At 36.6% G+C, this 62,021-nt stretch overlaps 2 protein-coding genes and 1 pseudogene across 16 annotated transcripts; 2 read left to right on the top strand and 1 right to left on the bottom strand.

Annotated features, from left to right (window-relative positions):
• The first annotated feature begins 2,456 nt into the window (after positions 1-2,456).
• Positions 2,457-9,279, top strand: LOC148873362 (putative disease resistance protein At1g61300). The gene is made up of 2 exons (XM_088965555.1): positions 2,457-5,256; positions 9,152-9,279. Exon 1 carries the CDS (start codon positions 2,457-2,459, stop codon positions 5,244-5,246), a length of 2,790 nt encoding a protein of 929 aa, XP_088821681.1. The 3' UTR covers positions 5,247-5,256; positions 9,152-9,279.
• Positions 9,280-12,116: 2,837 nt separating this feature from the next.
• LOC148873363 (aspartic proteinase CDR1 pseudogene) lies at positions 12,117-13,673 on the top strand (annotated as a pseudogene). The gene has a single exon (XR_016109719.1). The product of XR_016109719.1 is annotated as an aspartic proteinase CDR1 pseudogene (transcript).
• Positions 13,674-27,380: 13,707 nt separating this feature from the next.
• Positions 27,381-55,814, bottom strand: LOC148873364 (flowering time control protein FPA-like). 14 transcript variants are annotated; one of them, XM_088964536.1, is made up of 8 exons: positions 55,596-55,814; positions 55,085-55,434; positions 44,575-44,820; positions 43,633-43,743; positions 42,035-43,044; positions 39,572-40,652; positions 39,217-39,490; positions 27,381-27,711 (listed from the first exon to the last, which is right to left on the bottom strand). In XM_088964536.1, exons 2-7 carry the CDS (start codon positions 55,394-55,396, stop codon positions 39,230-39,232), a joined length of 3,021 nt encoding a protein of 1,006 aa, XP_088820662.1. In that variant the 5' UTR covers positions 55,397-55,434; positions 55,596-55,814; the 3' UTR covers positions 27,381-27,711; positions 39,217-39,229. The 14 variants fall into 14 exon arrangements, with proteins under 14 accessions (XP_088820662.1, XP_088820663.1, XP_088820657.1 ...); XM_088964537.1 differs by adding an exon at positions 43,170-43,258 and having other exon boundaries at positions 55,085-55,805; XM_088964538.1 differs by lacking the exon at positions 27,381-27,711 and adding exons at positions 34,672-34,994; positions 43,170-43,258 and having other exon boundaries at positions 55,085-55,805.
• Positions 55,815-62,021: the final 6,207 nt, after the last annotated feature.

Genomic DNA, 62,021 nt, shown 5'->3' on the forward strand with positions numbered 1-62,021 from the left:
TTCTAGGTTGATGGTTCGACCATCCGGTTTGACCGGATGACCTGTTCTGACAACAAAAATAAAAAATAATTAAAAATAAAAATGACCAAAAATCGTTGCACGGGTCAACAGTTCGACCCCCGGGTCAACGGGTCATTGACTGATTCAATGATTTTTGACCAAGGATCGGGTTTGGGGTAAAATGGAACTGGTTGCTTGGACGGTTCCTAGGCTGAACAGTCCTACCGTCTGGGTCAACTAGGAATTGTCGATGTGAAACAAAGGACAACTAAGAAGTAGAACTTACGATTATCATTGTATGATTGTGTTCTTTTATATGAGATACTTTGTTGAAGCATTATTAAAATGCGAGCACATAATGATCTCTTGTAAGTCTTTATATGAGTTTCAAGATTTGAGTACTTATAATTACAAGTTTCTTATTAAGAAACCATTGTCTTTTTTTATAGGGAAAATCTATGATGCGGAAAAGATATGGTATGGGAAGAGTTTTGACCAATCAAAACCCACCCATGAATTAATAAATAACACTGACTGGCTACCACGTTTATGATTCCAATTGATTGGTCATAAGTATTTTAGATATCATATCTTTTCCATATCATAGTCGAACCCTTGTTTATATAGCAAATAGCAATGTTATAATTTCATAGGGCCCCTCCGCTAGTTAATTGAGTAATTGGGGAAATAATAATCCAGTGCTGACACAAATATGTTTGGTTTGAAGGAAAAGGTAGGGTACAAATTTTGTATAGGTTTCCCTTTCTTTCCCTACTTTATCCTTGAAACCAAAACGCAGCCTAAAAGGAAAGGTAGTGAAAATGCATATGGTTTGAAAGAAAGGGAAAAAGTAAGAAAACCTATTCAGCCTTAGGTTTTAGGGGCTTTAGGACTAAGACCCTGTTTGGTTTAGGGGTCTGGAATTGGAATTGGAATAGCCACTGTTTGGTTAGGCAGAATTAGAATTCCATTCCCATTCTTGTTACAATAGCATTTTCATATTTGAGGGAATGGTCATTTCCTTCCCCTTCCCCTTCCTTAGGAATGAAATGTCATTCTTGCTTATTCTAATTTCTATTCTCATTCCTGTTTGAACCAAACAGATTATAAAAATAGACCATTCTTATTCCAATTCCAAAGAATTTTGATTCCGATTCTGATACCGATTCGAACTGCTAACCAAACCGACCCTAAGTGCAAAGATATAGATGGATTAAAAGGATTGGTTTTAGTCAATCCCATTTAAACAGCTTTAAACTCTTTAGAAAATGATGCTCATGTTCACCAAACAATAGAAAATAGACACCCTTCCGGGACTGAAAACAATTCTCTTAAAGTTCATAACAATTCATTTAACAAAGCACCAATGAAATATTTAGATCAATGGTGGTTGCCAGTGATGCTACGAGCATTATTTTAGTCATTACACATTTTCAACTTAAGCAATTCATTTAACAATTTAGCAATGAATTATTTTAGACCAATGGGGGATGCTACGAGCATTATTTTAGCCACTACACATTTACAACTTGCGCAATTCATTTAATTGTAGAAAAAAAATCCAAAAGAATCTGAGTGGTTGGAAAAGAAAATATCTCTCAAGCAGAACACTACTAATAAAGTCAACCATTGAAATCATTCCAAATTATAACATGCAAACTAATTTGATGCCAAAGCCTATTTATTTGTTCCTCAATTAATAATTTAAGCAAAGATTTCTGGTGGGGCACAGTTAAAAAGGAAAAAACAAAGCTCACTTGAAAGAATTGAAACCCCAAGGATCAAGGTGGCATTGGTCTATATGATGCTAAAATGAAGAACAAGGCCTTGGTTACTAAATTATGCTAGAGATTTCTGAAGTAAAACAATACACTATAGGTAAAAATCCTCTGCCAAATATTTAGAAAATCAAAATTTTTGGTGTCTTCCACTTGGAAATATTTGATATATCCTACAAACATTTCTTACACCAAGGATGCAGATGGTTGGTGGGGTCAGTATGGGCAATAAACGCTTTGGTCGCTGAGTGCAAAACAGCTGCTGCATCGCTTCTCAATTTTTTTTGGTTTATCATATTTCTAGAAATGCTAACACGGCTGTTCACAATGTGGCCAATTTGCTAGTGGTTCACTAAAAATTGATAAAAAGAAACACCACTGGGGGGGTGGGGTGCTGAAAATACTACTGCTACTATTGATGTTTGCTAAAACTTAATAAAAGAAACACCAGTGGGCTGAAAATAATAATCTTTAAATCTAATGAAATTCATTAAACAAATCATTAGTGAATAGTTTAGACGAACCGTGGATGCATGGCTACGGCATACTATTTACGGATTTCGAACTTGGTTTAATTTTCCAAATTGCGCCGTGACTATAGATTTCCATTAGAACTGCCCCTTTCTTTCCCTCTCCCCATCTTTCCTCTACATTCTAGCTCAGAATCTCCAAAGTGCCATGGTTGATCCGATCTCCTGCTGCAACCTTGCCCTCCAATGCTGGGCTTGCTTTGGAGGGCCTAATTATTCAACCTATGTCTTTAAATTAGAAGAAAATCACAGATCTTTGAGTGGAAGCTTGGAGAGATTGAAGAATTTACGAGACGACGTGAAGACAAGAGTGGAGGCAGATGTGAGGGGAATGACATGGACAAATGAAGTGGATGGGTGGCTGCAACGTGTAGAACAAAGACAAGGGGAAGCTCAGAATATCCTAGATGAATGTTCTCGACGGATTCACAAGGATTGTCACTGTCTTGGAGATTACTGTCCCAGGAACTGCTTCGCTAGCTACAAGCTTGGCAAGAAAGTGGCTCAATTGCTCAATGAAGTGGATGCATTAATCGACCAAGGCAACAGTTTCACTGAGGTGGCTCATAGACGGATTCCACTTGCAGGAGAAGAAATTCCTCTACCATCAATTAAGGGCAGTGACTTGATGTTTGACAAGGTGTGTAGTTGCATAAGAGAAAATCAAGCTGGTATTATTGGACTTTACGGTATAGGGGGAGTTGGAAAGACGACCCTTCTGAAGAAGATCAACAACGTGTTTCTCCAAAAGACAGCGAACGGTGATTTTGATGTTGTGATTTGGGTTGGCTTGTCCAAGGGATTAAAGGAAGTAGAGATGAAACAAGCGATTCGGAAGGGAATCGGTGATACAATGGGGATTACACAAAAAGAAGATAAAAACCAGGTTGCAGAGGCACCTCAAATTTTCAGGTTGTTGACTCGAAAAACGTTCTTGCTCCTATTGGATGACATATGGGCTCCATTCGACATGAGTGAGATTGGAATTCCTCACCCTGCTAATTCAAACAACAAGTCATCGAAGGTAATATTCACGACTAGATCTGAACAAGTTTGTGGAGCCATGGAAGCTAAGAGAAAGTTCAAAGTTGAATGCTTACCTCCCGACGAAGCATGGAGTCTATTTCAAGAGAAGGTGGGAGAGGACACCCTTAAATGTCATCCAGACATACCTCGGCTCGCTAAGGATGTTGCCAACGAGTGCGGTGGCTTGCCCTTAGCACTCATCACCATTGGCCGTGCCATGGCTGGCAAGACGACTCCTCAAGAGTGGGAACATGCCATCACGATGCTGCAGAATCATCCGACAGAAGTTTCAGGTATGGAAGAGAAAGTGTTTTCCATTTTGAAGTTTAGCTATGACTTCTTGCCAAATGATAAAGTCAAATCTTGTTTCTTATATTGCTCCCTGTTTCCCGAAGATCATTCCATTTGGGTTGCACCAGTTATTTCATATTGGATCGGGGAAGGGTTTATAAAAGGATTTGACGAAATGAGGGAAGCATTCAATGAAGGATATGATATTATTGAAACTCTAAAAAGGGCTTGTTTGTTAGAGCCCGACGGGACTTACCATGTAAAGATGCATGATTTGATCCGTGACATGGCATTGTGGATAATTTCCAACGATGGAAGGAATAAGGACGTGCATTTGCTGGTCAGGTATGACGATTTGACCAAGGCAGCGTCTTATGAGCTTGAGGAGTGGCACGAGACAAAGCGGATATTTGTGATGACTTCTACATCCAGTACGCCTGATCAAGTAGAGCACCAAAATATTAATACAGTCGTCTCGCCTGAGTGCCCCAACCTTACAACCTTCATCACTGACATAAATCTTGACTTCAATCAGCGAATGAAATTCCCTACTAACTTCTTCCAATCTGCCACCAATTCTCTTAGAGTTTTGGATTTATCCTATTGTTCAATAGGAAAAGAGTTCACAAGAATGATGGTTGAATTGGTTAAATTGGAGTATCTCAGTCTCGCATATACGGATATAACGGAATTGCCATACCAAGTGGGAAACTTGACCAAATTAAAGTATTTGAATTTGAGTGGAGCATTTAATCTTGGTGTGGTTTCGATTGAGGGAATCCTAAGGCTGTTGGATCTGAGGTTATTGGACCTATTTAACTCTAAGTTTGGGGATTGGGAATTAGAAGGTAGGTCAAGATTGATGGAATTATTTGAAACCTTGAAACACTTTACTGACCTGAGTGTCACAATTAAAAGCGACATCTCTCTCCAAAGTTGGATCAACTCCGACAAGTTGCGGAAGTACACAACACGTCTGTGTGTTCAAGATTATGAGAACAAATCTATTAGAATAACTACTAACATTGAAAACATGAAGCATCTGACAGAGCTTCGGATAAAGAATTGTCCGCGGTTAAGAGAGGTGAGCATTAGTTGGCGTACCGAGAACGGGTCGACCTTGAACCTGGAGATGCTATCACTCACTGGCCTCCCCAAGTTACAGATTGTGGAGTTTCCGCCGCATGTGTTCTTAGAAAACCTTCAAGATGCAGAAATCTGTAATTGTCAAGTTTTGGAGGACCTCACCTGGCTTCGTCATACTCAAAAGCTCAAAAGACTATGGCTGGGTGATCTACCAAGATTAAAACTGGTAGTAGCGAGTGATGAAGAAGACGCCGAAGAAAGGTCGAAACCATTGTCAAGTCTCAAGTTTATATTACTGCTACAGCTACCAGAATTAGAAATCATATACCCTGGAGCATTGCCTCTTCCTTGCCTAGAGGAAATTGTAGTGATAGAATGCCCAAAGTTGAAGAAGCTCCCATTTGACTCCAATACCGCCAACAACACTATGCAATGGATTAAAGCAAGTGAGGAGTGGTGGAACGCGCTAGAATGGGATGATGAAAGCACTAAGTCCACTTTTGAAAAATATTTCACTACCTCATTGTATTCCTAGCTAGCTCAAGGTACGTACGGCTTGACAATGGCTTCTTATTGTGCATTTTATTTATGTAACGCCATCTATTTCTAATTATTTACTATTATCATTTTTATTCATATTTCCAATTCATTTTACTCTTAGATGGATGCTCAAAACATATTAATCAAACCCTTCCAACCTAACCATGCCCATACGAGCTTGAGCCCAAGCCCAAGTTGTGTTGAATTAAGCTCGAGTTGGGCCTTTGTTGATATATTTGGGCTTGACCTCCAGTTGGGCCTGGCCCAAGCCCTAAGTTTCCATATTAGGGTTGGGCTTGGGTTTACCCCAAAACAATTCAACCCACTCGAGTTGCACCCCCAGTCCCCTACCTACATGGAGACGTTGGCTTGTTATTTTTTGTGAAAAAGAACCATTGCCTCCTTTTAAAAAAGGGGTGGGAGTTTTTTCTATTAATATATTCTCTATAAGGTAGAATATTCCAAAAATAAAAATAATTGTAAAGAAAAGTCATAATATGTCAAAATTGACCTATAAATAACGTTAATTATTTCTCATATATGGTGAATCATACATATAATAAATTAATTAAGGGTTGATCTCTTGACAATACCTAAATCATCTCTCTGATCAAAGTGCTCCTTTAAGGCCATTCCTATTGCCAATTAGGCACTAATGTCCTAATCTCATAATCCCATTCTTAGTTTCCATTTGGATGGAATTCTAAAATCTAATTGGGTTTTAGAATCGTTTTTTTTTTTAATTCTAAATACATAAAGAGAAGGGTGCTTTATTTATTTTAATCATTTTCTATGATCATGATCATAATGGTGATCATCATTCAAGCCTTATCCCAACCATATGGAGTCATCTACATGAATCCTATTTTACCGGCCTGTTTATTTAAAGCCATATCCATTGTTAAACCAGTAGTACATAAATCATTTCTTACTGCTTTGACCCATGTCCTATTTGGTCTTTGCATACCTATTCTAGCCCCTTCAACTAGAACAAATCATTTGTTCTTATGGGTGTTGCCAAAGGTCTTTTAATTTATGCATACACTAAAACTATCATTGTCTACTTTCTCTCATTTTCTCACTTATTGCATATGTTCGTAGGCTCCTTGGAATGACTTCATCCATTGATCCTATCCTTTCTATTTTTTCTATTCATTTTGAAAAGCTCATATGCATGTACGACATGCTTATTTTGGACTCTTTTTAATTGGTTGATTCCCTCATGGGTAGCCTTTAGGCTATGTTTGGTTTGAAGGAAAAAGTAGGGAAAGGAAGGGAAAAGTAGGGAAACCTTCACAAATCTTGTATAGGTTTCCCTACTTTTTCCTTCAAACCAAACACAGCCTTAGGGTTCTCCATATTTCTTATGTTGCATCACAAGTTGAAATCCTATTGACCTAATCTCATTCCTACCCAATGCAATAGAAACGGTTCATAGCCCTAGCATTCAATGAAATTTTGTACTTTTCGTCCTCAGTCCATTTTGAGGAGGATTTCTCTACCATCACCTCTCCTACCTTTTTGGTAAGACTATATAGTTCATTCTCTACTATTTGCCAAAGATTATAGTCAAGATAGATGAGATAAACTCTCATCCTCACCCTCCAATAGATATAATCTGTACCATTAAAGATTGGAGGTTTAGAGATAGATTATCCTTCAAAATAGGAAGTGCTAGCTTGGGTGGCTTTTCTATTTCACCTAGCAATCAAGATAAATCAATGGAAAACTTGCATTAATACCACTTGCTACCCGAGAGGGGTGAATTGGGTTCTATAAAATTCTCCCAATTATCCCCTTTTCAAAATGAATGCAAAATCATAATGATTGAGAATAATAATGTAAAGCCAGTATATACAAAGATTTCAAAATTAAATATGGAAAACCAATAAGAATTATCAAAAGAAATGGCAAGAATAACAGAAATTACACGCAAAATACATAGAGGTTTGACCAAACCTGCCCTACACTCTCTCCTTAGGCACACTGCTAGAGAATTTCCACTATACTAATTGGACTTCTGGGTGTCAACAAAACCATTGCACCAATTGGACTTTTAGGTGTCAATAAGACCATTACCATAATTGGACTTGCGGGTGCTGACAATAGATTTCACCAAATAGACTTACAAGTGATATTCCAATTACTAAATAGGCTTGTGGGTGTTATCCAAACTTTTCACATACAACTAGAAAACCACTAACTATATAAGTACAAATAAGATATGAACAATAAAAGTATAAATAAATACAATGTCTCTCAATAGGCTGATATGCAATTGCAAATAAAACCATTCAAATTGCACAATATGCTAGGGGCTCTAGCACTTGAAAAGATTTCAAGAATCTAAGTGAAAAATACTTAAGCTCAGTTTGGAAGGAGTACTAATGCAAATTCATAGAGTGCAAAACCTTGTATTTTGTATGCATTTGCACTGTACATATTTGTATTTGTACTCCTTCCAAAGTGAGCCTTAAGCTCAATTCAATATTTTCTTTTTCTCACAAAATGACTATCTTTTTATCTTATAAATCTCTTATAACCTCTTTTTATAAATCTCTTAAAACTCTTTTTTAACTTTTTCTCACAAAGATGACTATCTTTTTATCTTATAAATCTCACTTCTCTTGTTATTTTCCATTGTTCTTCACCTGAGAACTGGCATGTTTATGTTGGATTCAACACAATGTTTTTGAATCATCATTGACTCGGACGGTCAGACCGTTGGGCCTGCAAACTGTCCAAACAACCAGTTCCGTTTCACACCTAGCCCGTTCCTGGGTTAAAAACCGTTGACTTAGTCAAAAAACTGCTGACTGACCTAGATGGCAGTTGCAGTACAAGCAGGAGAGAATTTGTGTCTCAGATCTGAGGAAGAAGAAGAAGTTCTGAGAACTCATATCCGATGGACCTAAACCAGTTGGCCTAGTACGACACCAGGAATCATAAAAACTTTTGCTTAAAAGAATCTCAATTTTTGTAGGAATCTCCTAGCCCTAATTAAATCAACCCTGTGCTCCTAATCAAATCTAGGGCTGTCAATGGGCCAGGACCAATCCGATGGACCTAAACCAGTTGGCCTAGTTCTCGTTGCAGGATTTGGTACTGATGGATTGGTTTCAGTTCCTGATATATTTTTCTGATTATTATTGGTTTGGAATCAGTTCTAATCAGTCCCAAACTGACTTAGACCTAATCCAAGTAATATATATAATATTTTTAGTAGGTTTATTATAATCGAGTCCATTGCATCAAACCCGATTTTCCCAAGAAGCGATAGGTTCAATCCTAGGTCTAAAATTACAGACCCTATTGGATCTAGTTCAGTTTCAGTTCCTTAATATTTCTTGTCAAGTTAGTTCTGATTCCAACCAGATCCAACCCATTGAAAGCTCTACCACAGTCGGTTCCGATTTTCCATCATATCAAAGAAGACATTATTAAAGATATTTCACTTTGTTTGATAGAGCAGTAAATCCTATCACAGTGACCACTTGTTTAGATCCCATTCTCATTAATGTACTCTAACATATTTAGGTATTTACCTTAAAAGGAGAATTATTACTATTTTTTCAATTAATATACATATTGAATGGTATTTATAATTGAAGGATTAAAAATAAGTTAATTTATTTTTTATATTATAAAATTTTTATGACTTAGGCTCCTAGGCACCCCAGCGTCGCCCAGAATCATCATTAGATGCCTTGAAAACTATAAAAATGACACACTGTCCATAAATTGAACTTATTCTTCATACACTACATGCCAATGATCACCATTATAGAAACTGATTGAATTTTCTTTATAAAATATTTATGCTCTTTACTGAATTTTGAACAAGTTTTGGATTGGTTTGAAAAAAATTATGTTATTAATTGGAATATCATTACATTGCAGGAATTCCAAGGTGATGGTAGATCAGCAAAACAATGATATAGCTATATATCGGCATCTATTGGTTTAGGTTTTCTTTCTGTTTTTCCTTTTTTTTCTTTTGGGTAGGACATTTGTTTGGTTTGTGGTTAGCTTGATCTTGAATGAATACACATTTATACATAGTATTAGCATACAATGATGGTTTGCTTTTTAATCTTCTAATAGTGTGCAATTATGCTTCGCTTATTCTAGTTTATGAACATCTTTCCATATTTTATCATAATGGTTATGAGCACATTAGTCTTTGGTTTCATACCTTAAGGCTCAGTTTGGAAGGAGTACAAATACAAATTTGTAGAGTGCTAGACTTTATATTTTGTATGTATTTGTACTGTATATATTTATATTTGTAGTCCTTTCAAACTAAGGCTTTGTTTGAAAAGAATATAAATGCAAATTTGTAGAGTGTAAAACTTTGTATTTTGTATGTATTTACGCTGTATATATTTACATTTATACTCTTTCCAAATACAAATTTGTAAAGTGTAAAAGATTTAGAAATACATATATAAGCTTTTCCACTATACATATTTGTATTTGTACCCTATCTAAACAGAGACTAAGGTATAAAATAGCGTATAATTTAGCTTATATACAAGGAAGAGTTTCACTCTCCTAGGTCCAGTCTCAAACATTCAAATACAAATTATGCCCTTATGTCTTTAGCCATATTTAAAACTTGTCCATCATCTCTCTTTCTAATTTGAGTTGACACCAGCTCTAATACTATCTATCTAATTAGAATCTATTTAATTAGTACAGCAAATAGAACAGCTTCTATACTATCGAACTGAAAATGGATTACAAATTTTGGCGCCAAGATGATTGCGTGGTTGACAAAAATAGACTGGAACAAGTGGAAATTGTTGTGTTTGTGATCTCATATCAGGGTGTCAATGGACTGGTTTTGGATTGGACCCCACCCAGTCCAAAATCAATTTGAAAGGATTGGACAGATCAAAAAGACAGTGGATTGGACTAATCTGGTCCAAAATATTTATTAGATTGGACTGGACCTGATCTGTACGTAATAAATTAATTTATACTGGATTTGGTTGGAGTAAGTCAATATCCAATCTATTGATATAAGATAAGAATATAGGCATCAATGGTCCGGATTTGGGTTGAAACCAATCTAAATTAAAATTAATTTGAACAAATTGGACGGTCCAAACATTAAATTGGACCGATTCAGAATTGTCCAAATTATTCATTGAATTGGACCTGTTCCATTTGTAATGAATTCACATTATACTGGATCGAATTGGATCAAATCCAGGACAATCGACACCCCTAATGTCACACTCACAACATCATAGGGTGTATAACGTATATCTCGCAACATTACAAAACTTACGAGTTCAAAATTCAGTGGAAATTAGAATTAGGTGGGGCACTTTGAGAACAAGAATGATGAAGCTACTATTTTTTCTTGTTCTGTTTTGGAAGAATCCACAAGCAAAAACGTACTAAGAATTTTTTTAAACACCAAAACCGAAATTCCATCAGGCCCCAGAACTTTTTAAATCACCTATATATGCTAAGAACTACCTTTTTGACTTAATAATCTAGTCTAAGTGTAGAGTTATCAATTATAATTGGCCAATGGTCCTGCCGTCCTGATTAATAGTTGGGTCAATTTGGATCTGTTATATTAACCAATTGAAATCTTTAGTTTACATGTAAAGTTAAGGCAAGTATCTTACATTATTGAATTAGCTACAAAAAAGGTTGCCCTCTCTTTAGTGGTTGAAGCTGGAGTTGGGTCGGTTACTACACTTTAATATTTAACTATTTATTTAATTTGCTAAAAAAATAGAGAATGAATAAATCATTCAGTTCAATAACTTTCAGCCGTTATGTAACCATTCCATGAGACTTGCTGAGGCCTCGACCGAACTTCTTTACTTAATTAATTTCTTATCAAATAAAAGACCAACAGAAGCGGCTTTGAATACAAAGTGAGTTGCTATATATTTAATAATAAAAACCCGATTTAATTTCTTAAAATCAAATAAAAAGTTAGATTCCAAACAAAATATTTAGAGTCGTCATCAGTAACTTAATTATTATATAATAATAAAATACACATTTACTCACAATAAAATATTTGTTGTGGTCAATCGAACTTGGGGCTATCAAGGGATTTACTTTTAGGCTGCCCTTCATTTTCGTCTAAATCATCTAATCCTTGACTTTTTCATAATAATTAATCGATGTAAATAATACATCAAATTTATTGATTTTATTGATGTACATTTACACTGATTATTATAAAAAAAAACCATAGTTTTTTAAACCGAATTAGATCGGACGATCGGACCAAAAAAATCGGGAACTTGGTCAATTTTCCCCTAAAACCACTTTTTTCACTAAAATTGTTGATTTTAATCAATAAACTGCTGAACTGATCGATTAACCATTCTAACCGTTTGAACAGTTTTAACCATTTTTGCAATCTTTTTTTATTTTTTTGTCAGAATGAGCCGACCATTCAGGTCCATTGATCGGACTGTTTGAACCAATAACCGGACCCTGACCGGTTCGGTTTTAAAAACCATGCAAAAAACTCCAACTATCCATTAAAATTTTAAACTGATCATCAATAATTTTTCCACGAAATAAAACGCACCCTTACTGAATCAGTTACAAAATAGCAGGTTGTCATCCACTTATGGCTGAAGTTGGGATTGCAGAGGCTTCAACGAGAAAAAGCCAACCTGAGATTAATTTGCAAATGCCAGCTTTCAAGCGGCCAGAGCTCTTTGTTAATTATAACAATATACATATAATAAATGTTTCTAATTAGAGTCAATTAATATGACAACTATACTATCAAGTACCTCTACATCCTCGTCCATCTCTCTCCATCTATAAATTACAAACACAACGAAGCACAGACCCAGTACTCGATCCCCCCCTCCTCTCTCTCTCTCTCTCTAGCAACTACCATGTTTACACCTTTGTGTATTGTGATTATTGTTTTCGCCTCCATTTACCAGTTCTCTTGCTCTGTCGCACAATGCAATAACCACGGTGGCTTTACTGTTGATCTCACCCACCGTGATTCACCACTCTCTCCATTTTACAATCCTTCCCAATCACCTTCGAAGCGGCTGCAGAATGCTGTTCGTCGGTCAATAATCCATGCCAATCGGTTCAAGTCATCTGCGCTCTCTCCCAATACTGTTCAGTCATCCATTACAGTCAACAAGGGAGAGTATCACATGAAAATAGCACTCGGTACTCCACCTGTACAAATCCTCGCCCTTGCTGACACCGGTAGCGACCTCATATGGACACAGTGTAATCCTTGTTACGGCTGCTACCAACAAAGAGCTCCACTCTTTGATCCCCAGAGCTCGTCCACGTATAGGGACCTGTCGTGTTCATCAGAACGCTGCGAAGTGCTACGTTTCAGGACCTGCAGCTCATCAGACGTCTGCCAGTACTCCTATCAATACGACGACCAATCCTACACCAATGGAAATCTGGCTACTGACACAATCACCATGGAGTCCTCTACCTGCGGCGAGACTGTTGCCTTCCCTGAGGTGGTATTCGGGTGTGGGCACAACAACAGTGGCACGTTCGAAGAAGATGGCTCTGGTGTCATTGGTCTTGGCAGAGGCTCCATGTCGCTGGTTTCCCAACTGGGTTCATCAATTGATGGGAAATTCTCCTACTGCTTGGTGCCAACATCTGCAGAGAATCAGTCCAGCAAGATGAGCTTTGGTTGTGATGCTGTCGTTTCAGGTGAAGGGGTGGTTTCAACTCCTATGCTTTTCAAATCCACTGATAGATTATACTATCTCAGACTCGAAGGCATTAGTGTTGGAGACTGCAAGTTGGAATACAAATCTCATTCACCATCGGATGACAGCGACAAGAATGAAGGAAACATCGTCATCGACTCTGGCACACCTCTAACCTTCCTCCCACCTGAGTTCTATCCTCAGCTAGAATCGGCTTTGAAGGCTGCAATTAATCAAGAGCCTGTTAGTGGCCATCATGGGTCTCTCCGGTTATGCTATAGGAAGACAACTGATCTTGTTTTGCCAAACATCACCGTTCATTTTACTGGCGCCGACGTGGTGCTGACTCCGTTGAATACCTTCATTGATTGGGAAGATGATATCGTCTGCTTGGCCATGCTTCCTTATGATGACCCTGGTCTTGGCATCTTTGGCACATTTTCTCAAGTGAACTTCTTGGTTGGCTATGACATTACAAACCAGAAGCTGTCTTTCAAGCCAACAGACTGTACCAAGCTGCAGTAATATCAATGGGGCTTTTGCATGTAGCTGGGTCATGGGTGTTTGTTTGTTTGTTTTACCTCATTGCTTTAAACAATAAGATTTGCAAACTCTGCTGATTTCCTGCCCACTACACTTTACCCCCGTTGAATTGCAGCCACACATCGCCATCTTTTATTGTGAGATGTGAGGCTGCAGTCTACTGTGGGCAGGGTGCGGGTAGAGAAAGTGAGGAGGAAATTATCTGGGTTCTAAGATTTGGGTCCTATCTGTCTCTTTGGTATTAGGGTTGTTCTGTTCTTGGTTTTTGATCAGATCTATAGTAACTACATGTTTTGTTTATTGCATGGTGTTTTCGACTGTGAATCTTAAACTTCGAAGAATGTGGCTTTTTAGGCTACATTTGTGTAGATCTAAAAAGAGCACAAAAGCTTCGTTTCAGGAACCATAAAAGGGGTTGAATAGAAGTTGTTAAACCTCAATGATTTTCAATATATATAACTTGTTAGGTTCATTAATACCAATTGTGACTACAGAACACCTCGCCCCTAACCATATGAGAAACCCCAGTGGTTACCACCTCATCTAGGGACCGGGGTGTCAAGGAACCAGGTTTGGATTTCATTAGACCCCATCGGAATCAAAACCAAATTGAAATTTTGAATGGGTTGAACAGTCCAATAAGACATTGAATTGGACCAGCCCAGATTTAATGGTCTAAAGTATTTATTATTGGATTGGATTGGACATGGTCTATTTGCAATGGATTTAAATTGGGTCATTGGACCAATATCCAGAAAATAAGGATATCAATAGACCAGGTTTGGGTTGGACCCCAAACAGAATTAAAACCAAATAAGGAGATCATTCGAAAATTTACTTCTTTTATAACTATGCTTTCATTTGGAAAATTGTAGGAGGATGCATGACATCTCAGCTGCATGGCACTTTTCGTAACACAGGAATAGCTTACGATAGTCAGATAGCATCATGGGTCTTGAGGGAAAAAATTGCAGCCTCACAGGAAACAGGTTTGTCAGTTGAGTTGTTGAGAACCCTGCCTGAATGACCAAGAACATCCCCGGATGGTGAGGCTGTATTAGGCCCAAAGTAGCTCAACTTGGTAGCCCGCCTCCTCAGTCCTTGCATCTACTCAGTCATAGAACAAAATTTAGCTTGAAAACCTCGCCACACGTCCACAACAATCCTAGTAATTTTTAAACTAAAAGGATTAGAAGAATAGAAAGCTAATTTTAGGAATCAACAATATCTCTTACCTCCTTAGCAGTCTCATAGGTAGGATCATACTCCTTGGGTTTTGTCTTATTTTCAATGACATATCCATTTTCCTCTATTACAAATATGAATTCTTATTGATTGATACTATGCCAAATAGTTTCTTATATCTAGCTTCACAATAGTCACTACCCCATAAAACATTCTTTATATATCCTGACTACATCTAGAGTCAGTAAGTGATGATGCTCGATCTGAGGTAGTGCACGAACTAAGGAAGGTAGTCAGATAGTCATTGCCAACGGGGCAGAGCCGAGATGGAAAGACGGAGTTGTGCTTCAAGACTTGTGATACCTTTTTATAGCTGGAGATACTCCAACACTCAAGTCAGTAGAGGGTGGTGAATGGTCAGGCCGAGCAGTAAAGGTGCTGGTCCAAGTAGAGTAACAGTATGGATGTTAAAAGTTGGAATCCCTTACCTTGAGTGGAGATACCTTTTTATAGCTAGAGGTCCGTGTCATGGTCAGATTGGGCTTTCGGGGTTGTCAAGATGAGGTTAACTGCCAAGGCCTTTGGGATAGAGTCCTATTCCCTAGCGGAGTTGTCTTTCCCTCTTCTCCTATCCTTGGTCGTGCTTATCTACGTGACGTGTAGTTGACGTGGCTGAGATGATAAGATGGGGGCTACAATAATAGCATAGCGCAACCATTGCCGCGGAGTTGGCATATGTTGCAAAGTTGGCCGAGCCATGCTGATGTGGTCGGGGATGACCAGGCAATGACTGGGCGGCTACGTGTCATCTAAGGCCAGCTCAACCATGACCCGAACAATACTCCCCCAGTTCTGAAATCCAGGAATGAAGTGCTCGACCAAGGTGCAACACTGCATGGTGCTTTGTTTCTCAGCTGAGGAGCTCCAAGTTAAAGTCCTGGTTGAGTGTTTTGTCTGCCTCGCATTCCTCGGCGCTTGGCGGAACTTGTCACCCATGCAATGTGGGTTGTGGCTGAGGAGTTCTTCGATCGTCGGCTAGGAAACTTCGAGAATTCAAATTTTGGAATCCGAAGACCACTTCCCCAGTTCTAGAGTCAAGGAGAGGAATGCTCGGTTGAGGCATTGCATGGTCATGAGAGGAGTGCTCGGCCGAGGCATTGCACGGTCGTGAGAGGACTGCTGAGCCAAGGCATTGTGCGATCGTTTACCTTGGTTAGGTGTCGAGGAGCTAAGTTGGTGTCTGAAGTTTGGGCCTCTAATGCTTGGGTGTGTTGCATCGTGAAACGACTCTTTGTTCTTTGGCTAAGGAACTAATACTCGACATTTCGGAATCCAAACACCACTCCCCCAGTTCCAAAGTCAAAGAATGGAGTGCCTGGTTGGGATGCAGCGCGGGCTCTCTCTCTCTCTCTCTCTCTCTCTCTCTCTCTCTTTTTCCAGTTGGGTTCCTCGTTCTTGTCATGGCCGAGGTCTACGGTTGTCCGAGATCTTCAATCTCCGGTTAGTGGGGTAGGATTATGTTTTGAGCTCTTATCTTCGGGATGCTCAGTTATTGGTCTCGAGAGCTTTTTGGCTCTTTGAGGGCTGACCATTGCTCGGCTAGCTCTGGTTTGACTGTTAGTAAGTGGATGTGTAGAGTTCAATGACCGCCCTCAGGCCTTGATGGGTGGGGGCGTTCTTCTCCTCTTTAGGCTTGGGCCGTGGATAGTTGAGGCGGTTTACTTGGTCGACAATACGCTATCGAGCTATGCGTCATGGGCTCAGGCCATTCAAAGATCAGTCAAGTCAGTGGTGTGTGTCGAGCTACGCATGTGTTGCGCGGTATGTGTTGTGTGGTGGGTGTCGCACAGACTGTGTTGCATGGCGGGTGTTGCGCAGCCTGTGTTGCACAGTTTATGTTGTGAGACATGTGTTGTGCGGCATGTGTTGTGCAGCGTGTGTTGCGCTTTAGCGCGTTTTGGGGTCCTCAAGGCGAGGATCATCCTTTGTATGTGCCGGGGCATGAGGGGGGACGACTTGGTTGGATGATGCTGCGGAACCCATCGCCTGCATCATCTCAAAGATCTTATCAACATTTTCTTGCATTGCTTGGAATTGCATAGAGTCAACCACAACTGGGGGCTACGGGATTTCTCGGTGTGGAGGGGTACGACGACAAGATTCTCAAGATGGGGATTGACTTGTTGATCGCTCGGATTGGTTCTTGGGTATCTTGATCACTTTCTTAGTTACGCGGTAAGGAAGAGATTTCAGGAAAGGCTCGGATTGGTGCACGAACCAAGGAAGGCATTAAGATAGTCCTTGCCAACAGGGCAGAGCCGAGGTGATAGGACAGAGCCATGCTTAAAGACCTGTGATCAAGAAAGGGTGTCAGAGTCCCGAGGAGTTATCCCCGGGTAGATACTCCAACGCTCAAGTCAGTAGAGGGTGGTGAATGGGTACTAAAAGTCAGAATCCCTTACCTTGAGCGAGAGATACCTTTTTATAGTCGGAAGTCCATGTTCTGGTCGGATTGGGCTTCCGGGGTTGTAGGGATGAGGTTAACCGTCGAGGTTTTTGGGATAGAATCCTATTCCCCAGTGGAGTTGTCCTCCTCCCTCCTCCTATCCTTGGTTGTGCTTATCCGCGTGACATGTAGTTGACGTGGCTGAGAGGATAAGATAGAGGGCTATAGTAATAGCATAGTGTGGCCAAGGCCGTGGAGTCAGCGTATGCCACAGAGCTGGCTGGGCCATATCAACATGGCCGGGGATGACCGGGCGATGACTGGGCTGCCAAATGTTGTCTAAGGCCAACTCAACCATGACCCGAACAGTAAGATATTTTGTTTCACCTCTAGTATGCTCCATTGATTAAACAAAGGCAAATGAAAATAAAAATGAGATACTACTGATCAAAAACACTAACTTGAGCTTTTCCGTAACAAAAAAAAAAGGGTTTCACAACACGCAAAAGAATGGGAGAAAATGGGTGGAAGAGAGAACTTATGGCCACTCCTACCAAGGACTTCAGAAACTTCTCCAGCTAGAGCCGATCTCCAAATGGATCAGTAAACTCCCTTTAGCTAGAATTTCTGGGAAAAAAATCTCCAACAACCTGCCTCGGGCCTCAATCTAAGTGATAAATCTTCTCCATAAATCTCCTCTAACTGGGTAGCATCAATCTTCAATCAATCAATAACTTACTTTATGGACCTAAGAAAAATAGGAAGTGAGAACCTGCTCTAATACGAAGAAGAAAACCAGTCAAATAATTTCTTATTTGTAACTATTCCATCTCGGAGGTGTATCCATTTTCTAGCTATTAATGTAAGAAATTACCACCTGACAATTGCTCTTGATATGAACCTGTTTACCTTGGAACGAATTTGCAATTTCATCAGCCTGAAGTAAAGCTTGCATCTCCACTGTCTCAGCATCTATCGCCACTACTGCATTGGACTTTGCCATTAGGAAGTGTCCTTGCATGCCTAATACCACACACGCTGTTGCACCGAATCCTTGTTTGAAGGGAGTCAGGCACCATCAAAAAAAGATGACAACATCTGCACCACCCTCAGCCATTTCATCTGGTTCTGTAATACCTGAGTCATCGATGTCTAATCCTCTTTTCCTTAACTGGATTTTTGTAGGGAATTTATTTATGAGAAACAAATAGAGGAAGGTTTTGATTTTTGGAGGGCATTTGATGTTCCAAATATTTCCTAACCAATTCATAGAATTATTGGGCCCTCGAATAAAAGAGCATCTCAGTAGATAAGTTGATTTAATGGTAAAAGGATCCAGTAGGATTACACTTCCAAATAGCCTTGTCCTCCTAGGTGAAACAAAGATTAGCTTAATTTTCCTACCACAAATGGTCGAGGACCTCAGCTCGAATTTTAACCTCATTCCAACATTCTCTCTTAAAATCAATCATGTTTGAGACCATAATGTTATCATTATCTATATTCTCACAATTAATAGCTTTCGCCAAGGGTTTATTGGTCACTCCCTTGTCATGCCAGAAGCTAATGGTCCTGCCATTCAACAAGTGCCTTTCCTAATGGGATCTCTAGCAAGGAGAATCCCTCTCCATGCCCAAGAGATACCTTTTCTGGATTTAATATTCCATAAATTTTCTCTGTTCATGTATTTTCTTCTAATCACCTTAACCCAAAGTTTATTCTCTTCATTTAATATTTTCCATGCTATTTTTTTCTAGAATGGCCTCATTGACCCATTGAAGTTTCCTAATTCCCATTCCTCCCCATATTTTCGGGTGTAAACTCTCTCCCACTTTAGAAGATAGAGGGGTCTCTCTAGAGCTTATCATTTCTATTTTTAGGAAAGAGTTCATACATATTATGATGGAATGACTAAGGAGTAGTTTGAGGAAATGCAGAAATTTGTAGCAGGTACGAGTTTAAAGAAACCTTCTTCCTAGGGGTGCAAATGGATCATATCATGATTCAAAGTATGATCCTATTTTGACACATTTGGATATCATCATTTTGGATTTTTGGATCGGATTGAATTGGACAATAAGATATTATTAAAAAATGGATTGGATTCGGATCACCCCTATCCAATCTGAAAGGATCATGTATGCATGTATGTATGTATGTATGTATGTAAATCTATATTTATATTACATCTTTATAAATTTTTTATATTATTTATTTTTTCTATAAAAACATGTATGTATATGATGAAAATGGTTAAAAAAACTTGTATTTTTTGTTTTTCTTTACTTAAACTGTTATATTTTCTTTTCATATCCAACACTTATCAGATTCGACAAATCAATATTTATGAAATCCAATTGGATCTTCGGATCGGATTCGAATATACTCTGCTTCAAATCCGATCCGATCCGTTTTTATCCCTACTTCTTATAAGATGTAGGTAGAAAAACTTAAGCTAGGGAGAGAGAGAGAGAGACTTAGGTCAAATAACTGAACTTGAAATGTCCCTAAATACGCAAAGCTCTTTAAGTAGCATCTTCCTTCCTTCCCCCTCCCCTCTCTCAATTATGGCAGATGATTGCTTCTGAACAAAATAAAGTGTACTATTTCAATTGTACCAAAAATCGTATTGTTACAATTATATGAGGTTTGAGTATTAAATTGGGAGATTTGATTTTTTTTTTATTTTATATTTAGGCTTAGTTTGGAAGGAGTGCAAATAATATAGGTTTAGAAATACAAAATACATGGCTTTGTGCTATATATATATATAACTAGCGAAGGGGCCCTATTTCGCAAGGGCTTGAATGGAACCATTGACATATTGATCCATTGACCCAGTCCCTAGTTAAAAAATGTTGAATCGGTCAATGATTCATTGACCCGAGCAATCAAACCATCGACCCATTGACATGTTTAATGGTTTTGGCCTTTTTTTATTTTTTAATCGGGAACCATCCAAGCAATCGATTCCATTTTATCCTAATCTCGGTCCCTAGCAAAAAATCGTTGAATCGGTCAATAACCCATTTACCCGAGTGATTGAACCGTTGACCCGTTAAGTGATTTTTGGCCGTTTTTTATTTTTTTTAATTTTTATTGTCATAATGGGTCATTCATTCAAACTGAACAGTCGAACTGTTGACTTGAAAATCGATGGCCATAACGGTTTCATTTTCAGATCATATGAGTCACACGCTCGAATGACATTACACATATGGTACTGCTTAATGGACCTCACATGCTCAATTTTTTACCTATAACTTTTGTTATCACAATGGGTCGTCCATTTTTTTTTATTATTTTAATTGGGAACCGTCCAAGCAACCAGTTCTGTTTTACCCCAATCCCAGTCCCTAGCCAAAAATCGTTGAATCGGTTAATGACCCATTGACCCGAGTGGTCGAACTGTCAACCCGTTGACCCGTTCAATGGTTTTTTGTTGTTCTTTTATTTTTGTTGTACGAGTCGTCTATTTGAATCGGATGGTTGAATCGTCGACCCAAAAACCAGTGACCAAAATGGTTCCATTTTCGGGACGTATAAGTCACACGCTTGAATGGCATAACATGATACTGCTCAATGGACCTCACACACTCAATTTTTTGCCTATAATTTTTGTTGTCAGAATGGGTCATCCGTTCGAACCAAACGGTCGAACCATTGACTTGAAAACCGGTGGCTAGAATAGTTCCGTAATTTTTTGCTTGTAATTTTTTGTTGTCAGAATGGGCCATCCATTCGAACTGAACAATCAAACCGTCGATCCAAAAATTGATGGCCAGAACGATTTCGTTTTCGGGTCGTATGAGTCACATGCTCGAATGACATAACACGTATGATACTACTTAATGGACCTCACAAACTCAATTTTTTGCTTATATTTTTTGTTGTCAGAACGGATTGTCCATTCGAACCGGATGATCGAACCATCGACCCAAAAATCGGTAGCCATAATGGTTCCGTAATTTTTTGCTTATAATTATTGTTGTCAGAACGAGCCATCCATTCGAACTGGACGATCAAACCATCGGTTATCAGAACATTATTAACAACATTTATTAATAATAGTAAGTAATTATATTATTTAATTAAATAATCATTAATGATAGTTTTAATAATATTATTTAGTTATTTTTAATATAATAGTAATTATTAAGTTCATGAATCGGATTTGTTAACAATATTTATTATATTAATAATTATCAAAATTAAATTAAATTAAAATTATTTATCAGTAATAGTCAGTAATTATAATATTTTATTAAATAATCAATAACAATACTTTTAATAACATTTTTAATTATTTTTAATATAATAATAATTACTAAATTTATTAACAGTATTTATAATTTTAATTTAAAGTAAAATTAAAGTAAATATCTATTTATTAACAATATTTATAATAACAATAATTATTTATTATAATCACTAATTATATATTTATTAAATTATTGTAACAATCAGTAATTATTAAAATCGGGTTACTAAATTTTTTAATAGTATTTTTAATAAAAATATTTATAATTTTAATTTAAAGTAAAATTAAAGTAAATATCTAGTTATTAGCAATATTTATAATAACAATAATTATTAATTATAATCACTAATTGTATATTTATTAAATTATTATAATAATCAGTAACTATTAAATTACATTAATTAACTACTGTAATAATCAGTAATTAGTGTTATCTTATATTACAGTAATTATTAAATTATAGTAATTAATTACTGTAATAATCAATTATTATCAATAGGAAATGGGTGCTCACATGAGTGGATTCCATTTCTTGGATGTAGAGAGCACCCATTTCCAATTCCATTTCCTGGAATGGAACCGTCGACCCGTTGACCCTTGACCCAGTCCTTGGCCAAAAACTGTTGAATCGATCAACAACCCATTGATCTGAGCGATCAAACTGTTGACCCATTGACCCGTTCAATAGTTTTTAGTTGTTTTTTATTTTTTGATTGGGAACCATCCAGGCAACCAGTTCTATTTTATCCTAATCTTGGTCCCTAGCCAAAAATCATTGAATCGACCAATGACCCATGGACCTGGGCGATCGAACCATTAATCCGTTCAATTGTTTTTGGTCATTTTTTTATTTATTAATTTTCGTTGTTAGAACGGGCCATCCGTTCGAACTGTCTACCCGAAAACTGGTGGATAGAATAGTTCCATTTTCAGGTCTTATGAGTCACACGCTCGAATGACATAACACGTATGGTATTGCTTAATGGACCTCACACAGTCAATTTTTGGCCTGTAATTTTTTTGTCAGGACGGGTCATTCATTTTTTTTTAATTGGGAATCGTCCAGGCAACGAGTTCCTTTTTACCCCAATCCCGATCCTTGGCCAAAAACCGTTGAATTGGTCAATGACCCATTAACCCGAGTGGTCAAACCATTAACCCGTTGACCCATTCAATGGTTTTTGGTTGTTTTTTTTATTTTATAATTTTTGTTGTCAGAATGGGCGGACCGTTCAAACCGGATGGTCGAACCACCAATAACAATACTTTTAATAACATTTTTAATTATTTTTAATATAACAATAATTACTAAATTTATTAACAGTATTTATAATTTTAATTTAAAGTAAAATTAAAGTAAATATCTATTTATTAACAATATTTATAATAACAGTAATTATTAATTATAATCACTAACTATATATTTATTAAATTACTGTAATAATCGGTAATTTATTAACAGTAATTTTTAATAACAGTATCTATAATTTTAAAGTAAATATCTAGTTATCAAGAATTTTTATAATAACAGTAATTATTAATTATAATCACTAATTATATATTTATTAAATTACTGTAATAATCAATAATTACTGTTATTTATATTAATATATATATATATATTACAGTAATTACTGTTATTTATATTAATATATATATTACTAGGTTGCTCTCACGTGAGAATCTAATCACACGAATAGATTTCATTCACTAAACAGAGAGAACACTTGTTTTCTATTAATAATATATATATATATATATATATATCCTTTTAAACTGAGCTGCCTTTTGTCGTAGGATAATACCCATAAAACCTTGCCTCGGGATACTTAGATCTAATGTCACTCAATTCTTCCCCCCAAAGAAATTGAATAAATCGTATGGATACTTTTTGAAAATAATACCTATTGCACAACCTGTGAGTTGAGGAGGGGGGATGTAAAATTTGTTGGGTTCATTAATTCATTACTTACATATGGTTACCCATCATTATTTCCTGAGAATGATTTAGGGTGGACATAGATTTTATGCCACGCATGGGAACTAAATGATGATTGATGATGGCAATGCCATGCAAAGGTTAAAGTATCGATATCATGCCGGTGGCTTCTCGATACGCTATAGGGGGTGTATCGGGGTTCTGGTTGGTTCAGGGGGTGGAGGAGCTTTGAACCAATTCTCCTGAATCGGTTTTGAAAAAAATAAAAAATAAAAAAAGACAAAAAACTATCGATATCGCCTGATATGCCCCTACTGGCATATCAGGCATATCGATATTTTAAACCTTGATGCCATGTTAGAGCAAAGCGTTTGGTGGACAAGAAACAATATGTTAGAAAAATGAGCATAATAGCTAAAAATATGCATGCTAAGATAGATAAATAGAAGGGGCTAGAAGGGCTAGAGGTGAACCAAAAAGAGCATGGGTTGAAGTAGTAATTCAAGTAGCCGACCACGTATCATCAGATACGGCTTGAATGATGATGATAATAATGATTTGGGTAAAACGAATTAAACATATCCCGAGTTTTCAAAATTGACTAATACATATCTTGAGTTTCGAAAAATACTTAAATATACCTTGTGGGGTGACCTCTTTGAACTTAAACATACTCTCAATCATTGAAAAGGCACATCAGAAGTCATTTAAAATTTTAAAAATCCTATTTTGGTCCTTTTGGGCAAGAAGAAGAAGCATGGGAAGAGAAAAGAAATAAAAGATGGCTGACAGATTGGTTTGATTAACAGAAAACAAAAGAAAACGTGTATGTGATTTTAACTAGGCACAGCCCACCTTTGTAGTGAATTTGTCTTAGGGCCGCGTATCTGTTGGATTTAATTCAATCCAAATTGAAATCCCATCCATTTTAAGTCAGATTCAAATATCCATTTAGCCATAATTGATTCAATCATGTGCATATATAAAATGTAATTTTTAGTTTTATAATTCATTAGAATTGTATTAGATTTGGAATTTATATAAACTTATTTTTTATTTGTGGTATATATATTTTTATTTCATATTTAATTTTATGAATCGATGTTGATTCTATATAGATTTACTAATATTTTGATCAAATCAGATATCCAGATTGTTAGACAGTATATGCCCTTAGCTCCAATCAGCATGATGTACATTATGACATTTATTGTAAATAAATAAAGTACATATTTGATCCATGTTATTATGGTGTGTTTCTATGTAATACGCTTAAACTGGATACATATGAGACTCGTGTTAGTTTAGAATATACACAGCCGTTGGATAGAGGTAGGGAGATTTATCCTAGCAAAGCTGACACTGATGTACCACCAAGTTGGTTGGGGTGACTTGTCTCAGCTGCTAGGGTGAGACCTGAGGTACATGCAGTGTGAGTTTTCTTGAAACCCTTAACCATACCAAAATTTCTGTATTGCCCTAGACTTTGGAGATAGATGGGCAAAACTGGAATGTTACACCTGACCCCAAGACTCGATTATGATACTGCACTAGGTGTCGGATTGGGCTGACTTTGATATGCCAATCAATGAGATCCTTAGAGGGGTTTAAAACCTAAGAATGTTGGGACAGTCTGAGAATTCATCTGAGTGAATGATCATAGTGACAGGATCAACCTCTTTGCCAGACAAAGTGAATGATCGGGGATGTACTCTCTCTGATGGAAACCTAAATTGCCAACAGTTGATTTCAATTGTTGAAATTTGTTTTTGCAAAATATATTTATATAGAGACATACATATATATATATATATATTATGGTTTCAAAATGTTTGTAAAAGGTTTTAATTCACGGGATCCATGTGAATAGAGAGTGCAGCACTATACCTTGCAGCCAAGGGAGAGGTCATCTCTTGTCGAGTAGTGTTTGATCATTATGAGTTGAGAGGTTAAATGTAAGACCATTGAGGGTTATACTTGATGGGCTAATCTTGCATCTGCCCATAGTCCTTGGGCCTTCATAAGATGGTTGGACCCAATGACCATTTAGTATAAATGTTGGGTTCATTAAGAGCCCATAGTGATGGATTTAGGGGTTCACAGTATTTAGCAGTGAATTCGATCAGGCCTTGTAACAAAGACTAGGTTAAACCCATGTGGCTGATGTGTAGATCAATGATAGGGTACCACGCCATACAAAAAGAGCCAAACTAGCCAACATTAAAGTGGAAGTGAGCATAAAAGCTTAATGGGCCTAAAAACCCATTTCAAACTGGGTTAATTAGATTAATTAAATAGGGGCAGATCTGGGATTTGGATCAGCATATAAGATAAATGATTATCCTTATCCACTTAAATAGTCCAGATCCAAATAAAGATTTGGATTAAAGGAACTCCTAATTTGATTAGGAAGGTTGATCTTTATGTATAGATAAAATAAGGGATTATCCTTATCACTTAAAGAGTCTAAATCCAAATAAAAGATTTTGATCAGGAAACTCCTAATGAGATTAGGAAATTGTCTCTTTAAGGCTATAAATAAGAGAGCATGGCAAACCTTGAATACAGACTCACTCAATATAGAGAGAAGACAACTCAGTTAGATTAATCTTGCCTTCAGCTCTTTTTCTTCCTGGTCTTAGCGCCCTACCTTGTTCGATCTCCAGTTATTGGATTTGATCAAGATTTGATCATGATATTGTTTTTTGCCAGAAGAAACAATTTGGAAGTTGTGCTCACTGTCGCATTCGATTCTTGCTAAAGAATCACTAGTTCTTGGTGAACAACTACCTGTTGATCCTGCCTCATCGTGTCATCTTCAGTAGAGGGAGGATTTGGTACACTCTTTGGGCATGAACATCTACGTTGGGAGGAGCACTTTTGCATGAATTCCGTATCAGATATATCCCTCCCTTATTTTGGTTTCAGATTTGGTCTGATTTGATTACAAGAACAAACCTTAAAAATGCAGTCTTCTAAATTGGTAATAGGATTCCTGGATGGGAGTAAAAAAATTTTTGAAATTTCGCCCAACCTTCCTGTAAGATTTAGCCATCCATATGATGGATCTCCCATCACTTCATAGATATACAAATAAATCAAACTTGAATCTATGTTTCACATACCTATCGAATGTCAGGTCAAATTCAGATCTCTTGGATTCTTATTGGATTTGATTTAGATGTATCTCTATCCAAATTTGATCCAATCTGTTTGTAGCATAAACTTTGTTTAAAATGTCCATCTCATTTATGAAGTCCCTGCTTGACGTATGAAAACGCCAAAACCTAGAAAAAAAAAAGAATTAAAGGACCTCAAATCTCCAATACACATCCATCAAAATGGGAGATCAGGTAAATTTTAAGGTCTGAAGAAGCAAGCCCTACCCGAACAACACAATGAGAGTAATGTCTTGAATTTGTTAAGACAATGTGAGCACTTTGGTAGTTCACCACCTCAAGGCACTCCTTGAAGATAGTCAACCAAACACCACTTTCATACATAACCATTTGTATGAATCTATTGGATGTACCTTAGACTCTTTGATTGATGCATTACGTCTTACCAGTAGAGTTATATTATATCTAAAAGTCTCCTAGGGGTGCATTTGAGCCAAGCCGAAATTTATGTCTTGACTTGGTTCAATTAAAATACCCTTATATTCGTTCAATTTAAATTAGGCTCAAAAGCTCATAAAACTGATATACTTTTATATTTATGAATGTATAATTTACTTTTTTATGTTATTGGTCTAATTTGACCTGGAATAGCTAACCAAATTTACCCTAAGATTCAACTTCGCCTAATTGAACTTAAACCCAAATTATTCAATTAAAATTTGATTTGATTGCACCCCTAAATTTCCCTATATAAATTGTAGTGTACTTGGCTTGAAATATGCCATGCATTTTTATACCTGAGTCATAATGTATTTAGGAATTTCCAACCAAACACAGCCTTAGTTGCATTTATATACCTGGGACTGGGTTATAATGTATTTAGGAGTTTCCCGAGTCTAAGGATATTAAAGTGTATATTTTATGTCTAGAAACAAGCGAAGATTTCACCCAATACTCTGTATTTAACCATTTTACTCTCTACTTCACCTTTTACCTTTGCTAGCCTACAAATCCAAAAGAAAACTAAAAAAAAAAAAAACAGAGCAGAAATGTGCTTAGGTTCAAAAAAAAACGAAAAAAATGTAAACCTATGGCGTTAAGTTGCTCGGCACATGGGCAATAGCCTAGTTTTTAAGCACCAACTCTTTGAAAATAAACAAACGAAGCTGATATTTTTCTCGTCACATCTTAACCCATTTAATTTCAGTTCCAGGAAATAAACCAACATAACGTCGCCCCTCTTTTCGACCATATTCCACTGAGAAAGGCAAACCTACAAATACCGAAACATCAAAACCATGTATCAGATGATTAGGGTCATAATTCTTTGTTATATTGTTACAATTAACTAAAAGCGTAAACTTGCGTGGTAAAGCCAATCAATAATAAGTAGTCATACAACACAAAACATAGGCAGATAAAATTATAAAATTATTTTTTAAGACCATACTACCCCCGGTGTATTATGTACCTCAACGAAAGAACATTTGGGAAACGTTTATTCTCATGGTTGATATTTAGCCATTAGCAATGAGTGACCCATTTGTACCAGATGTAATTTGTGGGTTCATGAATATTGTTGACCACAATATTTAATCAACCACTTTTGCTGATGAGTGAAAAAAGTTTTTGTTGCCAGAAAGTCAGAAACCACGTCGACCCTAAGCTGACTCTTATCATTTAAAGATCAAGGCAAAAGAAGGCGTAGCATCAACTTTCTGTAGCCTTTTTTTTTTTAACTGAGGTAAAAAAGCTTTGAGTTTCTGTAGTATATATGCGAAAATGTCACTGACCTTAGCATTGGTGCTTCTAGTTGAACTTCTAACAATTGCAACACACCACAAGCGTACAGAAATCTCACACCACCTCAAAACGAAGTTGGCGGATAACTATGGAAACGTATGATAGCAGGTGTGCCCCATAGAAAAAAGCAAGCCATTATGTTCAAGTCCGTCATTCCTTTCCCAGATCAAACATGGACCCTGATACCTCCAGCAATCTGCCAGAAGACCACTTCGGTATTTCGTCTATATACCGTACAACTTTTCTTTGTAAGAGCTAATAGTGGGAGATTTTTTTTCCTTTTTTAACTACTATAATGGAAGAGCTGGAAGCTTATTATGCTGGAACTGATTCCAAGATTCAATCAATACAAGAAATTTAGAAGAACGAAATGTTCCTGTTGATTGAAATGACTGAAAAAAGGTTATGAGATCTGATCTGATCACCCGCAAATCAAACAAGGAAACTCAGAAACTCGTACTTTTTAACGTCTGCCAAAACTCTTCGCATTTCGATTTTTAGATTAGGCGTTCTGTAGTTCCTGGACATCATGGAACAATTCCTTTGATAATCCCTAGTGGCATTATTGCAGCGGCACCAAAAATGAAATAACTAGGTTATCAATACCTTGCAAAATTAGACTGATTAACAGACTAACTATGTTTAACGACTTCCAGCGGACTGTCTCAGGGCTGATTAGACTGATTTATTATACATTCCCCAGGGGAGCTATCTATGATAGGACAACACAAGCTTGGAGGGCTCTATGCGCAATCATCATTACTTCACAACTCCCGGACAACTCTCCAAATCCTTTCTTTGCCACTCCTCTCCTACCAATCTATTTGCACATCATGTTGGAGGTTCACACAATAGGTTGGTGATGTAATAAAGAAATCCCACTTCATCATGGTATTTGGTTAAGCCATCTTCAGCAAGTAGATTACTCCAACTGACAATTATTCTTTTGGAACTGAATGTTTCCATGTACTTTTGACTGCATTCATGTATTGGCATTACCAGTCTTGGTACAATGGCATAGAAATAAGTTACTATTTCCAATATAATCAATATATAGGTGTACAAATCATCATATTTATGAGAGAAATCAAACTGAGATCCAGTAACCAAGGCAACAGGACAATGTAGGACATTTGTAAATTGCTACTGCCGAAAGGACTGGAAACACTTGACTGCTTAACACTTGAAATAATGGAGGAATTGAAATTTCCCAATCAGATTAATCAAATTTTCCAAAAGAACACTAAGCCTTGTCCAAATTATTATATGGGGGCGGCTATGCTTAGAGTAACATGACATTCTTACATAAGAATGTAATAATCTCTCTAAGAGAATTCTCTGTTGAAGGAAAAGAAGTTTATTTCATTCAGAAGAGTCAACTTCTAAGAACTTTTTATTGGTCCATATTACCCAAGTATTGTCTTGTGTAAAAGGGTTTATTACATGAACTTTTAAAAGGGTTTAATGAAGTAGGGGAACTAAGCACAGTAGCAGCATCTCTGATCAGAAAAGTTTTGATGAAGCAAATGGTTTTTGTTTCTGATACGGCAATAAATGGGAGGCTAACTAAACTATTTAATAAGATGACGAAAGAAAATATGCATGATGAATGGAGAGTGCACTATGATGCCTATATTTAAAAACAAAGGCAATAACTAACGTTTAGCATCTATGGTAAAGACATCAGAGTTTAATAGGCAGATGGGTCTTCACTAAGGCTCAGAACTAATCATACATGAATTAACTAAACATATTCAGTAGTAGTAGTAATAATAGTAGTAGCAAGAGGAGGAGAAATGCAAATCAGGATATACTTAGAATTGGAGATCAAGAGATTTCCAGATATGACATTTTCCATTGCCTTGGATCAATAATCCATAACAAGGGAGATTTGAGGATGCCACACACAAAATTAGAGAAAGATGGACCAAATGGAGGGATGCATCCGAAATCTTATGTGATAGGCGGACACCACTCAGGTTGGAAGGAAATATCCATAAAACATAAGGCCAGCAGTGCTGCATGGAGCAGAAGTATTAAGCAGTCAAGAAACATGCCCAAAAAATTTAGTGTAGCAGAATCGCATATGATGAAATGGATGAGTGGAAAAATTAAAAGGGGTAAGGTTGGAAATGAATTCATTTGAAGGAAACTAAGGAGTTGCTCCAAAAGGTGATAAAGCAAGAGAAATTATTTCCTAATGTTTTCACGACATATTTTCATTTCCATGGGTACCAACATGAAATACAACTAGAATCGACATATTCCCTAATAAAAGCTACATGTGCTATGTGGAGTACAAAAGATTGTATTATAACATAGGTTGGCAACACTATTTTAAATATGTAGAGTAGCAGTTTATTGCCCACCTAAGTTGGCAACACTATTTCATGATGTTTCCGCCATGTTATTTTTACAATAATTGAAGTTTCTGACATTTCCAATGTATTTCATATATTTGGATGCCTGGCATTTCCACCAATACCAACGTCTTACAACTTGCCTATAAAAAGAAGCAATCTATTACAAGTTGAAGGGGCTAGGAGGCCTAAGGGCAGACCAAAAAGGGCATGTATTGTAAGAAAAGTAATCATAATTTAACAATAGATATGGCACTGACAAAAAAGGGATGACGAAAGAGGATTCATGTTGCCAACCCCATACAATTAGGTAAGGATTAGATGATGATGATGATGAGGAGGAGGAGGAGGAGGAGGAGGAGGAGGATATGACATTAAATAGGAAATCAAGTGAAGTTGTGGCAGTAATTATATAGGAGAATGTGCTGGAGATGATGATATGGATGGTAAGGTGTTATTATCATTCATCTTGTGTTACTGATCAAAGTTGCTTTCTAAAACCCAAGTATAGAACTAAACCAATTAATGGAAACACAGAAGATATTGAGGAAGCTGATTTAAATGATTTGGGAAGAAATAACATGGAAGTGATGTCGTTTCAAGATGCTAATTTAGATCACTAATCCTATGTTACTGAACAAAGTCTGCTTTCTAAAACTCCTAAGTATAGAACTCAACCAAGCTTCACTCTAACATATGAAGCTTTCTAAGGCCATGTTTGGTTTGCTGCCATGGGCCTCTCATTTTTTTCAATTCTTACTTATTTTGAGCATGTGGGCAAGAATGAATTACGAAAGTATTTGGTTACAAAATTCTTGCCATGGACCTCATTCATTTTAGAATGAAAGATGAGTCCGTGGCACAGAAATTGAGGTAACTTGCAACACTAAAAATATTAGTGCTCCATGTTGCTCATCTTCATTCTTCAAATAAGCTATGTGTCGGCGGTTTATGACCACCAGCCAAATTCTCAAAAACCATTGGTATAGATTTTTACTGGCAGATGGTCAGCAGTCAATTATCTATCGGCCACTGCTGTCATCAAAACCTATGCAATGGGCATTGACCACCAGCCATGAGCTGGTGGTAAAAATATATGCCGGTGGGTTTTGAGACCTAGACCACTGATTTATGACCACCGGCACATTTGAAAAATCAAAATAAGCAATGAGGCATGACCATATGATGTTATATTTTATAGCTTTCTTAATATATTATCTTTATTGAATATATTATTATCAATTTGATGAAAATTCTTGGAATTTTGTACTTCATGTTATTAATTTTATTTTTAATTTTACAGTTTTTTAATTCCATTTCTATTTGGAAATTTCAAGCTCTTTTCTTCATTTGCACATCTGCCTACCCAACTCAGCAAACTAATTTTCTTTAAATTAGTTTTAAATAGGTGCTAAACTACTAATTGCTTCCTGTAAATTGTCTTTTACATTTTCTCTATGCAACCAAATACAAAATGAGAGAAGTAGGAATCTAATAATAGCCCCAATAGGTGATAAAATGAGAGTAGACTAAGACGGTTTGGGCACGTGCATAGAAAACCACCAATTGCGCTAGTTAGAATAAGTGATTTATTACTCATTGAACGGGCTAGAACTCGGGGTTGGCCAAAAAGGACATGGATAGTAGTAAGAAATGGTTTATGTATTAATGATTTAGCAGTGGATATGGCTTTAAATAGAACGGATTGGCAAAATAGGATTCATGTACCCGACCCCATATAGTTGGGATAAGACATGGGTGATGATGATGATCATGGTTTTTAAAAAAGGAACCAGTGATCGAACCGGTCAGGTGTCCAGCTACCGGTTCGAACGGTCCAACCGTTCGACCCAAACAGTCGGCCCATTCTAACAAAACAATAAAAAGAAAAACTGATTAAGGCCACCTGAGATACATTTAAAAAAAAAAAAAAAAAAACTTGCTTTTTTATGCCTCAAGGTTACTACAGAAACTTTTAATCAGCCCTCTCTTTCTTTAGGAATAAATAACATAATTATATGACATTCATCTTAATGTCAGAGGAACCCTTGACAATGAATGACCAAGGAAATCAACATTACCATCATCTAAGTCTTGTCCACCAGTGTGTGCTTTGTCTTGCACGGTCGATCCCAAGCCCAGATAAAGGAGGGTTGCATCAGGTTGGCAGACAGCATTAAAACCTATGCCAAACTTTCATGGTCATGGATCCTCAATGACCAAGGATGCCATGCTTTTTGGAAAAGGCTGCTTTAAGACATTTCATTGTTTATCATGTTCCTTTTGCGGTAATACTTAGATGCAATAAATAAGTATACACCCAATCCCAGATGGAAAGTAAAATTTGGCATCTACGTATTTCACATTTGCACCATCATATATTGCTAGATTTTCATTTTATTTTGAAGTAAAAGGACAGCCTTGATAACATGTTGACACAAGAAGGAAAAGCCCCAATACATTTGCAATATGTTGTAACCAATTATCTAGTAACCTTGTCAGTGCTTCATCCACTTAAAGAGTGCCTCACATTTCTGAGTTCATTATAAGACAATCAACTTCTAATCAAGTAGATCTCAAGAGGTTATCCCTATTCTGACTAAGGAATTTGACACAAGAACTGACCCAGATTTGTCTTACATATTATTTATCCTTAGAATCTAGTGTGGAACTAAAGGTTATGCAAGTTCCTTCATGTAAACGCTTGTACAATTTCAAATATTAAAACAAAAAATTGAGGAAATTCCCAATATGCTCATTCAGAATAAGAATATTTCACCAGTACTATGCAATCGGACATCATAATATCATAATACATCAATTTTACATAGGCTCAGAAATACCATAATACAACAACCCATGGTATGGGGTGCTGATCAACAAAAAAAAAAAAAACAATCCATGGTATGGGGTAAAGACCCCAAACACCAAGAGAGGGCAAATTATACAATATTAGCAGAAGACAGCACACGTAAAAGTTGAATTAATTAACAGAATGAAGTATCATCAGAAACCTTCCAATAATATCTACCCCTACAGACATATGAACATAAAACAGGCAAGAGAGAGAGGAAAAATAAAGTTCAAGATGAATAAAAAGAAAATGAATTCAATACCCAGCTTAAGGGGATTGACCAATCTAAAACAATTGAAAGTAGGGTTCACCCAAATCCAACTGAATTGAACAGTTTGTACCTCTGGGTGTAGATTGTAGAAATAATAAAACTCAGAAAGTTGGAAGTTTAGTAACCGGAACTACCTATTTATAGCGTCCGGATGTTAGAAACATGGTCCAGTGTTTGGATGCACCAACAAATCACAATTGCGAATGACAGAGCATGTTTCCATTTCTGTGGTTTTCCTCCCAATGCAACCAATAGAAAAAGAGTTTGAAATGATGGTAAATTTTGGGGAATTTCAATTCAAAATGGCCTACAGATATTCATTCAATATACAAAAGGCCTGATAATGACTGACAGCTCTTTCATTGATGTTCATTTCTCTAATAGTATATGAATATGAATTGATTTGTTCATTTTTTTAAATCTAGACATAATCATGATGGTGTTGGTGCCTGGTAGCATGGTGTTTCAAGCTGAATACTTCAGCTTGAATCACAGTGTTTCAAGTACAGTGGGAACAAAGAAGAAGAGACATCTTGGCACAAAATATGGAACAATATATTTTATTATAGTTTCAAACATGGTTTAAAATGTCGCGAAATGTCGGAAATGTCGCCCGACATATGCCAGTGTCGAGACCCAACGACATAAATTTTACATGAATTAAAAAAATACAATATGTCGGTCGATATTTCGACCATTTCGGTAGATGTCGACCATATCGTTCCCCAAAACAAAAAATATATATATAATATATTGAAATATTTCCTAGTATATATCGACAAGGGTAAAAAAGAACATTTTTTGATAAAAAAAAAAAAAGGTTTTACGTTTAGCTTGTGTACCTGGAGCTAGAGTATAACTTCAAGAGCTAACCAAGCACAAGAGTGGTCATGCTCTGAAATATCTTTTTCTTGGAAGCAGGACGTTCAGCTTATGAAACCTTGAAGAAATTTCTCTTATCTTGATTCAGATATGCAATAACCCTATTTCTCTCTCATGGTGAATAACCATGAAAAATCTAGGAAAAAAGGAGAGAGAGAGAGAGAGAGAGAGGCAGCGGAAGGTATGAACTCAAGGTCGAGAAGGAGGAGAATGCTCTTCGTCATCTTCTATTTTTTTCTTGAAGGGCTTCATTGAGTGCTGGCTTGCTGCTCACTGATTGCAGACAGACTCCGCGTCTCTTCGAGAATTGAAAACCTCAGCCTTAAGCTTATTTAAACTTTAAAGACTCCGCGTCTCTTCGACAATAGCAAGCCCTAAAATGGAATCTTTAAAACACCTTTATATAAACATGTTACAACGCAAGAGGGTCTATTGTAATATTATAGACCTCATAAATGAAAACTTACAAATAGAATCTTTATTTCACTCTTATTACAGTACATGAAGGTCTACAACAATAATGTAGACCCTCACTACAAAAGCCACTAAAATGAATAAATAATAAGAAAATTAATATTTGAGATAAAATTACAATATTCATTAGAAAACAAAATAAAAAAAAAACAGAAAATGTTAACTAGTTCGTATTTTTATAAAATATTTATAAAAAAAGAATTAACAAAAAATAAAAATAAAAGAATAAATTAATTACTTTATAATATAAAACATAAAATATTTTTCAGGTAATAAAATATTAACTAGTTAGTGTTTTTAAAATATTTATTAAAATCAGAAAATGTTTATTAAATTTTATAATAAATCATATTCTACATTTAATATAAAAGATCAGAATAAATTTACTAAATTTTATACTAAATCATAATTTATTATAAATTTAGTATTAAAATCATAATAACTTCATTAAATTTTATAAGAAATCAGAATTTATCATAATCTTAATGCTAAAAAAGGAGAATCAGTTTATTAAATTTATAATAAAACATAATGTATTATAACTTTAATATTTAAAAAATCAGAATAAATGTATTTCTATTTACTAGTGTGAAATAAATATATTAAAATTTATAATAAATCAGAATTAAAAATAAGAAAAGAAAATATCAGATAACCTTGTAAAAACATCAGTAAACCGTCATTTACTAATTCATTATCGATCTTAGTTTCTTAGCTTTAAATAATGGTTGGGAATAAGATAATAGTCTAGAAATATGTATTAATGCTTTTTTATCATTTTATAAAATATCATTGCATATTTCCATATATTTCATAATATTTCCACAATGTCTCTAATTTTTACAATATTTCCCCTCAACATTTCCGACATTTCCACCATATGTCCTATATTTTGGTAAGCGACATTTCTATGACATGGACATTTTAAATCTTGGTTACAAAAGCATAAGCTCCTTTAGGCACCACATAGGATAAGTGAAGTAGGAATGCCCCCTGGTTCAAGAAAGTCATTTTGACATTTCTACCAACACTGCCTATGTGTGAAACCTGATGGAAAAATGTAGTGTTCCTGTTTCACGTTGAATCTGCTATATCAAATACACTTTTTGAACAAACAGTGCCTATATTTCACTAATCATTAATGTTCTGAAAACATTCCAAAATCTTCGGAAATTTCTAAATCTGGTATGTGGATAAAGTAGAAAATTGTGAATCCATCTTTACCAGTAAAATTCTTTGCCACTCTAAGTAACAGAATATTATATAAATGTTGGAGCAATTATATCTTTGGAACAACCAATTTTAAATATTTATTTAATAATGAAAATACTGCAGTCAAGGAATTGTAATCACCATTTATGTACATACTATGCTCCTAGAATGCTCAAAATCTTTGAAACTTTCTACATTTGCAACTGTAACAATCAACTTTCCCAGCCTCAGTGTTGCTCCTGCTCCGATCTCTGATTACTTAGATTGGAACATATAAACAAAGCAGAACTTATCCAGTCTTAAGTTAAACTTCCACAACTTTTTTTCAAATTAAAGCCAGTCTCATTTTTTTGGGTAAAGAAAAAAAAAATACAAGAAAGGTTACTAGAACTCATTTAAGAGAAGAAACAGAAAAAAAAAAAAAAAAAAAAAAAAACCTTCACACGCCACAAACTGCAACCCCAAATGCTGAACATGAACCAAAATTGAATACAACCATCCAAACCCAAACAAGAATCCAAAAAAACAAGACAAAATTTGAAATCTTACCTTCCACTCCAAAAACACACTACCTACCCAAAATCACAAGACTCCACACCCCTAGAAACCAACAACAAAAAACACTAAACTCCAACTAAACACCTCACAAAAAAAAAATGATTAGCAACAGAAAATCTAATATATATATATATATATATATATATATTAAAGGAAGCAGGCTACAGCCCCCACCATTCAAACAAGACGGGATCTGCTCCTCACATGCACACCCACCGTGCATTGGGAACATCTCCCGTGAATAATAACTTAAAAGTACGGGAGATGTTCCCAATGCTTGGTAGGATGTGCTTGTGAGGCGTGTGTGAGGCGCCTTCTGTGAGGAGCAGATCTGGTCTCCATTCAAACATGTGGCTTTTTCAATTTTAGACACATGGCATTTTCTGAGAAATGCTGTTAAAGTCCACAGCCCACTACCACCATTCAGACAAGTGGCCTTCTCATTTTCTAGAAAGTTAGACACGTGGCAATTTCTAAGAAATTCCTGCTAAAGCCCACAACCCACTACCAGGCTACAGCCCCCCACCATTCAGACACATGGCCTTCTCATTTTTCTGAAAGCAAGACACGTGGCATTTTCTAAGAAGTTGCTGCTAAAGCCCACAACCCACTATCACCATTTTCAATTCAATCCTAAAAAATGCAAAAAATGCAAAAATGGTTATCCACAACCACTTCTGCCTACATTCTATCAATCTCAGTTAATCATTAACCTTCTACATATCATAACAAAAAAAAACTATCCATATTCTAATAGTTATTGAAAAACTATTTTTTGAAATAAATATTTCTTGAAATTTAATAATTATTTAAAATATTAAAATATAAATTTAACGTTATTGATTTCATAATGTAAATTTAACATTACCGATTCCCCGTACTTAGTACGGGGTCATTCACTAGTTTATTAATAAAGAGATAAAGTTACATCATTTAGCTAACAGAAAGCTATAACTTTTAGTTTTACAAGTTAGCCCAGAAACACTGTTCCCTGTTTACCCCTTGCTTTGCTAAGTGATCAGCTAAAGTGTTGGCTGATCTTGGGACCCATTGAAAAACCAATTGCATATCCCTTGATAGGCTGCTAAACTGTTTGATTTCATTTTTGAAGCATTGAGGAATCTTCTCAGTTTTTTTTTTTTTTTCTGCCAGCTTATAATAACTTTAGTCTCCTTCAACTATCAGCTTCCATGCCCCTAACTCCACCGCTTTTTGACACCTCACAAACTTTGCTCAATTACTCAGCTGCTCCAGTGGCTTGAATGGGAACTTTGCTCCTCTTGCAGACCTTTACTTTTTTCACCTTCGCCTTTTCAATCTGACAAAAACTTTCAAAACCTGAACAGTTGATATTTTTTTAACTTGTAAAAATGTCTTACTACAATAGGAATCTTCTCAAGAACCTTTTTATCGAGAGAAGGGTAACTTTCATTCAAACAAAAAAGGAAGGGATCCTTAGATCTAACATTGATCCTTTTAACTCTAAGACCATGTTCTTTTCAAAGGTCTGATCCACAACCGCCTTTCCATCCTCTTTATCAACATCTCCTACCACTCAAAGTTATCTCAGTCTACCTTAAGCATCCTCTACCCTGAAGTTAAAACCATCCATTTCATTTTCTCCCCACTCTTTAAAGGCCCACAAAACTTTCTTCCAATTTCTTGGATGTTTTCTTTGCAAATTCCTCTCCCTAGGGAAAAAAAATAAAAATAATAACAAAACTTTCATTCACATTCACTTCTGTATTCATCACTGTCTCCACATCAATTGATCTTCCAATTACATAAGCTTCATCCACAACACCATTTCCTCCTCAGCTGAGTCCTTGTCTTCAACAGCTTCAACTCCAATTTCAACATCCTCTCTTTAACAGCTTAGTTCTGTGTTTTCTTTTCCTATTGTAGACTTCAATCTTTAACAGCTTGGTTCTATTTATTTAGAAAATACTAAATGCCCAAGCAAAAGAAACCACAATATAAGCTTTCCACCAAATTGAACCTCAAAATTAATGTCTACCTCTATCTTGAAGTAATTATACTAACTATTTCCATCAAGATATCGAATAACCAACTTTACAAGACAATAAAATTCTTCAGGTTCTAGAAATTTCATAGAGACACTGCTCTTTAAGTTTTGCTAGTAACCAATGCATTCCTACAGTCCTAACGTAATTTGATAAAACAAAATACAAAGCCGATATTATATGTTTCACCACATGTAAACACTTGTGCCAACAAAATTTCCTTCTAAGATAAGCTAGGTTAGCAATTTGCCTCTTAGCAGGATGAGCATGGTCTTAACAAAGATTATGCACCCAATAAATAAATGGAGAAAAGACAATATCTATGCAGTAAAGTTTTTACCTGGAGGCAGGTCTCATTGGTGACTTCCAGAGCCTTGCACTGCCTGACCATTTGTTTGCTGCTGTTGCTGTTGTATCTGCAGAAGAAGACTAGCAGCAAACTGAAGTGTTGATTGGTATCTTTGGTTCTTATCTGCCTCACCCTCCGGTGTTCCATGACCGGCACCAGACAGAGTAGATTGTAGTTGCTGGAACTGATTTGGAAACTCCACATCTGCTTTGTCAGTTACTAACGAGGTGGGTGCTTGTGCTTGGGATATATTTGTACCCTGAACCTGAGTAGGTGAACCAACAGAGGGCTTAGGTTGCTGAACTGGAAAATGGAAAAAAAAAATAGTAGCATCAGTTGCACTTACCATCCCATAGCTCTTTAGAAGATTATGAGAAGAATCAAGTTGATACTGTTGGCTAGCCTGCTGAGGAATGGTATACTGCCCTCCTTGGGATGGGATCACAAAGTTACTCAGAGGTTTAGAAGAACTTACACCCTGCTGTGGCATGTGGAGAGCAGGACCTTGATTTTGAGTGCCACCAAGGATGGCCTGTGCAGAGTGGTCAGGCCCATTTGATGCATTTGCATATGCTGGAAATTGAGACAAAAGTTGTGACTGAGCACTAAATTGATGACCCAACTGTTGGGAAGGATGACTTGTTTGATCTTCTCCTGATTGCTGAAAATCACCAGTACCAACACCATGAGGGTCACTTCTCCATCCCTGGGATTGTATTGCTTTATCAGGTGTTACAGAAGCAGGAAATGAAGGCCGCGAAGCAGAAGATCCCAAGGGTAACTGAGCATTAGTTGAAGCTGAAGGTGGCATGCTAGTAGGTAGTAATGCAGATAGAGTTGCAATGAGCTCAGGTGTTAGAGACACTCCAACTTGGGATGCTGTAGCAGGATTTCTGGAATAGTCCTGGGTAACAGACTGTGCCAAGTGAGACTCATCAGCAGTTGGTAAGAGAGCCTTGGGGGGTTGAGTTACCAAGTCTCCATGAGATGCCCTACTGTAATCCATTTGCAACATATGGTCCTCTTTCTGTGGTGTTAAATCATAATCTGTTTGCAAAGGAGGAAATTGTTGTCCTGCAACATACTGGGATGAAGGATTAGGCTGCTGGGGTTGTTGTATGGATGCACTACTTGGCATTTGCTGTGGCAACTTGAGAACCACTCCATAAAGGCGTTCAGGACCCAAGACGTTCAAAACTTTGGTTAAGAAATCTGATGGGGGCACTAAGAACAAAGTTGTTCCATCATCAAACTTAGTAACACCAGCACGATTTTTTGAACCCAGGTAACGAAGAAATTCTGTATAGGAAGCAAAATCCTCTTCACTATCTGGAAGAAAGAAAACAATGTCAAAGCCACTGGCCTCTGAGTAGTGCTTGGCGAGCATATCCAATCCTGTTCTTGCTGAGCAATTAACAACAGCAGGGCTGCAAAACAGGATGCAGGAAGTCAAGACTCCCATTAGAATAGGAAGAGAGGAGGGGAGTGACCCTAGCCATCCAATATCCAGAGGATCACAGTACTTGGAATGGTCAGTGGTCACAGACTCACAGTATGACAAAAGATAGGGAAAATAAGGTGGCCTTCGGGAGTCTAAAATGTTGTCACTTATGTCTGAATTAATCAGATAATTAATAATCTTCACTTTTCTGTCTTTGGTTATGTCTCTAATAGGACCAGTTAAATTTGATTTTTTGCTCTGAATCACCACTATCATTTATTAATTTTGCACTTAAGGGCCCCCTTCACTCATTAACCTTCTAATTTTTATAATGACAACACCCCTCATACTTATGTTTATAGAAAAGAAATTCCAAGAGCCATAGGACAGAGTGAACCAGTCCTGAACCGATTATTAATCAAGACAAAATCATAAACCCAGAACCATCCCAAACATTAATCAGAATAATCAGGTCTGAACCGATGGCAATTAGACCCAATTAACATCTATTATTATCTATGTTAATAACAACTTGAAACTTCATTTTTTATAATATAACCTTAATAAAAATGATAGTGAAATGGTAAATTGTTTATATGTTAATAAATCAAGCGTTTTTAACCAAAATTATCTTATATATTATCTATCAATTTTACCCTTTTAGACAAGATATAACACAAATTACAAGAAAACTAGGAAACCTTTATATATTATTAACTCAATAATTGGTTTGGTTGGATAGAACCAAACCATTGACAGCACTAAATAGCCACTCAATCAACAACTCCTTGACAGTCTAATAAGACTCCAGATGTAGTTCTTTATTTATCAAAAAAATACAATAAAAAATAACTCTTATTTCAATAAGATCTAAATACACTTTAGAGACATCAGACTTCATACTTCAAAATGCCACTTAAGTTCTTAGGTGGATGGTTAGGATAATCTGGTGTATAATTTCCCCTATTAGCTATGGCACCGGGACATGAAGCACAGGTTCCCACTCTATAAGAAACCAAAGATCAAAATATTGATACATCTGATACCAAAAGTTGGGTATCACTGCATATTGATATGACCGATACTCTATATTGTTTATTTTTTTTATTTTATAAGCATTAGAAGGATGCCTTCTACCATCCCCAAGTTTGGTGTACCCATGCGTATATAGAGGTGTATCATTTCGATATTAAACATGAAATTATACCATGAAGTAGAAAGCCCATACAGTAGGGAGCAGATACACCACCACAGGTGTACCACATATTTGTGTAGGGAGCAGATAAAGGCATCTACAGTCTACACATCCATGATAATAAAATAGCAACAATTATCAACAGAGTAATTTTCAGGAAAGATTATTCTTACAGCTGTGAGTCTATCCCCTTTCCAATAGGAATACATCGAGCATGACAAACAGGAGTTCCACCTTTAGCAATAATGCCACGCCAACAGTAATCTTTTTCAGGAAGGCCCTGGCCAGGAGGCTCTCCAATTGGAATTCTTACACCAGCTGGACTATGACGACCCTGGATTTGAACATTTGCAAGTGGAGTGCCTGTATCAAGCTGTGGCCCAAATCCATATGGCTGTTCCACAATACCCTGATTGTCCATCTTTCTCACAGAAAAGGGAGCATCATCAACAGTGGGAGGACCATCAATCCTTGACCTCTTAGCCTCTCTTTGAAATGGGTTAGTGTCAAATCCATCCCATGTACCAGGCAAAGGCCTAATGGGTGGCCACATACCTGGTGCAGGAGAAGGAAGCATGCCAGATGCAGGTGGAGACAACCTTCTCCAGTTTGGGCCCATAGAATTATTAGGATTAGGATCTGGAAAATTATGGAGGGGCCCTGCCAAATCATTGAACTCAGGGCCTGAATGAAGTGAATCAAAACCACCTTGAGGACCAAAAGGCCTCATCATATTTGGACCAGGCATGGCAATAGGAGGCAAAGATCCAGGAAAGTTACTTGGCGTGATAGGACGATTATGACCAAATATATCCCCTGTTCCAGGTCCAAAAGAAGGTTCGTTGAAGAACATATCTAGCCTAGCACCTTTAATTCCTGGATAGAATGCTGGGTTATCTTTACCAGGTGCTAATTCACTGCTTGAGAACAGTATCTGTATCCTAGGATCATTAAAAAGACGGCCTTGGAGACCTTCCTTTGCACGCCGAGCTTCATCTACACTTCTGAACTCTACAAACGAGTAATGCCTGGATGGAAAACTTTTGATTCTTTCAATTTCTCCAAACAGGATCATGGCATTATGAAGCATCTGCTCATCAACCTGAACTGAAGGAGGATATCCAATCCACAAAATATTGCTTGGTTGTCCTTCTCCTCTTCGGCCTCCTAGTTGTTGAGAAGGCTGTCAAAAATACAACATAAGAACATAGCAAATGGTCAAGCCACTTGGAAACTGTTCATACATGCCAAAATCAAAGCGGTAATCTCATAGAAAAAAACTGATGTAACAAGCATTGCCATGTATACTTGATTCAGAAGACTATCATGCATTGCAAATACACCCCCAAGGCCCCAAAGCCCAAGCAGCTGGTCTACAATCATCAATAAGCCAGTTCCTGAAAATAAGTTCCAGAAAATAGTGAGCCTGGACTCCTGCAAACAAAAACTCTGCACACATGGCGTCCAGGCACACATCAGGAATATCTCCCATACATGTATGTTAAATTTATATGGATGTTCCCAACGTGCAGCTGGATGCCCGTGCTTGCAGAGTGTGTGCAGAGATTTTTCTTGCAGGCGACCTGTCACAGAAGTAGTTACATTGACTTCACTACTGGATGAAGAGTGGTAAACTGCACTACATACAATGCATCCAGCTAAATCATGTAATTTCTCCTAGATACATGACAACTTAAAATAACACAAGCACTTAAGGAGATAAAGTCAATGCAATTATAACAGCAGAAAAGATCCAACAGATGAAAATTACCTGATGCCTTGGGAAATTTTTCATGGAATCTGGTGGAATCCATGAATGTTCTGCAGATCCTGTGCTCCTTCTATGTCCGTCCCTTGATTCATGGGAGTCAGACCAATTTTCCTATTGATACCAGGATGAAAATCAAATTTCAACCAATTATTTTATAATTTATGTATACCATACATAAGTATTATGAAATTTCATGTTAATTATAGACTATTAAACCACAAATTAAGGGGGCATTGTACAGCTTTTTTTTTCAAAACAATAACTGCCACATCATACACATTGGCAAACACCCCCTAAATCAGTAAACCACATAATAGCAACTTACACTTGACCTTCATAAATAACAACTATGAATTTTGAATGACCACCTAGCTCAAAGAAAAGTAGACACAAGGGTTAAAAAGGTCATCACCCAATCATGGTCCCAGATATCTGGGTCTTGGCCTCTTGGGAGGAGTAGACAGTATACAGCCCTAATGTTTGACCTGTTTTTTTGGTACAAAGTGGCTGGCCTCAGACTTGAACCCACATTCTCATGATTGCCAACCAGAGATTTTACCATTACACATAAGAATTAAGAGTCCTCATTTTTGGCTCTACATGCATACTCCTATCTAATTATAACCAGAAATAGGTGATACATATTCATATCAATATATAAAGGAAGCCTTGTCTGTAGTTACCTCAACTTTACATCTACACTGCCCACCTAGTTGATCAACTAGGTGATAGGCCTCCAAAACAATCACCTAGCTGACACCCAGGCAACATTTTAACAACATCACCGAGCAGAACATTTAAACCACCATATGTGCACCATTGTTGCAATTTCACACCAGAATCATTCTTGTCTGGTTTGGGTTTATCAATAACCCCATTTTTTAACAACTTCATATAAGGCCTTCAGAATGAACTTTTATATCAGTAACATCATTGGCTTACCTTTCGTGAAGGTTGTGACCTCAGAAAGTCCACGCGAATCTGCTCACCACCTAAGCACTTCCCATTCATACTTTTCAAAGCCTCAGCAGCATCTTCTAATCTAAGATAGTCAACTAGTGCAGAATTGCGGTCCCCAAGGAATTTCAAGTCCTCAATTTTCCCAAACTTTAAAAATTCTTCTTCTAGCTGTTCCTTTGTAACAGATGAACTAATTCCACCTACCCACAAATGCTTACCAGGTTTAGCCTGCAAAAAGAAATTCCATAAGAACTCCAAAACAAACAAAGGCTAAAAATTTCATCTTTCTTTTAGTGACAATCTAGAAGCAAGAAATGCCAATGACAATATATTGTTTAAATAAAAGAAACCCAACTAAAAAAAATCTGACCAGTCTCAGATTAGACAAAATGGGAATTTCAATGAAATGGTAATTTTCTAATCCCTATTACAAAATTGTGGCACATTTTAATAGGCATGAGCATGGAACAGATACTTACACACGTGTCTACACAGATTATAGCATATAAGAATAGCATCGGCCCAAAAACATAAGCATATAAAACCTGACATATTACACTCATTAATGAGATAAGATTTTAGCATTATTTTCCTCAATGGGTGAAGTTCAATTTAATTTTCTACATTTATTTTGTTTCTCTTTTTCCTAAAATCTTCTACTAATCCCCTTTCTTTTTTCATTGGTCAAATACTTAGTTAATATTGATTGTGCATCAGGTGAACATTTGACTTTTGCTTTTTGTTTTTCTTAAGACCTAAAGATAGATTGGAGCTTCTGAACAGACAAGAAGAATGATGTTGCAATCTAGATTTAACAACAAAACCCTACATAAGGTATACTCTGTTTCGTAGTTGCCAAGGTGTCAAGGCACCCTTGCCTGGGCGCCTCGCCCAAACACCTTGACTTTTAGCAATTAGGCGCCCTTCTAGGCGACTGGGTGCCCGCCTAGGCAACAAAAATGACAAAGTGGGCGCCTTTTATGATATCATTTAGAATTGCTGTATCATATTAATGTATGTATTAATACATTTCATTTTATGTTATATATATATATAACATACAAATGCATAAATACATACAAAATAATACAAAATATAAGGTTTTGCGCTCTACAGATTTGCATTTGTACTCCTTCCAAACTCAGCCTAAAAGAAAAGGTTGCATCCTAACACCCTTGGTTGTCAAGATGACACACCAAATACATCAAGTACATTAATAGTTGTCAAGGTGATGCCCTTTGAGGCTCGCCTCGCCTAATCGCCAAGCAGTTTCTACTTCCTACTATAAAATACTTTTTTATTCATTCTTTTTTTAGATTATAATTATAAAATAGACATTATTAAACTAAAATAATCATTTTGTGTGTTTATATACTAATTTCTTTTTATTACTTTATTATTTATTAGGGTTTAATCAACACAAACATTGCTAAATGCTGTATTGAAACCTCAAAGACTTAAAAACCTGAACCAATAAGTAAGGAAGAACTTAAAATTTTTTCTAATCAGCACATTTTCCTCTTCCATATATTCTTCTTCTACTTCTTCTTCTACTACTACTACTACCAATACTTTTTATTTTCTTCTTTTCCTATAACAAAAATAAGGGTTCAGCCCCTGTATTTTTTGAATTTTATTTTCCTTCTTCCTTTTCCTCTCATGAATATGTTGATTTTCTATACTTTAATATGAAATTTATACTTTTTTATGAAAATCATGAACAATTATTAAAGAAATATGGTTATGGTACCTAGGGAGCTACCCTAGGATCTATGTTTCTAACATAAAAAATCCATCGCCTAGGCGACTAGGCGACAAGGCGCCCCCCAGTCGACTAGCCTCGCCTTGGCGCCTTGAAAACTATGAGTACATACTTCAAGTACATGCTCAAAACATTAAACTGAAAAAGGCTTCTACATTACAAGGCTGTAAGTCAAGGGAATTCCACAAATTTTCCAATAAATCAGCTTTGGAAACTTGATCAAAATCTGGGAGACGGAGAACCCAATCTGATATCAGATTGGACACTGTAGCAACCATGTATTCTATATTGTTTGACCTGTTCTCGAAAAGTCTTCTGTTTCTCTCCCTCCGAGTAGACCAATACTGTAAAAGGAACACAACTCCAAATAATCCTGGCTTTCTTACTTCCTCTAAACTTTGGCAACAATGAGGATATTTCTGCTGGAGCTGATGGATGGAAACCACCCATCCCAAATAGAAAAGAGAAGAAACTCCATATGAAGCTTGCTATGCTGCATGAGAAGAACAAATGGAAGACTGTTTCTTCCTCCTGATTGCATAAAAAACACCAACTGGCCAGATGAAATCCCCTCAATTTCAGGTGATCAGAGGTGAGAATGCTATCATGTGCCACCAACCAGGCAAAAGCTTCTACCCTTGGGGGTATTGGGTTCCCCCACACTCCTTTTATCTGATCTGAGCCCCTTTCTTCTTTAATTAATGCTTTGTAGAACGACTTGACTGTGAATCTGCCTTCCTTGCATTCTTTCCACTAGAGACCATCTTCTATATCTCTAAAAATGCTGGTTCCCTCTAACTTTTCCAGCAGTAGTACACACTCTTCCACTTCTTGGTCAAATAGAGGCCTTCTCAAGTCTGAACTTCAGATTCCAGATCAATTGCTCCCCTCTCCACTCATAACATTGGGCTATTAAGACTTGTTGTTCTGTTAACTTGTATAATCTTGGACACACCTCACCTAACTTCCCTATTTCCAACCACTCATCCTCCCAAAACCTCACCCTAGAGCCTTCCCCTACTTTAAACTTGACCAAGCTTCTGAAATTTTGTTTGAAACTTATGATGCCTTTCCAAACACTCACCCCATAGGAACTCCTCACTTCCCTTGGTTCCCACCCAAATCTTATCACACCATACTTCCCAACCACCACCCATTCTCCATAAAGCCTCCCTCTCTCTCCCTTGCCCAAACCTCCACAACCATGTCCCTAGAAGTGCTTTGTTTATTAGCTTTACCCTCCTCAGCCCCAAACCCCCCCCCCTCATTTGGCTTGCACACCTTTTCCCATTTGACCAAGTGATATTTTTTAGCTCCCCCAACCCCTTCCCATAAAACGTCTCTTTGAGTTTTCTCAATCTTCATAGCCACTTCATTAGGAACTCTTAGCAAGGAAAGGTAATAGGTGGTAAGCTAACCAAGACACTCTTTATGAGTGTAATTCTCCCACCCAAAGATAGGTACTTAGCCTTCCATCTGTCCAATCTCTTCTCTACTTACTATAGTAGTATTATTTTTGAAAATAATGAATTTAATATATGTAAAAGATTTTTATCTTTTAGATGTGATGATTTGCCACATTTTTAGAGGAAATTTAATGTCCTTAATAAAGAGAATTGCTATTTTTCACTTAATATACATGCAGAATGGTATATAAAACTAGGGAACTAACCAAAAGTTAGTTTTTTATATTATAAAATTTTTATCACCTAGGCAGGCACCTAGGCAACTAGGCAACCCAATGTCACCCAGAAGTGCCTAGACGCCTTGAAAACTATGCTCTGTTTCAAGAAATCTTGGAGGTTCCATACAGCATGTCATACTCAAATGCCAAACCCACTTTTCGTATAGAGACTTACATAAAGCAAATTATGTTACAAAGAACATTCCTTTTATAGACATACCAACAAAACATCCAGATCATCTTAAAATGATACCTCAAAATGAATGAAAAGGGTATGGAACAATTCCATTTTTTTGGGAGGCATTCCATACATGTCCTTATCATGTAACTGAAGTCCAAGGATGTATATTCATTCATACAAAAGTACCATGGTATACTACTGAACTCAATGTGGTGAAATAATATGGAATTAGAGGAGAAAATACATCTAAGCACATTTTAACCACTTCCAACCCTCATTAGGAGTGATGAGGGTTGCATTTGTTGGTGATATTTTGAGAAGTTTAATGTGGTTAAAAAGGTTGTTTCATGGTTAGATAATTTAGACATTCATTTTCTAAAAGATGATATGGGTTTTGAACATGGTACATGGTTCTGTATAAAAAAGAGGTAGTTTCGAATTTCCTTAGCCTTCCTGTTAATCCCTTCGGTCTGAATTGGGACTTTGGCTTTCATAGAGGGTTAAAGGAGGAAGAGTGTGCTGCTGTGACTGAGCTTTTGCTTTCTCTTGATAATATCTGTTTGGACCCCCTTTCCCAAATAGACAGGTGTGGTCTCCTAACCCTAAGGGATTCTTTTTGTGTACTTCCTTTTTCAAGTCATTTTATCAATCTCCTAACCCTCAAGCATTTCTCGTCAAGGAAGTCTGGTGTAGGTCTATTCCCCCTAAAGCTAATGCTCTTTGTTGGGAAGTTTTATATGGGAAAGTTTACCTTGGATAAACTGCAAAAGAGAAGACCTGATCAATGCTTGTCCCCTTACCGGTACACTCTTTGCAAATCTAGTGGACAGGATTGCTATCACTTATTTATTTCTCTTTTTTTCTGCTGAACTGTGGGATTGGTTTTCTCTCTTCGTTTGGGTGCAGGTGGAATCTACCTTCAAAGTTACGTTTGTTATTTGACCCATCTACTTTTGTGTGGGCCAAAAAAGAGGAAGAATAATGCAGAGGTTTACAAGAACAGCTTTGAATTGGTCTATTTGAAAAGAGAGAAATGCAAGAATTTTTCAGGAAAAGGAAAGAAGCGCACAAGAAATTAAGGAGTGTGTGATGAGTGATGACTAGAATGATACATTGGTTAAAAACCATGGACTGTTTGCACCAGTTTTCCTTAGATGATTTTTCGAGAAACTGGAGGGAGGTGGCAAAAAGTAGTTCCCAGAAGGTTAGAACACATTTAGATTGGACACCACCTCCAAAAGAGTGCTTAAAACTGAATTTCAGTGGAAGCAGTCAAGGAAATCCAGGCCAGTCTGGTATAGGTAGGGTGGTGAGAAACAAGGATGGGAACATCTTGGCAGTTTTCTCGGGAACGGTGGGGAAGGAGATTCTACTAGGGCAGAACTGATTGCTACATTACAAGGAATTTGGATTGCTCACCAGCTTAGCCTAGTAAATTTGATAATAGAAGGAGATTCCAAGGTGGTGGTGGGATGGCTGCAAAACCAAGATTCTATTCCCTGGTATTATAGAGATGAAATCAAGAAATTTAAATGGTATACAAGGGACATGACTGCAAGAGTACACTGGGTCAGATCAAATTCTTTGGCTGGTTGTCTTGCTAAACAAGGGAAAAACAGGGATACTTTATACTGGCTCAGCTGTAATTGGATTTTAATCTGTTTCTTTTTGTTCTAGATTTGGGGGAGGTCACAACTCGCACCCCTCAATGGGATGCTTGTGCTAATCTAAGCTCTCGATATCAAATAAATAAAAACTACGGTTGATGATTCTGGTTAATCTATAAGTAGGCATGCTTATGTTTTAACAACTGATGGAATATGTGTGTTCTCATTATGTAGATGTGGTTGATTTTAGTGTTGGGTCTGTAATTAAAGGGAGTTATGCTGAGTGTTGAGTAGATGATTTTGATTTTAGTTTTATTTTCTTCTTTCTTTGGTAATATCTTATTATCCAATCTTGTCCTTCTTGTTTTTTAATGAAAAATATTTTGTTTGTTAAATAAGTATCAACCAGAAAATGTTAAGCAACTGAAACCCATTTCTATTTTATCAGTGGCAATAATCAGAGACCAAAAAAAACCAGCCCACATTAGGGTAATACCTCCTTTACCCTGCCGGTAACAGCATATGTCTAACACCACGAAATAACTAAATAATTAATATGAACCATCAAATGAAAAGGAAACATTGTGAACTTTGATCCAAACCCCAAGGACTGGAGACCTAATCTAACTCAAACCTGAACACACCCCTAGCAAGAACATAAGCAGAGTCATTTCATGATCCCATAATCCATCTGAACAAGCAATCCAGACATGAGACAAATACCCTAACTTCCCTTACATGGTGTTTATGAGCCCATGAATCAGGCTCATTGGATGATATATTCAATCACAACATGAAAATCCCCTTCCACAAGTAGCATACTCCAACCTAAGGCATTAATTAGTTTGAGGTCCCTGCACAACAATGGCTATCTAGCAAAGTTCCTTCTAGTTCTTAAAATAAAATTTTAAGAAAACAAACAGTGAAAAAAGTGTCGCTAAGGAAAGGCTCATTTTGTTGAGTGCTCATCACCTGATTTTTTGTAGTGTTTTAATTAACCTTGAATTTGGTGTTGAATGAGCAATGTACTGTATTACTAGAGAAGAACCCCCCGTACCAGGTATGGGCCAAGTATTCTTATATTTTTTTATTTAGATTATTATTTTATTTGATTTTTTACGTATAGATATTAAATCAAGTTTTATTTCTAAACAGTACCTCACTTTATGGGCGCTACATCAGTTGAAATGACTTTTTTTTTCTTTTTAGTAAACAACCACTAACTTTTTTGAGAGTGGAAGTATACATTTGAGTGGGTAGACACATGTTTGAAGAAGGAAAGCATTTGTTTGAAGTGAAAATAACCACTTTTGAGATGTGCTTTTTTGAGAAAATAAGATGCCACTTATTTGAGGGAGAAACAGTTTAGCCTACATAGGACTTAATCATACAAAACTATAAGCTTCATGTCAATAAAATGATAGCATAACCAATTCAGCTAATAATTTTTTGAAACATTTTATTTCTTTCACAATTTAGAGAATGCCTCGCCCAAACACCAAGAAAAAATGTATTAGGTGCATGATTAGGGGACTGAAACACATATATAATATACAATATTTATTAAATAAAAAATAAAAATAGTATAATATAATATTTTATTGGTTGGTTTTAGTTTTTATAATAGGACATATTGCATGTTATTAAGTTTTTGTTGTGAGGAAAGTAAAAACAAAATAATCTCAAGAGTTTCAACTTGACAAAAGAATCAAACTGAGGAAGAGAAGAGAACAACAGCCCTCCATCATTCCAACACAGTCCTCTAAGTCAAGGTGAGTTAATCAGTTTCCTCCTTCATTTTGTTCTCTTTTTCCACTGGTTTAAAACAGTGGTTACGCCTCATTTTTCTCTTCCTTTTTGTTGGACTAAAACCATTCTTATTTCCTGGTTTGAATCATATTATTGGACTAAAACAGGGGCTCTGCCCCCTTCTTTTGTTCTTAAATTTCTTGCGTTTTTTCAGCTTTTTTCCCCTCATTATTGGTGTCTGAAACAGGGGCTCCGCCCCTTCTTTTATTCTTCATATTCTTCTTTTATTTTAGTATTTTTTTCACCAGCTTTTCTGGGTCTAGAACAGGGCTTCTTTTGTTCTTAACTTCTTGCATTTTTCAGCTTTTTTTTGTTCTCATCATTGGTGTCTGAAACAGGAGTGGAGCCCCTTCTTTTCTTCTTCATATTTTTTCTTTTATTTTAATATTTTTTCACCAGCTTTTCTGGGTCTAGAACAGGGTCTCTGCCCCTTATGTTTCTTCTACATTTTCTTCTTTTATTTTAGTAATTGTTCTCATCAAGAAACACTGCAAGAAACACAAGCACAAAAGTAAGTGCGGAATACATAAAACCAAAAAAAACTAGTTCAGAAGGGGTAGGATTCCTTGGCAAACCTCCCTATCTATTTCATATCTGTCTTTAGGGATGCCTCAAGCAATTGTGAGGAGAACAGAAAAATTGATGAGCAACTTCTTGTGGAAGCCAAAAGATAGGAAAAAAAAAGATCATTTGGTTTGGTGGGAGAAGGTGGTAAAAAGTAAAGAAAAGGGTGGGTTGGGTCTAGGAAACAAAAGGAAGAAAATTCTTGCTCTTTTTAAGTGGCTGTGGCACTTCCCCTTGGAGAATGATAGATTGTGGCGTAAAGTGGTTTCAAGTACTCATGGGCTCTCTAGGAATGGTTGGGATGCCAGTATTCTACAAAGAGCCAACCAAGCTACACTGTGGAAAGTAGTGCATGGTATTCTTCCTCAATTCCTTGAGCACATCAGGTATGACTTGGCTTCTAGTAATAGGATCAGATTCTGAGAAGATGTGTGGGCTTGGGATCTTCCTTTGAAAGTTGTGTTCCCTTCTTTGCATGCTCTATCAAGCCTTAAAGAAAATCCTGTGTCTGATTTCTTTGGGTCTTCTTCTTCCTTTGGGGAGGGGGTTGGAACTTGGAGTTTGTGAGAAACCTAAGAGAGTCAGAAATCCCATCAGTGTCTAACCTTTTGATTATCTTGGATAACCTGGTTTTTTACAAGTCTATGGAAGATAGACAGGTGTGGGATCTCAATCCCTCTAGGTCGTTTACTTGTAAATCCTTTTTTCTCTTCACAAGTGGCCTCTACCCCATTCCATTCCTTCCCTGTTAAAGAAGTCTGCCGTGCCCCTATCCCCCCCAAAAGTCTATGCTTTCTATTGGGAAGTTTATCATGAGAGCATCAACATGGGTGACATGTTGCAATAGAAGAGCAAACTGGTGTTTGTCCCCAATTGGTGCATTTTATGTAAGTTGAATGGTGAGTGCTTTTCATCTCTTAATTTCTTGTCCTTTTGCTTGTTGTATTTGGGAATGGTTTTGCTCTCTCTTTGGTTGCAAGCTTGCAGGTGGGTCCCTCCTGTTGGTTTGAAATTAGTCCATCCTTTCTGAGAAGCACAAAAAGAAGAGGCAGATTTTTGTGGAAGTATGCTAGAGCAGCAATTGTGTGGAGCCTGTGGAATATTAGGAAAGAAGGAATTTAAGAATCTTTGAGGTTAAAGAAAGAAACAAGAAAGTAATCTTGGAGACCATTACACGTAGAGTAGCTCATTGGGTGAAAACTTTGAAACTATTCTCTGATTTCTTAGTGGAAGACTTTTTATTGAAGTTAGGGGTCAATTGCCCTTTCTTCTTCTAGGAGTCGAAAGGTCTTGGAGGTTTGATCTCCCCCAAGTGAAGTTTGGATGAAACCTAACTTTGATGGAAGTAGTTTTAGTAATCAGGGTCCCCCTCAAATTGGAGGAGTGATTAGGGATGGGCATGACAACATCTGTGACTTGTTTTCAAGGTGAAAGCTAAATTAATGGTGGCTATTGTTAGGGTGCAGAAAGCCAAGGAAATGGGAATAACAAGATTGATAGTAGGAGGTGACTCAAAAGTAGTCAATGGTTGGCTGAAAAAAAAAATAAGGGGTATTATGGCACTTAAGAAATGAATTCAAGCAATTCGAGATGCTGTCAAGACATATGTAAATTCAGTTAAGATGGGTTAGGAGTTCTGGTAATGGTTTGGCAAATGGATCATCTAACCAAGGAGTGAATAGACAACATTTGTTTTGGGCTCAATGTTAGTTGGGTTGTGGGATTCTTTGTTGTAATGGGTGTTATTTCTAACTTCTTATTGATCTCTCATTTTAAGTTATAATAAAATTCTGAGTTGCTGATCGAAAAAATAATAATAACCAGACTGCGCAGTTGAAATTATCATGCACTCAATTTGCTCAGCTTCGTCCAAAGAATAGGAAACAATTGACCTACCTCTCAGTCATCTATAACAGGTTGAGAAGGTAACAAAGATTACATGTCATCCACCTCATGAAATGGATTTAAATTTTAATATTTTTGCATTTTGCAAGGAAGTAAGCATCATTAAATTTCCTCCACTCAGTTCTCAACAGATTTCGTATATGTCCTTTCTTCTGTACAGCACAGAAGACACACTTATTGCATACAGCAGTAAGGGAAATCAAACCACTCTCTTTGCAGTTTAGTTGGCCTTCATTTTCAGCTACAAATTTGACAAGATAACTTCATAACAAATCCATACTAAATGATTAGATGTTTAAACCATCAGAAATACTTCAGAAAATCCCAATGCCTAAAAATATCAGAATCAAAATCAAAATCTGATTGTAAATTGTGCAAGTCTTTGAAGAGTTCAGTTAATTCACCAAAGGAACACCTTAAACAATACTTAATTGTGTTTCTTCATGTTTTAACATGTTAGTCTTTGCCACATTCTTCACAATTCTCACATAAAATATAAGAAAAAGATCCAATGAGCCTCTCTCTTTTTTTTTTTTTTGATCAATCATGAACCTCTCTCTTGTAAGTTAATCCAGTTAGTGTTTTATTGAATCATATCAATATTTGACTTTTTTGAACTACATCTGTGTTAGCAGTGGCCTTTTTACCAATTTTTTCCCAAGTTTTTTCCAGTCATGTTCATCCTGCTTTTTGCCTACAAAGCCGCATGCGAATTAATGGATAATTACATCATACTTGAGCCACCGACGGGATACGGTTGCATGCAAAACGCCATTCGTATTAAGCAAATGTTCAATTTTTTACTAATAAAAAAACAGATCTTTTTTTAAGTTTTTTTGGTGCCGAAACTGGAATAGAAGTTCAAATAATAATACTGTGATTGTGGCAATAAAATTACAAAAAATCTGATCCATGAACTGAAAACAAATTATCCATTTCACATTACAATCAGAAAAAATACACAAAAGGGAAGAACGAACCGGTCGAGCGAACTCGATCTTGATAGGGTTACCACGAACAATGAAACCTTGGAGAGCGTCTTTCGCGGACTTGGCATCTTCGAGGCGCTTGAAGTAGACAAATGCATAGTTCCTGGAAGCATACGTCGTGACACTATCGAGAGCGCCATACTTGGTGAAAACATCCATTAATTCAGTATCGGTGGTATCGTTCGACAAATTGCCCACCCACAGATTATGTGAAGGTGTCTCCTCTTCTTCTGTATCTTTTCCCCCATGGTTCGACCTGGCGTTCTGGTCTGCAACCGCATTCGGCTTGCTTGGAGGCGGCATCCCACATACCAATACCTAGATAATCTCCAAGGACAAGTCTGGAAAATAGGCAGAGAAGTAACAATGATTTCGAGATCCGAGAGTAGGGACGAAATTAGGATATCTAATGGAAGAAAATAAACAGCCAAGCTGTAAGGTAATGGATTGAGAACCAGAAAATATGCAGAGAATGAAAAGTCTAGAATGCAGAGTTACGCACCCAGATTTAAAAATTCTAGACTAGAAAACCCCAGAGAATGGCAAGTGTAGAATGCAGAATTACGGACCCAGATTTGAAAAGTTCTGGACTAGAAAACCCTAGATGGTTAACTGATGCAGAGAGGATGTCGAGACGATGAAATGATTTTGAAGAGGACGGTACGAGGGAGAAGCCATCTATTTATTTATAGCCAGGGTTCACGAAATAGCCAGATTCACGGAAACGTAACGTTGTATATAAGCCATTTATGCTGAGATCAGATTGGCGCCCCACAGCACCGCCCACCCGTGTCTTGAGAACATCTGAGGAGATGTTCCAAATGCACGCTGTGATGTGCATGTGGGGCGTACGTGGGACGCCATCAGTTCGACGTCAATCTGATCTCATTTATGCTCCTCGAAAGAACCAGAAATTTAGAATAGAATAGACAATTTACTCTATTTCACACGTGTGGGTTTCTTCGTATCGGACCTTTCTTAGTTTCTTTTTTTCGAAAAATACTTAAATTTTCCGCTTCATTTTCTAGAATGAAGTATGAGCTAGAGTTTACATCGTCTGCATCCGGATCCGGGTTGCAGAAAATTTTCTACATCCCACGTCACTTATAGGTTTCAAGAGTAACGGAGTCCAGGTTCAACGGACGTGATAAAACCCGCCCAAATCCCAATCCCCTTTCTTAACTGGACTCGAAACTTCGAAAGTCCTGTTCCCCTCACTTTCCTTCGCTCTCTCCCTGCCTTCTCTCTCCTCTCAGGCTCTCATAACCTATCACCGTCCAGCGTCCACCGTTACTGGTGCGCCGTCGAAACACACTCTCTCTCTCTCCTGTTTCTTCTCTCTTCCTTGAAATCGGCAATCCAACCCTCCATCTAGTGCCGTCACTGCAAAGATAGACACAGGGATGCTCCCTACAAAATGATTTTTCATATTCTTCAATAGATTCAATTGATCCAAAATTCGTATACCTCTAATCTTAGGTGGAATATCACAAGGTAACTCACTCCTATTCTGATCAATGAATGTTAGCAGCTTGCATTGGTTGATCTCTAAGGTGATTGGGGTTGAGAACTTGTTTTTGCTAAAATCCATCTTGTTGCAATCTTACTATCTCAGTTATATTGCTACCTAATAAAATTCCTGCCAAGGAGTTTTTGCTTGCCAAATAAGCTTTTGATGGATCGTAGAAGAGATCCCATCAACTGTTTGTTATATAGGTTGCTCTGCTCGAGGTTTTCAACTTGAATTTCTACCTAGGCAAGCATGGGGCCAAAAGGATTGTACCACTAAGAAATTTCTCTCATATCTGAATCCAATACATGATCAACTTTCTAGCAATTCTGTAATCGAATTAAACAAAAGCGTTATCTAAAGCAATCTTTGTTGTACTGGTTCGGGTGGTGAGGGTGGCGGGAGAGAAATAACAGGGAAGAGAGAGAAACATTGCTCGTCGTCAGCTGCTGGTGGTTGCGATGGGTCGGACGGTAGTGTTGGGTTGAAGGAGAATGGAGAGAGAGAGGTGGTAACTATGAAGAGAAAACGATTGAAGGGAGAATGAAGGCGGGATTAATAGACTTCAATTTTTCTTTTTTTTCTTTAGTCCAGATTCCGGTTAACCGTTTGGACCCGTTAAATTATGATTAATAAGGCGGAGTGACGTGGCCTTTTTTTATTCGTGGTTGCAGAATTTTTCTACCACCGGAATGCAGACAATGTGAAGTTGTGAACTCTAGCGGAGGGGCCTGTGTTGCATGTAGGGGTGATCATGGGCCGGGCCAGGTTGGGCTTTCCACTTATCATAAGGGCTATAGCTAAAGCTCAGGCTTGGCCCGGCCTAGGGTTTCGGGCCCAAAATATAAGCCTTAGCCCAAGTCTATAAGGGCCCGGGCCGAGCTGGGTCAGATTCTGGGTCAATGTCACTATATATAAAACATTATATATCTATATATTAAATGGCAAAACATGCATATAAACTTATTTTATACATTATATAATATAATGTAAAATAACATGTATATATATGTATACATTATACACAAAATGTGTAAGTTTAAATATATGCGGGCTAGGTTGGGCCCGGGCCAAGCTTGAAGTATTAAGCCCAAGCCCGGCCCTAAAATTTGTGGACCTGATATGGGCTTGGACCCAGGTTGGGCTTGAACACAAAACCAGGGCCCAAGCCCGGAATTTCTAGGTCGGGCATGTGCGGGCCAGGTGGGGCCAGGCTGAAATGATCACCCCTAGGTGCAGGGGCTTGCCAAAGGTAAATCACTATATGAAAAAAAAAATTGTGAAAGGTAATTTTTTTGTTAAAAGGTTATTGGAAAAAAGATTTAATAAAAATTTATGGACCATATATTAATTTAATAAAATAAAACAATAAATAATCAACGAGAGAGTGAAAGAGGGAGATATGACTTTTGTCATCGTATTCCCGTTCTATATAATGACATTACCATAAATAGTTAAATGATAATTAATTTAATTTAATAAAAAAATAAATTTAGTAAAATAAATGACACAATTCTATTTCTTTCTTTGATAGCAATAATAATTTGTTAGATTATTAAATCATTAATTTAATAAAATAAGTAAATAAATAAATAATATTTTATGTATTATCGTGATATGATTGGTACAATTTATCTCAATTAATTAATTAATTTAGGGCTGCCAATGGGCCGAGACAAGCAATCGGGTTACCCGACCCATGAATAGGTAGAGTTGGGATAACTTGTATCTATCTCATCCCAATAATAAATGAACTTTTAATTGTTTATTTTACTAAATTAAATTATTCGTTTATTTATTTTAATAAGTAAATTATTATCCATCAATTTTTATTTATTTAATCTACTACGTTATTAAATTAATCAATATTTTATTTTACTAACAAACTCTCTCTCTCCCCTTAAGCCCAGTATTTAGGGTTATCAAGAAGTTAGGTTTGTTTTGAGATTGTATGTACCAATCCCGTCCCATTAATAAATAAATTTTTATTTATTTATATACTTATTTTACTTAATTGATTAATTTAATGTTGTTAACGGGCCAGGTCGAGTCATCGAGTTACCCGACCCGCTCTTGGTCGGTCTTGGACAAGAATTTAGGTCTGAGGGCTCGAGCCCAAAACACCAAGCCCAACTTTTCTCTAGCTTGAGTTGTCAACGGGCCATCAAGCTACCTAGTTGGTTAGGCTTGGGTAGGAATTTGGGCATGTGGGCTCAGGCTCGAGCCCAAAACACCAAACCCGACTTTTTTCGAGCCAAGATCGAGCTTTCTCAAAAGACTTGGCTCAAGCCCGAGCAAGACCAAAAATTATATTTTATATAACAAAACTATATTTTTTATGTAATGAAATAATATAAATCAATAAATAATTTTGTTATTAAATAAAGAATAAAAAACTTTTTTCTCAATTTCTTGGCCTAGCTTCGAGCTCAGGCCCGAGATTTGAGCTTTACATGAGGGATAGGCTCGGGCTCAAGATCTAGGCCTGATGGTTGGTCGGTCTAGGCTTGGGCTTGGGCCTAAATATGCTCTATTGATAGCAAGGCAAAGCCCAACCCGAACCTAGTTAGTGAATAGGTTTAACCTATTAATAACCCTAAAAATTAGGCTTGGGGAGAGAGAGAGAGAGAGAGAGAGAGAGAGAGAGAGAGAGAGAGAGATTTGTTAGTAAAATAAATTATCAATTAATTGAATAATTTAGTAAGTTAAATAAGTAAAATCTATGGATGATATAGTAAAATAAATAAATAATTGAGACAGGATTGTCCAAGCTATCAAGAACTAAACCCGACCCATTAACAACCCTAAATTTTGTTAGTAAAACAAATTATTAATTAATTGAATAATTTAGTAAACTAAATAAATAAAATCTATGAATAATATAGTAAAATAAATAAATAAATGGGATAGGACTGGTCCAAGCTATCCAAAACCAACTCAACCCATTGACAACCCTAAATATTGTGCTCGGGTTGAATTGAATAAAAAAATTATAGATAATAACTTATTTAATTTATTAAAATAAAAATAACTTAATTGGTAAAATAAAGAAATGAAATTTCATTTATGTATTGGGACGGGACAAGTAGAGGCTATCCCAAACCAAACTTAACCCATTGATAGATCTAAATATTAGGCTCGGGGAGAGAAAGAGAAAAAATAATTCATTAGTAAAATAAATGATTAATTAATTAAGTAATTTAGTAAACTAAGTAAATATAATTTATGGATAATAATTTAATTAAATAAATGAATAATAAGTAAATTTTAATTTGGTAAGATAAATAAATAAAATTTCATTTATTGTTGGGATGGGACAAGTAGAGGCAATCCTAAACCAAACTTAACTCGTTGATAGCCTTAAATATTAGGCTCGAGTAGAGAGAGAGAGAGAGAGAGAGAGAGAGAGAGAGAGAGAGAAATAATAATTTGTTAAAAAAATAAATTATTAATTAATTAAATAATTTAGTAAACAAAAGAAATAAAATCTATGGACAATAACTTACTTAAATAAATGAATAATAAGTAAATAACATTCATTTATTATTGAGACAAAACTGGTCCAAGCTATTTAGAACCAAACCAACCCATTGACAATCCTAAAGATTGGGCTTACGGAGGGAGAGAGTTAAATAAATAAAACGAGAGAGAAAGATGATTTTTAACAAATATGAAAGAGGTAGAAGTTTATTAATGGCATCATTGTAAATAGTTAGGTGTTTAGCATCAAATATGAAAGAGGGGGATGACAAATAACAAGTTATCATTACTTTTTATTTCACTCAATGACAATATTATAAATAATTAAATGTTTAGTAAAGGAGACGTAAGATTCCATGGCTTCAACTTCACACCAGTAGATATCTTTTCTTGATTCCTCATGTAACCACATCTCCTTTTTTTTGCACCATTCTATATTAAGTGTGTATGTGTGTGTGTGTGTAAAAGATAGCCTACCAAAGTAACACATCGTAATGTTTGGTGGAATGAGAAAACTTACATCCTTAGTTCGGTGATTTGGGTTGGATGGGAAAGAATGGGATATGATAGGAGGATGAAATCGGATTTAGTGCTCACAAGATTGTGTTCACACTAGTCTTGCAGCCCTCTTTGGTCATGCATTGAGAACATCTCCCCACGAATAAAAAGATGTAAATACGGAGATATTCCCAATGCATGACTGAAAAAAGGTTGTGAGGCATTGAAAGCACAAATTTGTGAGGATTGAATTCACCCTCTATGAGGATATGGGTTGAGAAAGTGTGAAATTTTCACTTTCCATCATTTAGTTATGCAATGGAAAACAATGGAAATATTCCTTTCCCATGTTCGTTTAGTGAGAAAATAATTGAGAGAAAAATGTTTGGTTTTCTCTCTTTTTTTTGTCATCCAAACCTAATAAAACTATATTATATTCAAAAAAGGTTTACACATACATGCCAAAGAATTGTAATGTAGTATATGATATTTTATGAGTTATCTTAATTTATTGCTTATTTACATAAGGGTTAAATACTTAAAATACCCCTATGGTTTAGTAAATGGACAATAACTTACCTTAGTGTTTCAAAAATTACTTAAAGTATTCCTAAGTTTTCTGACAATGGACGAAACCATTAAATATTGATGGGAAAAAAGTAAACTGATGATATTGACCTTCCACTAAGTAAAGAGCTAATAAATTAAAAATTGCAAAAAGTAACAATGAAGGCAAATGATTGTTTTGCCTTATAGATTTGAGCAAATAGAATGGGTTTAGATGCCCATCTTCTTTCAACTAAAAACTAAAGTTTCACCACAATGAGTAAAATATACCAAAGAAGGTGACCTCTACAAATCTCAACATTAATTTTTGCATTTAAATCGTACACATGTAACTAAGAATGCTTTAGCTGCTTTATTTTTGCATAATTGAAGTGGGTTTTCAAACCCTAATCCCTACCATAAATAAGATGACATCTGGTGCTACAATAACACATTTTTTTTTGTGATTTATGCAATGAGTTTGAAGGGATTTTGTAGTGTGATTCATGGGCAATATTGTTATGAGCAAATTTCTTAAACTACCCCTACTGTTTAGATAATTGATTAACTATACCCCTACTATTTAATTATTGTCTTACACCACCCCTATTGTTTCTGACAATTGCCTAAAACCTTTCTTACCATTAATGCTCCGTCATAAACCGTTCACATGTGGCATCACATGACTACTATATTTTTTAAAAATCCCTAAATTTCCCTTTTATGGTTTAAAGTGCTCTCTTCAGTTTGGGCAATAAGATTTTTCCATATGATGCCCTTTAGTGGTTGGACCAGTCATTGATCTTTAGTTTCAACACTTGTGAGATCGTTTATGGAAGCTGATCAGTGGGATGACCAAAATCTACAACCCTAAGAAATATTTTAGCTGGTTAT

Source organism: Nelumbo lutea, chromosome 1 (genome assembly GCF_056320005.1).
Source record: "Nelumbo lutea isolate HS-2025 chromosome 1, American lotus-T2T, whole genome shotgun sequence".
Classification (NCBI taxonomy): domain Eukaryota; kingdom Viridiplantae; phylum Streptophyta; class Magnoliopsida; order Proteales; family Nelumbonaceae; genus Nelumbo; species Nelumbo lutea.

What these genes read in the sequence shown, in the direction of transcription:
- LOC148873364 (XM_088964531.1), bottom strand. Translation starts at nt 55,396, where the DNA reads ATGCCGCCTCCAAGCAAGCCGAATGCGGTTGCAGACCAGAACGCCAGG. An exon ending in GGTCACAACCTTCACGAAAG is followed by an intron (nt 43,744 to 44,574) that starts GTAAGCCAATGA and finishes TGGTATCAATAG; the next exon opens with GAAAATTGGTCTGACTCCCA. An exon ending in AAGGGGATAGACTCACAGCT is followed by an intron (nt 40,653 to 42,034) that starts GTAAGAATAATC and finishes CCTGTTTTGCAG; the next exon opens with CCCTGCTGTTGTTAATTGCT.
- LOC148873362 (XM_088965555.1), top strand. Translation starts at nt 2,457, where the DNA reads ATGGTTGATCCGATCTCCTGCTGCAACCTTGCCCTCCAATGCTGGGCT.